This window comes from Oryza sativa, chromosome 8 (assembly GCF_034140825.1).
Source record: "Oryza sativa Japonica Group chromosome 8, ASM3414082v1".
NCBI lineage: Eukaryota > Viridiplantae > Streptophyta > Magnoliopsida > Poales > Poaceae > Oryza > Oryza sativa.
Window position 1 is genome coordinate 15293390 of NC_089042.1, and position 70633 is coordinate 15364022.

The following is a 70633-nucleotide window of genomic DNA, read 5'->3' on the forward strand; positions in this document are numbered from 1 at the left end:
CTTTATTTATTATTTTGAATGGTAGAAAGCACTTTTAGGCTGTGTTCGGATGCCCCTTTTCTCAACCTCTCTCTCGTTTTCCATACGCACGTTTTTCAAACTGCTAAACGGTATGTTTTTTGCAAAAAGTTTCTATACGAAAGTTGCTTAAAAGAATCAAATTAATCTATTTTTCAAAAAAAATCAGCAAATACTTAATTAATCACGTGCTAATGGACCGCTCCGTTTTCCGTGATCACGATTCTGAATGGGAACTTCTTCTAGCAAACACAGCCTTAATAGGTCTTCCCGTAGCGTCATACCGGTATGCATATGTATAAATAGTTAAATATAGTATAATTTTTTTATAAGATACATTAATATAAATTAATTAGTCCAAAAATGCAATTACAAATTTGATCAACACTTGAAGAAAAAAATAACAAATCGCATTATGTAGTGTCAAATTTTGTTGTTTTTTCTCTTTCTAGTAAATCAAATTTTCACGTGCATGTTTTTATATACATCTAAGAGCAAGTACAATAGAAAATTATAAGGTAGCTACAAGCACATATGAAGGAAAGGAGGAGAGGAGAGAGAATAAAAGAAGATACTACCTCCATCCTAAAATACAAAGCATTTTAGGATAGGGAGTGCATATTTATAGTCAAGTGCAACACGGACTATAAGAAAGTATGTATAAGAGGTGAGACCAGTATTAATGGTGTACTACATATTTATATATGAAACTATTATATGTGTAAACTACTAGATTAGCTCTATATAATATCTCAATTTTTAGAGCTAGCGGGCTATTAAACTTGCTCTAACAAGACAATCGTTTTTTTTTTTCGGGGAAACAAGACAATCAATTTAACATTGCATTTGCATGTACTAAGCAAAATATGCAATTGCACCGGTATAGAAAATTTATGTTCCTTTTGAAATTTGAATTGAGGTTTGATACTTTCAAATTTTGAAAGGTGTGTCTCTTGGCCCACCTCTTTTAATACAAAATTGAAGAGATTGTGGAGAGTGTGCCAAGAATAGCTGGTTGCCCATCCCAGCTTTCCCGGGGTGGTTGCACAAGTGTCTGCAACCCAAAAACACTTCGGTGCTCAAGCGTAGGCGTAGCTCTGCAGCCCTGTTTTGACCATTTGACCAACCGCTAAACCATGAACAACGTTCTTTTGTTTATCTGAAGGCTAAATAATGGATAATATATTTTTCAACTATACGAAAAAGAATTACTACGTACCATGATATCTGAAAGCTGTTGGATCTAGCGAGGATGTCATCATGCAAGGACGCAGTGGCGGCGGAAGGCGGGTGTCAGGTGGGACGACGAGGCGAGGTGGGGAGCCGGTGCGGCCGTGCGGGTGTGGTTTCCACCTCGGGCAGGAGGGCTGAGTGACAGAGAGGCTGCTATGTGGAGAAAGGTTGCATAAGTGCGGATCTGACGAGGCATGACGCATAGATATAGTCACCGTGGAGACGTGGCAGCGGTGAGTTCCCTCGTCGACGGTCACCTACGTGGCGATGGGAGACGGTGGCTGAGGGCATGGTAGGTGGTTGTTGGCAGTCATTAAGCATAAACTTTAACCGTCAACTACTGTATAAAAGATATCAGCAATACATTATCAAAATTTAGTGACAGGAGTTTACCACTAATCATTTTCACTAGTTTTGGTAAATATAATGGACCTCCGACGAATCAAGTGCAGGCACACGGATTGATGTGCCCACAAGTCAGCTTAAACCGACTTAATATGGGGCCAAACATCTGTGTACCGCCTTAGGAGCCCACTTGCTGGTAGCCTCTGGTGAAAGGCGGTGGCGAGAGGTGGGGCCCATGGGTCGGCCGAACCCTTGGTTCGACCAAACCACCCGTGGCTCCTCTCATCGCCACCTTACACGTGGACATCTGTGATGGCTTCCCAATGATGGTTACAAGCACACCAACCTCCACAACTGCCTTACAACCGCCATTCTCAAGCTATAAAAAGAGGAGGCTTCCACACTTCTCAACACACAACTTTAAGCTCAAGTAGAGTACAACTTGAAAGTGTTAATTAAGCCTAGATGGGGGTGAATAGGCTAATTCAAAAATCAACTAAAAGCAGAAGCAGTAATTTTCGGATATTTCCGAAATTTTCGGATATATCCGAAAATTTTCGGAGTCAGCACAAACAGGAAAGTAAATCCTAGATCTAGTTGCCTACAACAAGAATATGCTAGCACAAACAGCAACTAGACCTATAGCGGCTCAAACAAGCAAAGCTAGAGGAGAGGGAGGAAGTAAAGTCACCAAAGATGAAGCTCACGAGGTTGTTCCCGAAGTTCGAATTCTTGAGGGGATTCTACTCTCCGTTGAGGAGCTCACTAAGAGCCGGGTCTTAGCTAACCCTTTCCTCAAGAGGTTGCACTAAGCACTCCTCCTTCCACTAAGGGTATCTCTTCCCTTTCAGAGGTGAGATCTGACCTTCACAAACTTCTCCCGGCCAACCACAAGTAGATCGGTGGCTCGGGAGCGACACCTAGCCGCCTAGGAGTTCTCAACCTCCAAGAGTAACAAATGAAGCAAAGAACTCCCGGAGATGATGCAAGTGCTCACAAATCTTCATGAAGTCAACAACAAGCACTCACACAAACTCAAATCCACAACTCTCACACACACACCAAATCCAAATCGAACACGGGTGAGAGGGGAAACAAGAAAGCAAGGCACAAAAGTGCTAGAGAGAGAGCAAGCCAAGGGCACAAATGATTGGAATGGAACCAGCAGCCCTCACAAGTGAGGGGAGGGGGCTATTTATAGCCACAGCCCAGATTCTGCCCGTTATGCACAATAATTGAGATTTTCGGACATGTCCGAAAATTCCAGCTCAGCACCAACAGCAAAGTCAACGAAGGATTTTTCAGACATTCCGAAAACTTTTCGGACAAGTCCGAAAATTTCTAGTACCAACAACATCGTTCTGGATGTTCTCAGAAAAGTCCGAAAATAACTTTCGGACAAGTCCGAAAATATACAGAAGCGAAATTGACTCTACTGATGATTTTCGGAAAATCCGAAAATCAGTTTCGGACAAGTCCGAAAATATACAGAACCACTTTTGCCTTCGCAGTCTTTTTCGGAAAGTCTGAAAATCACTTTCGGACATATCCGAAAATTTCCAGAAGCGACAATCTGGTTCTGTGTGTTTTCGGAAAGTCCGAAAATGAGTTTCGGAAAACTCCGAAAAAATCCAGAACACACCAAACTGAGGAGAAACACCTTTTAAAAATAGATTTTGAGCACTTTGATCACTCCTCGTATGTCAATGCATCATCCCTCTTAATAGTGCGGCCTTCCTATTAACTCAAGGAAACGAAAACGTACAAAATACCATTTGCTCATTTGCCGCATCACATCACATCAACGTATTCCGCGGGATATGCATTACGCTAACTCATTATTGAGGACATAACAACCTTCACATTTGCTTAAATAAAAATATTAGTCCTCTCTAATCGCATTGTAATTAATCACCAAAATCATTAGGGGCCTAGATGCACTTTCACAACTCACTTGTAGTTTCATATTTAGTATGTTACTTTGGTATAGAGTGAGGGGAAGCTCCGGAAGGAGTGCCTCGAAATATCGGAGTTCCTTCGAGAATTTTATGGAGGAGTGTTGGAGTGTCAGTATTCTTGGAACGGAGTTCCGGAGAAAACCAGGATTGTCGGCCTTCTTCTCTCGCTTATATCTCGGCGGATACTTTCTTTATTCAAGTAAGTGTTCAAGTTTCTTTATGTTCTTTAATTAATTTATTTAATTGAGATATATTCTCATCGGTGCGGGTTCATTGCTTAGTGTGCAATTAAGTGCTCTATTACTAGAACTCTGGATAAAGAAAGAAGTTCCTGCGCAAGGTTAGAGTAGTAATTAATAACTTAGGCGTGGTGTCTAGGTTAAAAATTACCTTCGTCTGTTGTGTGCTCAACGGAAAATGAGGTAAGCGGCATGTGGTGATAGCCTTGTCCGTCCTTCATATTCCTCCACCATCGGGTACATCATAAAGCTCAAGGCCAAACTAATCCTGGCAGACCAGGGGAGGGACGGTGCCCGAAGCATTCAATAGAGTTGTACCTTTAACTTAATTAATTAATTAAAAGATATAGGAATCCTCTCTAGCCAATTTATACTAAGTTGTTGTCCTTGGATCGAATCTTGATAGTTGATTATACACACATTGTAAGGGGAAGTGCTACAACGGTATTCCATGCCCTGGCCATGGCTTCTTCGAGCCTAGTCTAGCCATGTTCCTCCCCTTGTTGAGCCTCCGGCGGCTATCGTCGCCGACCCCCCGAGTCCACCGCTGGTTGCCATTTTTCTGACCCAGTCATCTGACCAACATTGGTGATGCATGTGGATGCCTTTTCCTTTTCTCTTTATTTCTTTGTTTGGATTGTCCGATTGGATTTCAATCGGATTTATGGACAAAAATTTTCATGGACGATGAAAGCAAATTGAATCGGACTTTCCTTTTTTTTTGTTTTAATTTTTTCATCGTTATTACGGACGACAGAAATGTTTTCACTTTTTAAGTAGTAGAGATACACTTTGATACCATATTGTTCAACCCAAAAGCTTAAGCTGATGAGAAAAGGTGGACAATTCACTTTATATTCCAACACTCCCTCATGCGATGTCACACCCTGTAGTTCTCCTCCCAAGCCTAAAATTTAATTTATAAATGACCCTAAGAAAATGCCGGTGCAAATCAAGAGAAAACCCTAAGAAAGTAATACAAATAATAATCGAATCTGGCATGTGGAATTTTTAGTGGAATTTTCAGAGCCCTAGAAATAATTTTTAGTCACTAACAGGATTTTTAGTGGAATTTTCAGAGCCCTAGAAATAATTTTAACCAATTAAAATTGAGCAAACAATATTTTAATTCCAGGGAAAATCCTTTTCTTCCTTTTTCTTTTTCTTTTTCCCCCTTTTCTTTTCGAGTGGGCCGCCGGCCCATTCTCCTTCCTCCTCTCCCCTCCGCTGGGCCGGCCGAAGGCCAAGGCCCAGCTAGGCCGGCCGCCTCCCTCCTCCTACCCGGGACGCCGACAGGTGGGCCCCACCTGTCGGGCCCATCTCCTACCTCGCGCCCGCGCCGCCGCGCCCGCAACCGCCGCCGCGCCCACGCCTCCGCCTCCTCCGGGCCACGTCGGTCACGCCCGCGCATGCGCCGCACCTCCCGCGCCCACTCCCCTCTCTCTCCCGCCCGCGCCCGCGCCCGAGATGGCCGGGATTCGATTTTCGAATCCTGCCTCTCTCTCTCCTCTCCCACTCCCCCACGTTGGCCGGCGGAATCTCGCCCCTACCGGCCACGTTCGAGACTCCCCTCTCCTATTTAAGCTCCGCCGTCGCCCCCTCTCTCTTTTTCCCCATTTCGCCGAACTCCCTCGTGCTCCCCATCGCTCCCACGCCGTGCACCCACCCGCCACCGCCTTTCCCGCCGCTCCGGCCGCCGCTAGCCGCCGCTAGGCTCGCCGCCGCACCGCGCCGTCGCCGCCGTCGGGTTCGCAAGGACGAACTCCACCCCGTCCGCCCTTCCTCCGTCGGGATTCATCGCCGGAATTCGCATCCCCTCGCGCTCCGGTGAGTTCTACCTCTACCGCCGCCTTCGGCCGTGGATGCCGGCCGCCGTGGTTCATCTCCCTCTCTCTAATCTCTCTCTCCTCCTTCCTTAGGGCACCCCGAAGCCCGTCCGCCGGTTGCCGTCGTCCTCCCGTGGCTTGCCGTCGCCGTTCGCCGTCGTCTTCCTCCGCGCCGGCCACCCTCGGTGAGGCTTCCTCTCCCCTCTATTCCCCTCCCTCTCCTTCCTAGCCGCCGCTTAGCGCCGCCGCCTTCGCGTCGCCTTTGCGCCGTCGCCGGCAACGCGTTCGCGCGCGCGCGCCATCGCCATCGCCGTGGCCGGTCGGCCGGCCTTGAGCCGAGCCGAGCCGGGTCGCCGCCGCCCGTCCGATCAACCCCGGGGGCGATCTGGGCCGTCGGTCCCGTGGACCGGCAGTGGACCACCCACGTGGTCCCGGTCCACGGTGGACCACCCTCCCTTGAGCCGCTGCCGAGTAGGGCCCGCTTGCCGGCGCACCTTTTCCCTCTCTCCCGAGCCGCTGACCGGTGGGCCCCGCATGTCGGCGCCGCGCCCCCCCTTGATGACGTCAGCCCTGGGAATTATTGCGCAATAAATGATTTAAGGACTTTTTTTATAGTAATAAACACAGTGAATCTTCTAAAATTCATAACTAATTCATCTGTGCTCCGTTTAAGCCCATTCAAGTCTCAGTAAATCAAGAAAAATGTGTAGAATCCATTAAAAATGGTTTTGTTCTCTGTTTCAGTAGTCTTATAGCCTGTTTGCAATGTTTGCCTTGTATGTCGCTAGATTCCGGTTCTTCCGACGCTCCGGTGTACTTCGAGATAGTCGCCGAGGTTTCTCCAGCAGCAGAGCAAGGCAAGTCATGCTTGTCACTTGAACATGTTGATCCTATATTGCAAATGCTCTATTGTTTTTCTTCAAATATTGCATTGTTTTATAATGTTACTATGGGGTGTTTACCTATTGTTACAGCCATGCCATTTTTGATACCATGCTCCTTTGTTAGCTTGGGTTATAACATGAATAGATTTTGGACTAGGAATTGCTTAGCCATGCTTAGTTCCACTAGCACACAATGGGGAAAGCTCACTAAAATATAGACTTTAGGTTCAATTGGTAAGGTTGGTTTAGTACCACCGTTTTGGTGTTGGTCAATTAAAATGAATCACATGGTGGGCTGTGGGTGCATGGTTCTGCTAGTCGCACCCATGGCAGTTAAGGACCGGTTCGCGGGATGCCCTGGAAGAACTTATCATACTTACCACAAGCCAGCATGGGCAACGGCTGGGCTTGTAGTGTAGCTTTCCTCTAGCTGACGCATCCAGGCAAGGGTGGGCGTGATGGAGCGGGGCGGGCCCTGCGACGGCCTCTGTCGCTTCTGGATTCACCTAGGCACGAGAGGGGACTGCCCGCTGCTTTGCAAGGAGTGGGGGTGAAACCTGAGGTGTGGTGTGCTTGGTTAGAGGGGGTTATGCGAAGGGTCCTGTCACGGCCTCTTTCCGGTATGTCGTGGTGGCATGTCGGCGCACGGAAACGTGTTATGGGGCTGTGTCTTGTGGGTATAGTTGTACACCTCTGATCAGAGTAAAACTATTCGAATAGCCGTGCCCGCGGTTATGGGCGGTCAACCAGATTCACCGTGATTAGTCTTACCCTAGTTTAGTCTAATGAAATTGGATAGTATAGGTGGATGGTTGGGCCTGTTGCAACGTGGGATAGCGTTGGACAGCGGATGATCAATATTAATTAATTATTGCAACTGTTTAATTCTTTCAACTTCTGTTTATAAATGCTTGCTTTATGCAAATGAACCACTCTAGCTCTCCTTTGATAATTTCCTGCATCATACCCCTATTCCGGTATGACTTGCTGAGTACAGTGGGTAGTACTCAGTCTTGCTCTATTTTTTCCCCAACCCCAGAGTACGAGTATGTGTCAGATGGAGGTTTCTCCGAGGAGTAGGCTTCGTCCGTGCCGTCGAGGATGCCTGTGGAGTGGTGTTCCCGCTGCAGTTCTAGTCAAGGCTTAGCTCCTGTTGTCTTTCGTTTTTCCGCTGCATTTATGTAAGACTTTTATGATGTTTGTAAGACGTGAATCTGAATGTCAACATTGTCATTTGTATACCCCGGCCGGTCCTGGACGGGGATTTTAATGCACATTCTGCTTGGAATTCTATTCGGGAATTTCTGGGCATGACATGCGAGGCCCTTTCAAGCCTCCAACGTGGGATAGAAGTGGGCTGCAATTTTTTATTTAATTGCACGCCAGCCAGAATTCGAACTTGAGACCTTTAGCTCTGATAACATATTGGATAGTATAGGAGGGAGAGAGATATACTGCGTAGCGTGGATACATTGTATCGAGCCTTAGGGGCCGATATATATAGAAGTACAAAGGAGAAGAGATAAGAAATGATTACAGATATGGAATGAATCCAAATAAATCAATCCTATCCTAATATAAGTCTAGCTGCCATATACTCTAACACCTATCTTGAATTGTCAAAATCTGAAAAATTTTAGAATTTTAGTTACCATGCTAAAATATTGGTACTGTCAATACCTAGGCAAATTTTGATATTGTTAATTTTTTGGTAAGTTGTGTGTGATGATTGGCATGTTTTGTTAGCCAAAATACTATTGAAAGTGCTATCAATTTTGTAAGGCATATTTTGACATCAAACCAAAATAACCCTTAATTATAAAAATTGTAAAATTATTCAGTCCGAAGTAAAAAGATCAGTACTAAAACATTAACAATAATAAGTGACACAAACGTTCACTGTTCAAATAAGAGTGCTCTATGGCTCCGTTCGGCAGTACAAGTTCCCAACTCCTCTTTCTCGTTTTTCACGCGCACGCTTTTCAAACTGCTAAACAGTGTGTTTTTTTAAAAGTTTCTATACGAAAGTTGCTTAAAAAATCATATTAATCCATTTTAAAAAAAATAGCTAAAACTTAATTAATCACGCGCTAAACCACTGCTTCGTTTTGCGTGTCGGAGAGTGACCCTCACTCCCGAACAGAGCCTATATACTTTTATGTAATATACTATTTAAAGTGCTCTATACTCTTATGTAATAGTCAATTCATAGTATACTATTAATATCTGGTCCCACCTATCATACATAAATTACATCTTGGAATCCGTACTGCACCGCTACTTTTCTATCTCTTTCTTTATCTATACCTAATAAAAAAATTCGTAAGGCTTCCGTGAGGTTTTTTTCGTCCGTCGGCGGTTTCCTGCCAAAATACGTTTTAATCCGCTTAATAGTCGGTCGGAAATTTTCCAATCTACTCCAAAACCTTGCTTAATATATGATATGTATCAGTCATGTATCCATCAATCACAAGTAGCTTGCCCGCCTGGTTGGTGGAGAGAAAATTTTCAATTTGCCCACCAGGGTTCGATTCCCATCATCTCTCCTTTTTATACACGGCTATATTGCTCCGAATAAGTCTACTGTGCCTCCCACATCTCATTACTTCACCTTTCCTAGGCTGTATTGCTCGGAATAAGTCTACGATGCCTCCCATATCTCAAATCATTGCTCGGAATAAGTCTACTTTGCCTCCCACAGCTCAAATCCTACTCAGAATAAGTCTACTTTTCCCTCCCACTTTTAAATTTGAAAATTAAACATAATTATATTTTTCTTTTCATCATCTGCAAAACACGACGACATATTAGAGTCCGCGCCATCTATTTGCACCTCTTTCTTCAACAGATAGTGATAAATCTTATAATGAACCAGATTTTAATTTGAAAATTAAACATAATTATTTTTTTCTTTTCATCATCTACAAAACATGACATATTAGAGTCCGCACTATCTATCGTCCACACATGAGCCGTGAAAATGATTCGTCTCCACGCAAGTCCGTGTTCGATTTTAGAAATTATATCAAGCGCTTACCATGAATCCGATGGCTAAAAAATCAGAAGTTTTTGCACCTCTTTCTTCAAAAGATATTTAGTGATTCTGAAATCTTATAATGAACCATTTTTTAATTTGAAAATTAAACATATTTTTTTTTCTTTTCGTCATCTGCAAAACACGACATATTAGAGTCCGCACCATCTATCGTCCACGCATGAGCCGTGAAAACGATTCATCTCCACGCAAGTCCATGTTCGATTTTAGAAATAATTATATTAGGCGCTTGCCATGCAAGAGTTGAGAGAGAGTGCATGTTATGAAAATATGAGTATATCAATATGCAATAGTGTTTCTTATCAGTCCTGATTATCATTAACCCACTGAATAATTTATCTATTTTGGAACATTATTATATACATGTTAATTGTGTATTTATAGCATTTAACCTTTTATTATACCCGTAGCGAAGCACGGGCATTTTGCTAGTCTCTTTAAAATTTTATAACTGGTTTATAGGTTGCTATTGTACCTGCTCTTACTCTAGTGCTGTGCAAATTTTTGAGCCCAAACTTTCAGAAGAGCCGGAACCGATGAAACGAGCGAGTCGCCGTGCAAACTCTACACAGGATACGCGTCAACGCGGGACGGTAAAATCCGCGCCGTCCAAATGAAATCCAACGGGTGAGACGGCCGACTGTTTCCCAAGTCACCGTACGCGGATTTATTACCCGGGGTGTCAGAAATCCAGGCCCACCCGTCAGCGACGCGTTAGCATAATAAGCAGGCAAAACCACACCCCCCTTTCGGCCTCAGATCTCCTTTACCCGCCTCGCCGCCGGTCGCCGCCCGCCGCCGCCGCCGCCGTCACAGCCAGGGAAGAACTCCGTTCGCCATGGAGGGCGTGGGCGCGCGGCTCGGGCGCACCTCGGCCCGCTACGGCACCACGACGACGTTCACGGGGCCCGTCAGGAAGTGGCGCAAGGACTGGGTGCCCGTCGCCGCCGCCGCCGCCGCGGCGGCGGCGGCGGCGTCGGCCGCCTCCTCCACGGCGGGGGCCGGATCCCGCGGGAACAATCTCGTGCTCTTCAAGTGGACCCCGATGAACGGCGCCAACGGCAACGGGGGCGGAGGAGACGGAGACCAGGCGGCGGCGGCGGCCGCCGCCGCGGAGGAGGAGAAGGCCACGAAACGGCGGCGGTACGTGCCGGTGAGGACTCTCGATTTGATTCTTGGGATTTGTGCTTTCTCGGTATATTCCTTGGGCCATCGAGGGTTCGATTTGGTGTCCGGATTGGATCTTTGCTTGCTTGTGTAGGTCCTGGCAGCTTAGATGATTGGATAATTCTGGATCTTGGTTGATGCGAGCTCTTGTGGAATATTAATTGAATTGACGCTTTTGAATTGACGGTTTGAAAAGAATTAGGGTTCGTATGTTTGAAAAACGATTATGAACATCAGGTCCCCAAATATGTTGGAGAATTGTATTTTGGCTAACTCAAGGAAAATAATTGTTTGTTAGGAGTCTAGTAACTGTACAATTTGTAGCGTTTTGGTGTAATTAGGTTAGTGCTTAGGATATCCCTGGTTATAACTATAGATTGTTTCATTACGTACAGTAATTTCGAACTAGTTGGTGATTAGTGCAGTAAGCATTATGGTGGGGGTGCTATCAAACAGGATAGCTAATGTTCTTGGTTAATGAGAACAGATCTGGGCTGCACCCTCAAGGCTGCAACTATAATTGGGACTATTCATAGTACTATCGTTGACATAATTCTTCATGATTTCCAGTTGTTCCTTTTACACTACAGTCCGATGAAGTGTATGCGATGCATTGAAGTGCGCGGGACTTAATTACAGCAGCAAGAAACTCAGCATTAAACTATCTAAGTAACAAGTAAACTACTAAACTACTGACATCAGCTCATGAAACAAAGATCCAAAAACAGCAGTATAAATTGAAAATATTCTATTTACGGTAAAAATCCATAAGCACTTATTGTAAATTTCATAGATACTGTAAATTTTGGAATTTTTATGTGAATTTCAAAATAGACTAACATAATCATGGAAAGAACTGTAAAACTACAAATTATTTGTTAGATAAATTACAGCGTAAATCCATCATATATACAATGTAATCCAACCAAGAGGGACCAGTATAAGTCTAGAAGAACTCCGGTTACCAATTATTTCCACAATCTTGTCCATTCAACTTTATCACTGCTTAATAATGACCATATTAAATATTTATTCATCTCAGTGGGAAAGCTGGTGGATTATCATAGGCTCATAGCATATAATTGGAAAAATTGGTAGAGTATCATAGATCCTGATAGCATAACTGGTGAATAGGTCCTGATCATGCACACTGCTTTCTCATGGTCTAGACTCCTCATGGTTAGATAGATGGTCATGCTCCTCCCTTGTGGACGGTGGGGCAGCAGCCAGCAGGCAGAGGCATGCAGCTCAACAAAAGGGTTGCAGACTTGGCAATCAAAACAATTGTAGCACACATGCACGGTAAATCAGCACGAATCTAAAGAAAATCCCAAGGGACAACAAAGGCCTTGTTTAGTTCCCAAAAACTTCTCCCAAAAACCTCACATCGAATCTTTGGACACATATATGGAGCATTAAATATAGATAAAAAGAAAAACTAATTGCACAGTTTGCATGTAAATTGCGAGACGAACCTTTTGAGCTTAATTAGGCCATGATTAGCCATAAGTGCTACAGTAACCCACATGTGCTAATGACGGATTAATTAGGCTCAAAAGATTCGTCTCGCGGTTTTCAGGTGAGTTATGAAATTAGTTTTTTCATTCGTGTCCGAAAACCCCTTCTGACATCCGGTTGTGACACCCAAAAATTTTCATTTCACCAACTAAACAGGCCAAAACTACTGCAATTAAGCTATATCTGTGTCGACACGAATATGGCAAACCACTTTAATTAATGGGCTGCGGGCTGCCACTGAGTGAAAAGAAGTGGAACAGTTTACCATCCTTCTGAATAGGTGTTGCATCAGGTTTAGTCTTGGATGTTCATTTGTATACTTGCAGGCTTACTTCTTAAAACTTACAACAGTCGTTTGCTAGTTTTTTCATTCTATTGTATTCTAGTGCCAATATTACTAAGTTCACTATATTCTAGTACTCATCATGAAAAGCTCTTGGATTCTATAGGCTCACTCGTGTTCGTGTGCTGAAATTTCCTCATAAGTTGGTTCATTTTTGTTGAGAACAAATCTACTTTTTTGAGGAATAGTGTGTCACCATCTTCTCCAATGCTTGTTTATGTATATTTGCTGATTCTGGTTTGGCAGGTTTCTGTAGTTGAAGATGAAAGGCAAGAATCTGGAAAATCTGACGATGAAAATAAGGCAAATGATGGAGAACCATCATCCGCCGAAACTGAGCCATCTAATGGAAAAACTAATATTAATGATACACCAATGGATGAATCTCAGGTAAGATGTCACTTAGCATTCACATTGTTGCTACACCGTTTTCTAATATAAACCAGTGCCAATTATACGGTTTGTGACAACCTTTGTCATGTGGTTTTGATCCTGTTGTTGCCATGATTGTTTGCATGCAAGCAATGTTATAGTACAAATTGTTGTTATAATCTCATGCATAATATTTGCTTGGTACCTTATTGAAACCTCTTTTTTGATCTAAACTCGATTTTATTATCTGCCCCCATTTTTTGGTGAATAGTAAGCAGCCAAGGCATTCAGACTATGACTTTGCTGACTATGAATCTTTTTCTCCTGTTTAGTGAGATATTTTCTTTCCCTATTGACTAGACGTTCCCTTTTTTAATTATTCTGCTTGACTGTTTTCTTGTCAACCATTGTACAAACACATTTTTACACGTTTCTTTGTCATTGATCTTTCCTCCACGTCCTTCAGGCATCAGATGAGGCCCGATATTCTGGCAAAAATGGCGGTGGAACCGACCTAAATTTAAACTTGGGTCTGAAGGACCCTGACGGAGACAATGATATTGATACTGAAGAACAAGATGCTGAAAACAACACACACACAGAAAATAGGCTGAAGAGGAAATCTGTAGCTCCTGACCTTGAGATGAGAATGTAACCGGCTGCTTCATTTATTCCTTGGATTCTTTACTATCTGCCTTTGGGCCTATTGTGCAAACTTTCTTGACATATTGTCATATTTAGAGGCAATTCAACACGATAGCTTACAGGACCAGCTATAGTAAAATGTCTGAACTGAACATTATTAAGTCAAAATTTTCTCGGTCTGTTGAACATCTGAAAAGTAGTAGTTTTATGTTCATCTTCAAGTCCCTGCATGACTGGTAATGTTTCATACTACACTTTTGTGCGTTCCACTCTGGAGTTGCCAATTCTAGTGTAGGAAAGTAAATGTAGTACGTGTGAAAGATGATTTAAGAAAGAAAGTAGTGCAACGTGTAATTGCAGGGTAAAGGCAAGTGACGAGAGAACAGCAGTGACTGTAGATTGTAGGCAGTGGCACTGATCAGAGTTTCTATGATTTTTTTTTTTTTTTGAAATCTGAAGTGTGATTGTACTAGTAGCATGCTTTGTTGCTTTTCTGATTCTGAATTAAGTGCTGCGCAATCGTTTTAAATGAACGTAAAAACATCCGTATTAGTAATGGTTTATCGCTTTATCATAAAATGTTGCATTGAGTCTATCTATAAAATAAAATGTAGCATTGAGTCTATCTATAAAAAAAAAACATTTGGCCGTTCAATAGGATATGATGATATGATCATGGCTACCATTAATACAACCATTGTTCACATCAAGATCAAGTTGTACAAGTGCTGGAATCTAATTCAGCCGTCTGCTATAGTACTGACTTCAAATGGCCGCAAAATGTATATATATGCTTCGTTTTGGATCCATAATAAGTACTTAATGGAAAGCTCTTTCCAACGGATCTAACATCATCGCTAAATTCCATCTATGGGCTTGTAACTTCTTCTGGAATTTTTTTTGAAAATAATATTATTTTAATAGAAAATCGCAAAATTATAGGTCGGCTAGACGAAATCGCAAGTTTAGCGCCCTGTCGAACTGGGGCAGTTCGATAGGTACCCCTGTCGAACTGGGGCAGTTCGACAGGGTACTGTCGAACTGGGGCAGTTCGACAGGCTAGTTGTCCAAGAAAAAAAATAAAAAAGTACTTGCTACAGTGCCCGATAGGGACGTATCGAACAGGGGGAGTTCGATAGGGCGCGTGGCATGGACGTATCGAACAGCGGAAGTTCGATAGGCAGTGTCGCTACAGTGCCGCTACAGTGTGCGCTACAGTGCGCTACAGTGTTTTTCCTTTTTTTAAGTTATTTTATTACCTGTCGAACTGGGGCAGTTCGACAGGTACCCTTTCGAACTGCCTCCGTTCGACAGGGTGCTAAACTTGCGATTTCGTCTAACTGACCTATAATTTTGCGATTTTCCATTAAAATAATATTATTTCCAAAAAAAACTCACTTCTTCTGGGACTTAGACCCAGTGAGCCTATGTGGGTGCGCCCCAATCAGGTGGAGCACCCAGTGGGCCCATGTAGGTGCGCCCCAATTAGGTGGGGCACGACGGACCCCTAGGTTATCCTCCCACTTCCTTAAATAGATCCCTAGGTCATCCTCCTGTCTCCTTAAATAGTAAGTACCACCTCTTTAGGATTTCTCGGATTCTATTTAGATGATTTTGTTTAAATTAAAGTTTAGTCATAGCTACTTGCTTGCAGCGCACATGTCGACTAGACCGCTTGTATGTTCGGCTTCAAAACCTCAACTTATCGTGTGTATTCAATTGTGTTCATCTTCGGAACCCAACTTATCGTGTGTATTCAATTCCTATTTGTAATATCAAATTGTTTTTATTTTGTTCTTACTTGTTTCTTCGATTTGCTTGTAAGAATAAAGTTGATCTGCACCGGCAAGATCCAAAACTCATAGATCGACACGCCCGTCTGTTCGTCTTCGGAACCCAACTTATCGTGTGTATTCAATTCCTATTTGCAATATCAGATTGTTTTTATTTTGTTCTAGCTTGTTTATTCGATTTGCTTGTGAGAATAAGATTAATCTACACCGGCAAGATCAATAACTCATCGAGCTATTTACAATATCATATTGTTTTTATTTTGTTCTTGTTTGTTTCGTAGGAATAAGGTTGATCTGCACCGATAAGGTGTATCGATCGCAAAGACGCAACACTAACATCTTGTATGGTTGTATCAGGTTGTCAACGTTTCTTTCAAATCATAGTTATCTTTCAACTTATCGAAAGATCGAGCTCAAGGTTTATCACATGATGAAACGGTTCGATAGATCATCGAATGGACGGTTGATCCATTTATTTCCTGTAGGGCATAAAATCAGTCCGAGCAAACAATTGTTTTATGCAAGTAAGGAGAGAGAAATTTGACTACAAATTGCCATTTCAGGCGTACACATGGACATGGCTTTTTTTTTATTACACAGTGATGGCTGGATATGCCTGGATCAATAGAAAGGGACGGAGTCTGCACTAAATTATATCAAACAGAAAGGTAAAAAGAAGACGCTCATCACAGCAAAATGGCATTTCGTATTACAAATATCCTTGAAACAAGTAACCTATGGATCGGCTTATCCAACTAAAACGGGAAAATTGTTGATCGGTTGATACATTAGTGCAAAACTGTGTCTGCCATGCCCTTCGAAGTTCCAAAGAACCGTAATGTTTTCATGCAAGTGCGAAGCACTTGTCTGGCTGCCTAGAAAAATCCCTGAAGGACAAGTCGATATCTAACTTAATCTGACTTGTCAGATTTCTCCTCCGGCTCCTCTTCAATTGGACCACCTTCAGTGACACCAACTTCCGCAGGACGGAGAACACGATCATGTAGCATGTAGCCCACCTAAAAAAGAAAAGAAATTGTTACCAGTACTATCAAGGTAGCAGCATTGGAGGACTGAAGATATTGGTGCACAAGTAGAAATCTGGGCTGGTTGTCCAGGGAATCACTTTGGATCATTCCCATTAGGAATTTCTGGGGTTTCGATTGCCTTGGTAATATTTCATCTTTAAACAGATCAAAGTGTCACCAGGAGCTGTGGGGGCATCAGGACAAGATAAAAATGTATAATTGAAATACGCAATGGTTCCCTGGTAACCAAACTTGTCCTAAACTAAGAGTATAATATGCATTGACTAGCATTAGCTCTGTAAACCTTGCCCGTATGTACTCCTAGTAATAGAGGTAGTTTCCTAACAGGTGCCATCTTTTAGCAGAAAGAAGCATACCGGCAGACAAAATCCCAACAGAAAATGAATAAAGGAGCTACAAATGTGAGCCATGTTTAAATAATAGAATAACAGAAAGCAACCGGCTATTAAAAATCCTCATCTACCTTGAGTTATTTACTACACATACCTCCATACATATACTTATGCAGTTTTAAGGATAGACTATCCACTTAATGTTATTCTGATGGTGTAATATTGGAAGTAACCTTGCTTAGTATTAAAAATACAGACTTTTAAGTCATTCTTAGGCTGTTGCAGTGTACTTTCCTCATTGTTATCTTAACTAATGATATGCACATGAAACAATTTATTATCATCTCTGTATTTCATCTCATTCTGCAGCCTAGACAAACTCTATCAAGTGATTTGATCGACATAACTATAATAGAATGTGATATACAAATAGGCAACTTTAAACCAACAAACATTGAGGTTAAGTACCGGACTTGAATGAGCTCTTATTTCAGAAGAGAAAGGGGGTAAAAACCCTATACCAAAATTATCGGAAGAGCATACCTTCACAACAGCCGCAACAGTTCCTGATGGTTTTGAAGGATCAGGAATTTGGAAAAGCGCAGCATGCTTATTTGGATCAAATTTCTCATTAAGTGGATCAAACTTTTCCACTCCAAACTTCTTGAAGACCTGCACACATTAAATGTTATTGCCTTTTTGCTGCATAAAGATGTAAATTTGTGTAAACACGCAAGCAACAGGATCAAAATAAGTTTGAATGCATGTTACCAACAAAAGATATGATAATGTCTAAATCATTGGCAGCATATAATCATTAAGACAGGGACCATAATTCCAATTCACAGTTGTTACGACCAATGCATGGAAAGTTGTTGAAATACCTCCCCAAGTTGCTTTTCGGTCATCTCAACACCCTCTAATAGGGTGTTTAGTAGCTTCACTGCTTCAGCAGATTCATTAGATGTATCTATCTTTGAGAAGCTCTCCTTTACAACAGATGATGCCCTAGATAAATTGTCTGCAACATCTAACAAGCTCTTGGAGAAGCCCTACAGGGATGAATAGACGTGAGCTCATTTCCAAAGTAAAACAAGATTCTAAAAAATCATGACCAGACATAGAATACAGACCTGTACTGCATACTTCTTTGCATTATCTGATTCACGCTTTGTTCTCGCAATGACGTTCTCCATCTCTGCATAGCTGCGCAAAACTTTATCCTTCATGTCTTTAACTTCTTCATCCTTAGATTTCAACAATTCTTCTTTCTCCAGAACTAGCTTTGTCAGGTCCTCCTTTGACAGGTCAAGGTCTTCTGTATCTGAATCAGAAAATGCAGTTCGTTTAGTACCTCTCCTCCTCCTGTTAGATTGGGGCACAGAATCTTGTGAACCTGCTTGAGATGCATTCTCGGTTCCAGGAGAACTATTGGTTTCATTTGAAGCTTCAGATTGAGTGCTTTTATTAACTCCATCCTCTGTCTGTTTATTTGCTGCCTTATCATCTTGCTGGGGAGCAGAAGATGAAAACCCAAACCTTTGAAAGGTTGAAGTTGAGTACAGCCTCGGCTGATTCAGCAGAGGCAAGGCCTGAGCGTAGAAAAAAGGGAAAAATTATCCAACAGTCCGGAAGATGAAAAACAAGACCAAACAAGAATACCCTGAGCAATGCTACAAATACAATGGATGGTGTCAGCTTATTATGCCTGAAACACCTAATGAGCCGATGAATCAACATAACAGGCTGCTTCCAGCTTTAGATTTTAATAGCTAGCTTATGCCAAAGGCTATCAGAAATCGTTATGTCATCAGCAACACGTTACTAATGAGAATTGAGCATTAATTGGTACTTCGCAAATTTTGTACTGTTATTAAGTATCCCCAGTTGAAACACCGCAGTATTCCCACAACGTATGAACACGAGCTACTGAGCAAATTAAGTTTTTAAGTTTAGCGCAAATCATGCATCAATCGATCTTAACCAGTACCTCAGCTGCCCAACAAAGAAAACATTAGGACAAAATAGCACAAAGAACTTGTATATAAAATCAAACTTAAATTCTATTAAAAAAAACCCATCAATAGCGAATCGAGTTTAGATTAAATCAAAAACCTTAGAGAACCCCAATGCTCCCCCTAGTTTTCCACGCACAGGATACCCGAACAAAAAAAAAAGCAACTTAATCGACGGATGCATCTCTAAAACCCTAATCTCGCACCAAGATTAGCAACCCCACGACGGCTTAACCCTTCGAAAAAAAAGCACGACGACACACACACACACATCGCTCCATCCGACTCAGACGAGGGAATCGAAACCCCCACCCCCACCTTGATCGAAGAGCAGGGCGGGGCCAAGTGCCGCCCCGCCGAAGCGCCGAGCAGCGCCGCCGCTTCCGCCTGCCGCCTCGCCGCCGCGGCCGAGGCCACGCCCTGCCTCGAGATACGCGCGAGGAGACGCGCCGCCGCAGCCATCTCTCTGTCTCTCTCTCTCTCTCCTCTACTCTCCTTATTCGGTCGTCGGCGGCGGAGAAGAGAAGGGAAAGAAGAAGAAGAAGAGAAGAGAAGAAAATCGGAGGCGAAGATTTCGCGGCGGCGAAGGGTCTGGAAGGGTTTTGGGGGAAAAGCTGGAGTGGGGATATTTGTGGACAAAGACCGTTCTACCCTTAGTAGGTTTAACGTGTTCTGGCAATGAAGGCAAGGGTAGTTGTGTCCGTTTCGTTTCCTCTTCGTTGACATGTGCTTGTCGTGCAAGAAGGGAAAGCGTGTGGTTTATACTCCTGTGCTCCAATTCAAATGGTAAAATCTAAATCGAAATGCCTCTCTATTTAGTCTTAACTAGAAAAAATATCCATGCATTATAACGGGTAAAAGTTATTTTAATCTTATTATTATTTACTGTGAAATACACTATCAGAATTCGCTTGGATATATATATTTTTTAGGAAATCATGTAAGTTAGCATACAAGTTGTTTTGAAAGATTTCTTATACGACCTTATGTATTTCTAAAAGTGAACAACTTGAAATCCGACTCAAATACGGATCTGCATTTCCAAAAGAAAATGAAATGTATTTTCCAATACGGTTAAAAACTGACTTATACACGGATGACGTACCAAAGTATTGGCTAAAACATCTTCAATTTTTATAATAAGTAGAGATAGAAGATGTCACATACATCAGATAAGTACTACTATACATCTATAGACATGCATATCTTCTTTGTTATTATGTCATACATATCTTTTTTTCCTTCTTATAAAAGTTTTCTTAAATTACTTATCTGATCCATAATCTGATTGTACCATTGTGTTCGTTATAATTAAATCTTTGTAACAAGATCTTACATGAATATTTTTATGATAAAAATATTTATATTTGTAAATTACTTTTATTATATATGTAAGTTACTTTTATCATATATATAAATTACTTTTGGATTTGATTAAATTACTTCTTATACATTCATAATTCTTTGAGCTGATTACTTTTATTACTGTTTTTAGCCAATTTTATATTTTATGTTGGTTAAACTTAATTTCTAGATAGACTCATGTTTTTATCCCTATAACGAATTTACTTCTAATGTTGTAACGACTTACTTCCATTTTAAGTTAAGTTACTTTTATGATTTATGCAAATTACTTTCAAACTTTATTGGTTTTACTTTTATAAATGTATTTACTTGAAAATCTTCTCTACACTTTGCTTGTGGATTTACTCCACATAGTTTCTTACTTCAACTCAATCAGAATGTAATTTCTTCTAATGTTATAGAGAGTTGCTTCTATTGCATAGCTAAGTAACTTTTACAATTCAAATAAATTATTTTTAAATTAATAAAATGTTAGAATATATTCAACATGGATCTCATTTTGTCACATATTTTGAGTAGAGTACAATGATGTAAATAAATCTTAAAAATAATATGTGATTTAAAATATATAAGTCATTAAAAAGGTTAAAAAAAGATATGTACCATAGGCTAAAGGAGGATTTATATATTGGATAGAATGGTTTCCGATTAGGACTAACGCACTGCCGTGCTCTACCTAGTCACATCCAATTCAAATAGCCTCTTATATTCCTCGTCTCGTTTATATACTTATAAGGACATGAGCAGTGTATAATGTTTAAATGGGTCTTAAGGTAAGTCACACATAGACCTCATTGAGCTACAGCACTTATATTAGAATGTATATGACTACGAGAGGTGTTAAGATCGGACCCACCTTTTACCATCTCAACCACTTCTTTTTATCTTCCCATTCAATCTCTTCTTCTCCACCGAACAAGAGAGACACAACTCACAAATCTAGCAGTGGAAGGAGCTAGGTCGTGGTGACAACGGCTACATCTAGGAGGAGGTCGTGACGACCGCAGCCCACGGGATGAGGTGAAGCAGCGGCGGTGGTGGCCTAAGCGCTCGCAGGAGGTCATGGCAATGGCGGCCTGTGGGATCAAGCCACAACGGTCATGGTGGTTCAGGTTCGCAAGAGGAGGTTGCGACGGCGTGGACCGCAGGAGGAGGTTGCAGCAGCGGCAATGGCTCACAGGTGCCCTCCTCCCTTTTCCCATGGCGGCAAGCAATGAAGAGAGAAGAGTGTGCTAGAGGAGAGAGATGAACAATTGTTTTTTATTCCTTATGGCTAGGCATTAGCCATAAGGGTAGCTCAACCAAAAGTCCGCTATAAATACTACTCCCACAATGTATATAGACTACTTAGGAGGCTTAAGACCCCCTCTATTTCCACAATGTGGTCGCTCTAAGTTAAAACTTAAATATAAAGTAATTTTATATTGTTTTGATCGTAGATTATTTATATCATTCGCTTTTGAGTCACTAAGCACTCATACATAAAATTTTACCCATAAAATATATTTTGATTCCTAATAGACACTATGGATAAGCATAAGTTAAACAATGGGATTTCTAACCAGAATCATTCAAGGGCTTTCAAAGTCAACTAAAAGAATTTTTTTTAAAGAAAAATCATAAGCGTGGTACTAACATGTTTGGGGGAGTTTCTAGCAGAGCTCCCCAAACAGTCTAAGGGTCTGTTTGGGGGCTACAGCTTCTCCCATAATCATAAGCTTCCCCCCCCACCCAAACAGTTTAGCTTTGGTTCCAATTTTTCAAAAGCTATAGTGGTAGAATCTAGGAAATAAATTAGAAGCTAGGAAGGGACTACAAATCGGGTGCCCGATTTATAAGAGAAAATTAGCGCACTCTACCGCGTTACTCCTGCTCCTCGTTTCTTTTTTTTTCTCTACTGCATACATTGCTCCTGCTGCATGTTTGTTTATGTCTCTGTTGCACATCTTCTTTTCCCATGCTATGCATGCAGGAGTCCTCTACACATGCATGGCTGCACGGTGCACCCCATCCTTTATATAATTAATATGCCCCCGCCTCTTTAAATGATTTTTTTCATCTAAATTAAAATCATATTTACGAATCGATTACACCATTGTACTCCTTGCAATTAAATCTTTAAAAAATAAGATCTTACACAATTATATTTTGATGAGAAAAAAACTTATATGTTTCACCATGCTTAATCAAATGTTCCAATTAACTTTATAAAATGTTTAGGAAGGTGCAACATTAGAAAATACTGATTGCAACATCAACAACCATTGTATGAAACATTGAGTCCTAACGAATGAAACATATAATATATTTGCAAACACTTGATATTGTTGTTTTTTTTTGTGACTACTAAAACATTCGAAGAACACCACGTGCAACATTTGCAATCAACTAATGAAACATCCTAAAATACTAGTCGGAACATCCGAGTAAAACCACATGCAACATATATAAAAAAAATCCATTGAAAAAAGAGCTAAATATTTTTCTATTAGAATATAATCATGTAAGGTTTTATTGGAAAGATTTAATTACAATGAATATAACGATAAAATCGGATGATAGATCATATAAATACTAGATGAGAACAAATATTTTAAAGTTTCTTAAAGAGGCTATTGGTTACATGTGGAAGAATATATAGCCAAAGTGGAGAAAAGACACGTTGTAAAGGACAGAGCATGTAGAGCCTCTGCTGCCTTTGGCGCAGCAGTAGTAGCGTGTGGGGGGAGGGCGCCCGATTTTTCAGTATGGATCAGGAGGCCGACCCGAATCAATCTCCTAGAAGATATAGTAGAAGTTAAGAAACCCAGCTTTTCTAGATTATCATAAGCTAGCTATCAACCATCTTCTTCTTAGAATCTCTCCAAATAAGCCCTAAATTTTCACTCAGATTCTGAGAATTATAATTGTAGAATCTAGAAAATGAACTAGAAGCTATAAGATGTGAAAGTCATCTTTCAAAAAAAAAAAGTGAAACCCAGTTTTTCATAATACATAGTTGTACAATCTAGAAAATGAAAAATGATATGGAATACGTTGCTATTAGGAATTCACAATGTGTGAGTCATCTAGCATTATTTTTTTGGGGGGATAATGATTTCATGAAACATAATTTTCACAAGAAGTGTGCTTTGCATGATCTGAACTCATATAAATTACTTATCTCATTTGGTTTTCCAGGCCGTCCATGCCTCATGGTAGGCGACTATCAATGATTGATCCCCTCTACTACGAAGTTCACTTGCTACACCTATAGTCCATTTACACTTCATCTTTGTTGGCCACTAGCTCAGTTTAGAATTTGTTCAAACACAAGCCACCATAGGAGATGCAATAAATTCGTCATCAGCAATGTCACTATCTAAAGGCCATTGATATTCAAGGGGAAAGGAAGAAACATGAAAGAGAAAGGAGGTAGAAGTGGGCAAAAATAACCAAAACAGCTTTTTAAATATAGGGACTTCTCTTATGCTATTTGTCGAACTACAAATAATCAAATATGTGTAGTGTGTAAAATAGGTGAATGGGTTATGTGTGATTTGTGATGCCCCTCTTTGTTTTCCTTATGTTTGTTATGTAGATCTTGGCGCGGAATCTTGATGATACCTTCTTTTAACCATTGAACATTAAGATGCACCTTTAGATGCTTTCTTGTGAAAGTATATTCTCCATAATACCACTTTTCTCAATAAGATATTGTCCTATTTTGAATAGTATAGATTCTATATGAAATAGTATTTATCAGTCATGATAAGACTATCGCACCTTAATCGTGCCTCACACGTATAGGAAAAAGTGGAGCAAGCGAGTGTATGCTAATTGACGCTGAAGAGATCAAGTTTTCCTATATTAGATCCAACCATATGTCACACTATTATGTTTTTTCTCTTTCAAGAGCTTGAAATAACACGTACTCCTATTTCATTAGAGATACATGCCTCTCGTATTCATAATCGTATGATCAAGTCTTCTATTTAGAGTACAAACATATACAATTAAATGTGTAACAGAGTAGAATGGAATGGAGTGTATAACGTGCTATGTGCGAGATAGGTGAACGAGTGACGTGTGTCCTATGACACCCCTTTTTGCTTTCTTTAGGCTTATTTTATATATATATATATATGTATATATATATATATATATATATATATATATAGTAAATTTGTTTGGTGCTCCATGGTGCCCGGGCACCATTGTTGAAATTGAGTATATACCCAATTCAAATGAGTATGAATCTTTTTCAATTACTTAGGTATTAACATTAACCACTTTACTAACTAGTTCAAAGCAAGTTCAAAAGTTTGAACTGAATTTGAACTTGTTTTTGTTAGATTTTGATTCTAGGTATATAGCATCCATACATATATTTAGTTAGGTATGTAATCATGGATTGTGAAATAAAGTTAAATTTGAGTTGTTTTGTTGATAGGTATAGGTATGAATCGAATTATTATAACTAGGTATATACTCATAATTTGAAAATTTTGAAAAATTTGAGTGATTTTTTGCATTTGATACCATGGTGCCCGGGCACCATGGTGCCCCATATGAGTGTCCTATATATATATATATATGTATATATATACATATACACATATATGTATACATATACACATATACATATATATACATATATACATATATATACATATATACATATATATACATATATACATATATATATATACATATATATATATATATATATATATATATAGGCTTTGACGGGGAATATTGATGATGGATACTTTTTACATCGAATATTAATGATGTGACTTTTGTCGGTGATATGGGACCGGGAGTATCATGACTAGAGGCTTGAGGCAGACACAATCGCCCACGTGGCCTGGCACCTTCGGGGACGTCGGGCCCGAGGGTGAGGTGTCCGCCCTCCTCCTGATTTCCCCCGAGGGGGGGGGGGGGTCGGGTTGCGCTTGCCCTGGCCCCGAGGGCCGGGGCACCCCGACCCCCTTTAGGAAGTCTGCGCCACGTATATGGGATAAGTGAGCACAGCTGTGCTCACCTAACAGCATTTATTGCAGTCTGGTCAAGCGTGTCACGCTGCATGCAGTGCAGCACGGCGCGTCCCTTTATCCGGTCTGTGACCAGTCACAGACCGGTCAGATCACGGGTTAGGTGGCGACTGGCGGTCTGACACACGCCATGCCCCATCCCGTCAAGACGAAAGCCTCTAGTCACTCGTCTCAAGCCGGCGTTAAGCGTGTTATCTCTTAGAGATGACACGTTAGACCCGGTCGATATATGCCAGGCTTCATCTTAACCATTACAGGCAAGATGTTGTGTGAAGAAGGGCAAACATGCACGTTGCCAAGATTACACGCGGTGGACAAGAACGACCGATTTGTGACCGGTCTGACACTGACCATATCGTCAGCGCACAGCCATGTTCCCACGACGCGCTCACCCCCGGCGGAAGTGGAGGTAGGTGTGGGCTGTCCCATCGGAGCGTCATTCGGACAGCAACCGTGCTGATCTCCGCCCATTCAAGAGAAAAAGAACAGTCCAGTTTGGAAAGAGAAGGGTGCATGTGGTATCCCCTTGAAGTATAAAAGGAGGACCTTGCCCATAGAGAGAGGGGGGTTGATTCTTTCCCAGATTATGAGCTTAGAACGGGGGAGAAGTCAGCTGAAACTTGTAGCTCATTCATACGCAGATCCACCAAAACACAGGAGTAGGGTATTACGCTTCTCAGCGGCCCGAACCTGTATAGATCGTCGGTGTCTCGTGTTTTCTGGCTGGCATACGATATTTCCACATACAGAGAGAGTGAGAGCTTGAGATTTCACCCTAAGCCCCCGGCCGAACTGGCAAAGGGGGGCCTGCGCGGTCTCCCGGTGAGGAGCCACGAGCTCCGTCATCTGGCGCGCCAGGTAGGGGGCTCAGCGTGTGCTTTCAGAGCTCTCAGACTCTTCCGTGTGCCCCAAGTTTTTCTTGTTCAGCCTAATGGCCGAGCAAGGAAAAACGCACGACCTCTCGCCGAGTGTGAGCGGCGACGACGGGGAGCCGAATCCACGCCGTCGAGCTCGTACTCCTCCACCCCCTCCGCGCCAAAGCCCTAAGCAGGGGGAGGCGCTTGAGAGGGTCGACAAGTCCGCAGCGTCACCGGCCGCAGGTGATGCAGGAGAACGGCGAGACGGGGAGCGTCGCCTCCTCGTCTACGGCGACGGCAGCACGCCTCAGGGTGCGCTTCAAGCTGCTGGCGCGCTCCTACGACACCCGCCTGTCGTCCATGACCCGGAGTCTCCAGCCCAACGATGGCTGGAAGACGTGGCCAACTTGGTCATGACGGCACAGCAGCGCCTGGGTGCTGGTGGACGGTCCGCCACCACCACCAAGACCTCCGGCGCCGCTACCACCGGCTCCGTGTCATCAAGGCGGAGGGCGCGGCGAGCGGCGGCGGCTGCACGTCATTCGGCTGCCACTCCCTCGTCTACACCGTCGACTCGGGAGGATCAGCATGGGGAGCCGGATGCCCGCCTCAACATCGGGCGCCGGTGTAATAGCCGGCGTACTCCCCGTGCAACGGAGGGAGCCTCCTCGTCCAGAGTGTCACCCCGACATGGACGTGAAGATCAGCCCTCCGTGCCCCCGGCCGGTGGTGTTGGCTGTAGAGCCTTTGTGGCGAGTCTTCGGAACGTCCGTTGGCCCCCAAGGTTCCGGCCCACCATCACCGAGAAGTACGATGGGAGCGTCAACCCCACCGAGTTTCTCCAGGTCTATACGACCGGGATTGAGGCCGCTGGGGGTGACGACAGGGTCATGGCGAACTTCTTTCCCATGGCCCTAAAAGGACAGGCGCGGGGTTGGCTAATGAACCTGCCACCCGCGTCGGTCCACTCCTGGGAAGATTTGTGCCAACAGTTCACCATGAACTTCCAAGGCACATATCCGCGCCCAGGCGAAGAAGCGGACTTGCATGCAGTACAGCGAGGCGATGATGAGTCGCTTCGCTCGTACATTCAGCGGTTTTGCCAAGTCCGCAATACTATACCATGCATCCCTGCACACGCGGTGATCTACGCGTTCAGGGGGGGCGTGCGGCACAACCGCATGCTCGAAAAGATCGCTTCCAAAGAGCCCCAGACTACCGCGGAGCTTTTTCAGCTCGCGGACCGAGTGGCTCGTAAGGAGGAAGCGTGGACCTGGAACTCCTCCGGTTCCGGAGTGGCAGCTTCGGCCGCCCCCGGATCCGCCGCTCAGACAGGGCGGCGTGATAGGAGGAGGAAGAAGAGGTCGGACCGTTCCGGCGACGAGGGTCATGTCCTCGCCGTCGAGGGCGCTCCGCGGGCCACCCGAAAGGGGAGGCCTGCGAGCGACAAAAAGAAAGAGGCCGGAACTCCCGGCAGGGAGCGCCCCGCCGGCAGGTGGTGCTCCGTCCACAACACCTCCCTCCACGATCTCGCGGACTGTCGTGCAGTCAAAAACCTGGCTGAGCGAACGAGGAAGTGGGAGGAGGACAGGAGGCAGGAACGCCGTGAGGGCAAGTCCCCGGTGGTTCCATCCGGCAAACGGCGAGGTGAGGCCAAGCAGAAGGCCCCCGTTGTTGACATCGATGATGGTGATGATGACCTAGGTTTCCAAGAACCTGGGGCCACCATTGCCACCGTCGATGGAGGAGCGTGTGCTCACGTCTCTCGCCGGAGCTTCAAGGCTATGAAACGAGAGCTTCTGGCCATGGCCCCTACCCATGAGGCGATGCGTCGGGCGCGGTGGTCGGAGGTCGCTCTCACTTTCGACCAGACTGACCACCCACCGTGCATTGCCCGGGGAGGGCAGGTTGCGATGGTGGTTTCCCCCACCATCTGCAACGTGAAGTTGGGACGTGTCCTCATAGACGGAGGAGCGGCTCTCAACATCCTTTCCCCCGCGGCCTTTGATGCTATCAAGGCCCCGGGGATGGTGCTCCAGCCGTCTCAACCGATCATCGGTGTGACGCCGGGGCACACGTGGCCATTAGGTCACATTGACCTACCGGTCACCTTCGGTGGACCCGCCAACTTCCGCACGGAGCGGGTGAGCTTCGATGTGGCGGACCTCAGTCTGCCCTACAACGCGGTCCTAGGGAGACCCGCGTTGGTGAAGTTCATGGCGGCGGTCCACTACGCCTACCTCCAGATGAAGATGCCGGGCCCCGGTGGCCCCATCTCTGTCCGTGGCGACCTTAAAGTCGCGCTTGCTTGCATTGAGCAGCGCGCGGACCGCCTCGCTGCTGCGTCCAAGCCCGAGGGTGGTGACGAGAGGCTTGGCCCTTCTGCCCCCACCGCCCCGAGGCAGCGGATGGCCACTTGCGACGAGGTCCCGGTCAAGGAGGTTGCCTTGGGCGACGGCCCATCCAAGACCACACGGATCGGTGGTTTTCTGGATGGCAAATAGGAAGACGCGCTCGTCTCCTTCCTGCGGGCAAACGCTGACGTCTTCGCATGGAGACCAGCGGACATGCCCGGGGTCCCCAGGGAGGTGATTGAGCACCGTCTCGCCGTGCGGCCGGGCGCAAGGCCGGTCCGGCAGAAAGTGCGGCGGCAAGCCCCGGAACGTCAAGCTTTCATCCGCGAGGAGGTGGCTAGACTTTTGGAGGCCGGGTTCATTCGTGAGGTCATCCACCCGGAGTGGCTGGCGAACCCGGTGGTCGTTCCCAAGGCGAACGGCAAGCTTCGGATGTGCATCGACTACACCGACCTTAACAAGGCATGTCCTAAGGATCCTTACCCCCTGCCTCGCATAGATCAGATCGTCGACTCCACTGCGGGGTGCGACCTTTTGTGTTTTCTAGATGCATACTCTGGTTACCATCAGATTCGCATGGCTAGGGAGGATGAGGAAAAAACTGCGTTCATTACCCCCGTAGGAACCTATTGTTATACATCAATGCCCTTCGGGTTAAAGAATGCAGGTCCTACTTTTCAGCGTACTACTCGAATTTCTTTGGGTAGTCAAATAGGACGTAATGTTGAGGCGTATGTCGATGACTTGGTTGTAAAAACGCGCAACCAAGAGACCTTACTTTCAGATCTAGCGGAAACTTTTGAGAATCTCCGCTCCGCCCGCATAAAACTGAACCCCGATAAGTGTGTGTTTGGTGTACCTGCGGGTAAGCTTCTCGGGTTCTTGGTCTCTGCCCGAGGCATTGAGGCCAACCCCGAGAAGATTCGAGCTATCGAGCGGATGCGCCCCCCCAGCAAACTTAGGGACGTGCAATGCGTCACCGGTTGCATGGCCGCCCTAAGTCGTTTCATATCAAGGCTGGGAGAGAAGGCGCTACCCTTGTTTAAGCTCCTCAAGCGCTCGGGGCCGTTCACTTGGACGGAGGAAGCTGAAAATGCCCTCGCCCAGTTGAAGGCGTATCTTAGCTCTCCTCCGGTTCTAGTCGCCCCGGAGCCAAATGAGTCCCTGCTACTTTACTTAGCGGCGACCCCCCAAGTAGTTAGTGCAGCGTTGGTTGTGGAGCGCGATGAGGACAATCCTCATTCTGCGCACCCCCGCTCTGTGCCGACTTGGCCCGGGAGCAGGCAGGGAGGAGAGGCCCCCGAGTCGAACGGTGGCCCCAGGCCCCCGACGACCGGAGTCGGCCCTCCACCCGCTTGTCAAACGGCGCTGGGTGCCCCCGACCCTCAGGAAGGCCCCGAGGCCACTGAGGGAAGGCTGCACTTAAAGCCCTTTGGCCCCGAGGCTAACCCTGTGCTGACTCGACCCGGGAAAGAGCAGGGAGAAGAGGCCCCCGAGCCGAACGGAGGCCAGAGGCCCCTGACGACCGGAGTTGGCCCTTTGCCCGCTTGTCCGACGATGCCAGGAGTCCCCGACCCCCAGGACGGCCCCGAGGCCACTGTGGGAGGGCCGCTCCTGTCATCCTCCGACCCCGAGGTCATCAGCGCAGAAGACGAGTGCGCCCCGAGGGGCCACTTGGACGAAGAACGCCCCGGGGGTACGGCCCCTAACGAGGAGGATCGGCCCCGCCGAAAGGTGCAGCGGCCTGTCTACTTTGTTAGTGAGGCCCTCCGGGACGCCAAGACCCGATACCCACAGGCCCAGAAGATGCTTTACGCTATTCTGATGGCCTCAAGGAAACTGCGCCATTATTTCCAGGCGCATCGGGTCACTGTGGTTACGTCTTACCCCCTCGGTCAAATCTTGCATAATCGAGAGGGTACAGGACGAGTGGTAAAATGGGCAATCGAGCTTTCTGAGTTCGATCTGCACTTTGAACCACGCCACGCTATCAAGAGCCAGGCCCTCGCCGATTTTGTGGCAGAGTGGACCCCGGCTCCAGAGACCGTCTCAATGCCCGAGGCCAGCGCGAACCCCTCACAGCTGCCTCACGCCGCCCACTGGGTGATGCAATTCGACGGTTCTCTGTCTCTTCAGGGCGCCGGTGCAGGGGTCACGTTGACCTCTCCGAACGGAGACGTCCTCAGATATTTGGTCCGTCTCGACTTTCGAGCGACTAACAATATGGCAGAGTACGAGGGACTCCTTGCCGGACTCAGAGTGGCGGCTGGACTGGGGATCCGCCGCCTCTTGGTATTAGGCGACTCCCAGCTAGTCGTTAACCAGGTCTGTAAGGAGTACCGGTGCTCTGACCCACAGATGGACGCCTACGTACGCCAAGTGCGGCGTATGGAGCGCCATTTTGACGGGATAGAGCTTCGGCATGTGCCCAGACGGGATAATATGATTGCCGATGAACTCTCAAGGCTCGCGTCCTCGCGAGCCCAGACCCCACCAGGCGCCTTTGAAGAAAGGCTTACCCAGCCGTCGGCGCGACCCGACCCCTTAGGGGAGACGGATGCGCCTGACCGGCACCCGAGGCCCGTCGGAGTCCAGGCCTCGGGACCCGAAGAGAGCGTTCCAAGCTCCCTTAGATTGATTGCTTGGATCTCTGAGATCCAAACATACCTCACAGATAAGACTCTACCTGAGGACCGCGAAGGGAGTGAACGCGTACAACGCATTTCCAAACGCTATGTGCTGGTAGAAGGGACCCTCTATCGGCGCGCGGCTAATGGAATCCTCCTGAAGTGCATTCCTCAGGAACAAGGCGTTGAGCTTCTTGCTGACATCCATGAGGGCGAGTGCGGAGCCCATTCTGCCTCGCGCACCCTGGTTGGCAAGGCCTTTCGTCAAGGATTTTATTGGCCGACAGCTCTCAATGACGCAGTCGATCTGGTCCGGCGATGCAGAGCGTGTCAGTTCCACGCCAAGCAAATTCATCAGCCGGCCCAGGCCCTGCAGATCATACCACTGTCATGGCCATTTGCTGTCTGGGGGCTTGATATCCTGGGACCGTTCAAACGGGCCCCGGGCGGGTTTGAGTATCTGTATGTTGCGATCGACAAGTTCACTAAGTGGCCCGAGGCTTATCCGGTTGTCAAGATCGATAAGCACTCTGCTCTTAAATTTATTAAGGGCATCACGGCCCGTTTTGGAGTGCCTAACCGTATTATTACGGATAATGGCACCCAATTCACTAGTGAGCTCTTCGGCGACTACTGCGAAGACATGGGCATCAAGCTCTGCTTCGCCTCACCTGCCCACCCCAGAAGCAATGGCCAAGTGGAGCGCGCCAATGCAGAAATCCTCAAAGGCCTTAAAACCAAGACCTTCAATATTCTCAAGAAGCACGGCGATTCATGGATCGAGGAGTTGCCAGCGGTGCTCTGGGCGAACCGAACCACACCAAGCCGAGCGACCGGGGAAACGCCTTTCTTCCTCGTCTACGGCGCAGAAGCGGTTCTCCCATCTGAGCTCACCCTGAGGTCTCCTCGGGCCACCATGTACTGCGAGGCTGATCAAGATCAGCTTCGTAGAGATGACCTCGACTACTTGGAAGAGCGAAGGCGGCGCGCGGCCCTCCGAGCTGCGCGCTACCAGCAGAGCCTGCGGCGCTACCATCAGCGCCACGTCCGGGCCCGATCACTCTGCGTCGACGACCTCGTCCTACGCCGCGTCCAAACGCGTGCTGGATTGAGCAAACTCTCACCAATGTGGGAGGGTCCGTATCGAGTGATCGGTGTCCCCCGGCCGGGCTCGGTACGGCTGGCCACGGGCGACGGCACGGAGCTGCCAAACCCATGGAACATCGAACACCTTCGTCGCTTCTACCCCTGAAGGGGGGGGTCGGGTGTCAGGTTTTGGCTCGGGCTAACCCCGCACCCCCCCTCGGGTGTGCGGGGTTAGCCGGGGGCTACCACACATGCATATATATTCCTTTCAGCATTTCAATAGAAGCAGTTTCAATTTCCTAAAGGTTGTGTCTGTGCCGTTTTTTCCTTTTGAAGAATCTTGACTTGAAATAATGTCACTCGTGCTCAACCTTGCCCTCGGGGGCTCGGTTCGGTCGGCTAAAATCGCCAAACGGGGCCCAGAACCGAGCCGTGCCCCGGGGCGTGGTGAACTCCGGGGGGGAATCGGCAAAAACCCACAATCGGGTCACCCATACCCCTCGGTCACCACGTTCCCGGCCTGGCCAGTCTCGACATGCGGATCTCCCCAGGCACTAGCCCCGACCCGAGCCATTCGAGGACCGGGACTTGGGCGCGAGCCCTTATTCCAAGCTAAGTCGCAAAAGGACCATGGCACAGATCATCCTCAACTCATATATATAGCAAAATAAAACTAACACAAAAATTTTTCATCATTTCTCATTGCAGATTAAGTTAAAATTGTACAAAAAAGAGGCATGAAGGCCTTAGAAGAAAGAACAAGAAAAAAGATAAGAGTGGCGGGGGCCTGGGGGCTCATTCATATGCGCCCGGGTCGCCGGCCTCGTCGCCACCGCCGTCCTCGCTGCTGGTGTCGCCTTCCTCGTCGGAGCTGGGGGCGAACGCAAGCCGAGGGGCCGAGCCCTCGAAGCCGTTGACGATGTGGTCAGCAGCATCCCCGACCCGCGCGCGCGCCTCGTCCTCGGTCCCGGGAGGGAACTCCTCCAGCGCCATCCATGGGGAGAAGTTGGGATCCCGGGCCTGGTAACTCGCCAGCACGAGTTCGACCGCCCCCCGGGCGAGGTCCCTCGAGGATGCCTTAATGGTCTTCTCGAGCTCCTCGGGGAGTCGCTCGAGAACCCAAGCCATCCTGTTGAGGTGCGGAGCGAGGCCTTCCAGATTGGTGGGGGGCACCGTCGTCTGGCCTCCCCAGAGGCCTGCTTGCCGACCGGCGCGCTTCATGCGGGAGACCGCGTCCCAAAGCATGCCGGGCCCAATCTCGCCCGCCAAGCGAAGGGCCTCGGCCTCCCCGGTGGAGGAGTCCAGCGCGCGCTGCATGTCAGCGACGGTGTGTTCGGCAGCCGCGAGGCGAGCGGCTAAGTCGCTTTCGCCCGCAGCCGCCCCACCGATGCGCGCCCCCGCGGCCAGCTCTTTCTCCCGTGCCTCGAGGTTAGCAACCCGCTGCTCCAGCGCGGCTCTCTCGGCGCGGACGCTTTCAAGGTTGCGGCGCGCCTGCTCCTCTTGCGCCGCCTCGCGGAGGGAGAGGCTGTCCGCCAGCCGTCGCGTCGTGGCCTCGGCCTCCTCGAGAGCCCGCTCCCGCTCGGCGAGTGCATCCTCGCGAAGGCGGAGCGCGGACTCCTCCTCGGCGCAGGCGGCCTCGTGCGCCGCCAGCGTCGCCTCCCGGAGAGCAGTGGTGGCCTCGCGGTCCATCAAGCCCCTCTCCACGGCGCCGGCATGTTCTTCCAGCGCCATGGCACGGGCCTCAAGGGCCTCCTCGCGCCGCCGGGACGCCGCTTCGGCTTCCGTTGCCCGCCGCTCTCGCGCAGCGGCGGAGTCGAGAACCCCTTGGGCGGCGTCGAGCTTGCTCTTCAGCTCCGCCTCCCAGCTTGCGTGCTGAAGACGGAGGGTGTCTTGCGCCTCGACCATCGCGGTGGTGGCGACGAGGGCGGCCTCTCGCTCCTCCTCCACCTCCCGGGCGATCTCCGCCAGCGCCGCCTTGCGGGCTTCGAGCTCCGAGATGTGGCGGCGGTGGGCCTTACGGCCCACCTCCACCATGGCGTCCACCGAGCGCCGCCCCTCCTCGACACGCGCCCATGCGGCCTCGAGCTCCGCTCGTTCCGCTCGCAAGGCCTCCACCTGGGCGCTAAATCCATCTAGCACCGCGGTGTTTGCGGCGGCCAAGGCCTGCATAATGGGCTCGGCGCTCACTGGGGCGACGAGAGAAGAGGAGAAAAGCCGCCTTGGAGAAAAGGCGACGCGGCTTGGCCCCCCGGAGGATGCGCTGGGCTCGGGGATGTCCCCCGGGCCCGTTTGGTCCTGGGCGTCGCCCGGTGAGGTAGGCCCAGGCGACGCGCCCGCGGCCTCGTCGCGAGCCGCCTCGGAGGATGTCGCCTGAGGGCCGCCCGAGGGAGTGGGCCCGAGTGACGCGCCAGCAGCAGCTGCCGCTTCAGCCTGGCGAGCCCGGGCGGCCTCCTCCTGGGCAGCTTCTTCGGCTTGGCGAGCCCGGGCGGCCTCCTCCCGAGCAGCCTCCTCCGCTTGGCGAACCCGGGCGGCCTCCCGGGCGGCCTCTTCAGCTTCCCGAAGGCGGGCTGCGGCTTCACGCCGGTCAGACTCCCGCCTCCGCTCCTCTGCGGCCGCTGGATCTTCGACCTCGGACTGGCCGGACTTGGGGCGGCGGGAGGAATGCGACGGGACATCGCTGAAGCAGAAGAAAAAACCAAAAGACGAACAAAATGAGTAAGAAAAAACTTCTCTTTGGGAGAAAGGTGGTCGCAATGAGAATGAGACGAACCTGCGAGGGGGTCGGTTGAATGACCACCTTGGAGGGGAAATTAGGTTTCCCCGGGCTGGTTCCGTCTCCCCCATCTTGCGGAGCCGCTTCTTCTTGCGCTCCCCCTCGGGCTGTGACGTCGGCGCAGCCCCCTCCGGGCGCCGACCGCTGGTACGCACTGCCCCGCCCCCTCGGGGAGGAGATGGGGGAGGTGTTCCTCCCAGCTTCCTCTTCCCCGGGGCGTCGGCAGGGCGGCTGCTCCCCGAGCCCCCGACGCGGGGCCCAGAAGCACGACCCCCTCCTGGGGCAGATTTTTTCCCCGGGCGGCTCTCGCCCGCGCCGTCGTGGCCCTTAGGGGCTCTCTCCTCTGAGGCCCCGACCCCCAGCATAATGGTTAGAATGGAGACGCGGTCGGGATCGATGCAGAGGGGGAGGATCTCCTGAGGAAGGCGAGACGCCTCCGCGGAGCTAAGATTCAGCACCCTTTGGACTACGATCTTGAAGTCCTCAGGAGCCCAATCCCATCTGGCTCCCTGGTGGGTCCGCATGTAGTCTTCAGGCCCAGTGTACTCCCAGGCGCTCCGGGCGCGCCGTTGGAGCGGCGCAATCCGCCGACGGAGGTAATCGCCGTACACCATGGCCCCGGTGAGCCCCTGGGATCGCAGGCCCGCCAGGCGGTCGAGGACGGCGTCGTACTCCTCCCCCAGATCTACCGGCGCCCGCCAGCTGGAGACCTGCGCCGGGGGCTGGCTCGGAAGTCGGAGGCGCGCTTCGTCGGCGAGGGGGGTGTAGAACCAGTCGCTCTTCCAGTCGTCCCACTTCTTGCGGAGGACGCAGGGGATGTAGCGGTTCAACACCGGCCCCCGCGGCTGGAAGTAGCAGCCGCCAACCACCGATGGCGGTGACACCGACTGCACGGTGAAGAACCACCGGAACAGCTGAAGAGAGGGGCGCACCCCAATGAACATCTCGCACAGGTGTGCGAAGATGGCCAATGTCATCACCGCATTGGGGGTGAGGTGCGCCATCTGGAGATCGTAGAACTCCAGGACATCCATGAAGAAATGAGAAAATGGCGGGACCAGCCCAGCCATTGCGAAGGGGAGGAAGAAGATGGACCGCCCCGGGTAGTCTGGTGCCGGGCGCCCCTCGCCCAGCATCACAATCTCCCGACCGGTGGCGGACTCCGGCATGAAGCGGCGCGGCAGTCCGGCGTGCCTCTCATTCACGATGCGGGAAGGCGGCAGTACACTGCCGTCGAGCAGAGCAGAGCCCCGTGCCATGGCGGTGGAGGAAGAGATGATTGGGAACGAGCGCGTGTGGCGAAAGTAGGGCGTGGTAGAGAAAGAGTTAGAGCTCAGGCAGCGAAGGCAAGAGGAACAAAGGCGAAAGGAAGGGAGCAAATCCTTTTCTCGATGCTTTTATACCCTTGCCATCGCTGGGCCTGGCTCCTCGTTTCTCGCGCCCACTACCTCGCTCCCTCGTATCTCGCTATCTTGCTCCCTCGTTTCCCGTGCCCACGCTTCCACTAATCCCATTCGCCCGCTTACGGCGCTTGAAGTGGATATGCGGTTGTGGCAATCGAAACGGATTGTATCGTGCGCGCGTTAATTACGCTCGCCAACCGAAGCGGCGTTACCGTATCTCCGGGCGAGACAAATCTGCTCACCCAGATTCGCGCGCTGCTCAAGTGATGTGGCAGTCTTGAATAGACCGCCCATTATGGACAACCAAAGTTACCAATACCAATGTGCATGGACTGGGACCGTTGGGGATTTTGCCCAACTATGCAGACCGGTCCCACCTGTCACCAGGCTTTAGGAGTGGCGTCACACCTGACCGCTTCCCTTGGGAAGGGAAATTGCTCTGGCATAACGCCGGGGGCTACTGTCGGTGATATGGGACCGGGAGTATCATGACTAGAGGCTTGAGGCAGACACAATCGCCCACGTGGCCTGGCACCTTCGGGGACGTCGGGCCCGAGGGTGAGGTGTCCGCCCTCCTCCTGATTTCCCCCGAGGGGGGGGGGGTCGGGTTGCGCTTGCCCTGGCCCCGAGGGCCGGGGCACCCCGACCCCCTTTAGGAAGTCTGCGCCACGTATATGGGATAAGTGAGCACAGCTGTGCTCACCTAACAGCATTTATTGCAGTCTGGTCAAGCGTGTCACGCTGCATGCAGTGCAGCACGGCGCGTCCCTTTATCCGGTCTGTGACCAGTCACAGACCGGTCAGATCACGGGTTAGGTGGCGACTGGCGGTCTGACACACGCCATGCCCCATCCCGTCAAGACGAAAGCCTCTAGTCACTCGTCTCAAGCCGGCGTTAAGCGTGTTATCTCTTAGAGATGACACGTTAGACCCGGTCGATATATGCCAGGCTTCATCTTAACCATTACAGGCAAGATGTTGTGTGAAGAAGGGCAAACATGCACGTTGCCAAGATTACACGCGGTGGACAAGAACGACCGATTTGTGACCGGTCTGACACTGACCATATCGTCAGCGCACAGCCATGTTCCCACGACGCGCTCACCCCCGGCGGAAGTGGAGGTAGGTGTGGGCTGTCCCATCGGAGCGTCATTCGGACAGCAACCGTGCTGATCTCCGCCCATTCAAGAGAAAAAGAACAGTCCAGTTTGGAAAGAGAAGGGTGCATGTGGTATCCCCTTGAAGTATAAAAGGAGGACCTTGCCCATAGAGAGAGGGGGGTTGATTCTTTCCCAGATTATGAGCTTAGAACGGGGGAGAAGTCAGCTGAAACTTGTAGCTCATTCATACGCAGATCCACCAAAACACAGGAGTAGGGTATTACGCTTCTCAGCGGCCCGAACCTGTATAGATCGTCGGTGTCTCGTGTTTTCTGGCTGGCATACGATATTTCCACATACAGAGAGAGTGAGAGCTTGAGATTTCACCCTAAGCCCCCGGCCGAACTGGCAAAGGGGGGCCTGCGCGGTCTCCCGGTGAGGAGCCACGAGCTCCGTCAACTTTACACATAGATGGTTCTTTCTCCATAATACTTCTTTGAACACTAAGATATTGTTCTATTATGAATAGTGCAGATTCCATGTGCAATACCAGTATTTATCAATCATGATTACGATAAGACCATCACACTCTAATCATATGTTATACAAGTATAAGAATAATGGAGCAAAGTGCATGCTAATTGCTGCTGGAGAGCTTTTTTTTTTCTATTCCCTCTATTTTATATTACTGAGTTTATCCTAAGTTAAACAAATTTGTAGAAAAATGTACTAATATGCACAACATCAAATTAGTTTCATTAAATTTGTCATCAAGTATGTTTTTTTATTTTATGTTAAAAATGTTATTAATTTTTTATATAAACTTAATCAAACATGAGTAGGATTGACGCAAAGTTAAAGTGACTTTGCCCTCAGTCAAACTTTTTTTTAGAAAAATGTACTATTCCACAACACCCAATTTGTTTCATTAAATTTATTATCATTGAATATGTTTTTATAGTATCTTTATTTTATGTTAAAAATATTGCAATGTTTTTCTATAAATTTAATCTTGGACAAGATTAAAGTGAGTTATAGGGCCTGTTTGGCACAGCTCCAGCTCCAGCTCCACCGGGAGTGGAGCTGGAGCTCAGCTAAACAGTTTCAGCTCCACCAAAACTAGAAGTGGAGCTGGGTGGAGTTCTCTCACAAAATGAACTAGAGTTGTGGAGCTGGGCTTAGACAGCTCCACAACTCCACTCCAGACCTAACTCCTAGAGCTAAACTTAGGAGTTGAGCTGTACCAAACATGCCCATAATATAACAAAGTGGGCACTTCAACTCTACTCTATTTCCTCGATAAAATCATATCTTACTGTTGACCGTTGATTACTCCGAGTGCAGAGTGTTTTTATGGGGAAAAAACGAGCGGGGCATGTAACCTCCATAAATAAGTCCATATGGGTGGGTCACAATTATCTCGTGTATGGGTTACACATTTTGAAATTTACTCCCGAAATTTGTGATATATTCCTGATCATTCAAACTTCCTGGAAAGATTTATACATCTTTGACCTTTTTTACCCCTTTTAGTTTCCGTTGTTTTCTACACATCAGATGCACTCTTTCTATAACCCCATGAGCTCACAAGTTATGATTATGACAGTCCATTAAAAAGAGCAAACGAGATAATAGCAATTTAGAGAAACAGACAACATTTTCTCATTAACTACCACTGTGCAACAACAAAGCATGCAGTTACAAGTTTGATTATATGCAGAACTGCACTAGGGTGATGAATCACCATGTGGGCGAGCAACATGCAGATGTATCAATGAGAAGGATTTTTCCCTTCCCAATAAATAGTTGTCAAAATCATTGCAACATCTGATACTGCCTCTACAAGTAAGAGGTCAGACAAAAAACCGGGTAAACAGATTTCTTACCCTTTTTTCCCATGTACAGCGCCACCAATTGTACAACAGCTGCAAAGAGATGAGGAACTGATGAAAATATGTTAGCACCAGGAAAGCCAATCCATGACTCCATTCTCATCTTTCAATCGTGTTCCCTCAAGCAGCATCAGCAGCAAATCCAGGAGAGAAGCATGGCTGTCTTTCTTTCATCAGATAAATAAACCTTAGAATTTCCTGCCACATCAAAAGGAGAGCTCGGAGCTCCGAGGGCCAACTGGATCATGGAGAAACAGCTCTTCCACTTGTTAATCTCTCACCAGCTGAACAGAGATATATGTGACAGCAAAAGCCTTTGCTTCATCCTTCTGGCATTGAGGGTCTATGATTGGTTTCCTGGCCGACCGGGACTTGAAGAAAAGGATTCCAGCGGTCAAAGATGATGCGACCTCCCCGTCCAATTCTAGCTTGCCACCGGAATGGTGGAGCAGTAGTACCACTATCAATAGGTGGATCTAGTGGTGGCCTGATACCAGCCATCTTCAGCTTATCAGGGTCAATTGGTCTTGTAAATAGCATTACTGGCTCCTCAGGATCCCGCATTTCAGGAACCTGTTAAATCATGATCCAAATATAAACATGACAAATAAAAAATTAGATGAGTTGCCATGTGAACCTAAATTTTAGTTTCACTATCCAACAACTATCTAGAGCAACAGAAATTGTGCCTAGCAAGCCCATCAATTTCTGGCTGTTCTTTCAGACAAATTTGGGAATTAGGGGTGAAAGAAGTCAAAATAGATAGGAAAATGCTCAAAAGGTTTTCTGAACCATATTTTTATGAGAATTGAAAATGGTAACAAATGAATATTTGAACTATCAGAGTATTAGAGGCGGAATCATTAGAGCAGAAACATGCTGGCTGCTCGAACTGGTAATTTAGACCAGAAACACCAAGTCATAATTTGCTATTTCATGCGGTTGACCGAGCAACTAATAAGATAAATTCATATACACACTATATATAACTCATAGCCACGGATATTATGGAATAAATTCATACAACCACATGTATCATTTTATAATTATGACTTAAGGTGCATTTAGTTGTAAGGATGTTACTTGGATTCCCAGTAATCATGGGGTAATCCTAGTTGATTCCCATGTTTAGTTGAATCACCTGGAATGTTAATTAAGAATATAGGATTCTAATACAACTAAGATTCTGGTAATATGTGGTATTAGGATCCCTTTTGAAACAGGTAGCTTGGATTACTCCCCATCCCCTAGCAGAATCTTATCATTTTCTTTCTCACATGTGCATGCTATAATGTTACATTCCCAGTATCTAATTCTCACACTAAGGATTACAGGGGATGTTAAGTTTCCCATTAATCTTGCTTTCCTGTAACTAAACCGCACCCTTATTATGTTTGCTATACTAAACAAATACTCAAAAGGTAGCAGACATATAATATGTCTAAAAGAAAATGTCCATAACTACAAGCAGATAGCCTGTTGGTTTGCCCCATGCATGGGCTGGCAGTAGATAGTGGGTTCCAACCCTAGTCCGATAGGTATTTCTGTGGAATTTACCAAGCAAAGCCGTGCAAATTCCAAGAAGGTTGTGCCGGTTGCTGGGTTTAACAGGGCATGGCCTAGTCGCTGTGTACAGGCTTTTCACTGTTAGGCCAGTGTAATTATTGGCAATGTTCTCCATATGAATTTGGTAAATCAAGGAAATGGTCACCAAAGAGCAAAATCATTTCCACCACCAATTACGATTAGCCTCACTGTTTCTGGTTCCAGTTCTAACGAATTTTTATTCCGATCGATTCAGTTGGTAGAATAAGGAAACAGTAGTTGGTGGATCAGGAATTTCTGCTACCATTTTCATCCCTATTGGGAAGAGTTGACTAGGAATGTATTGGTTAGTTATCTTTGTGCCTTCAATAGCTCCAAAAGAAGTGACTGTATACTCATCAGTAGAAGTGCTGGTTACACTTAGTATATGTTGTGTGGGGTGTTGGGGGGGGGGGGTGGCAATCGTACACACCCATATTGCAAAACAGTGGTAAATTCTACGTCCTCTCATTGCAAAAATCGATTGGAGTTGTGCAAGAACAAAGAATATTGCCATATTGGTATTAATGATTTTTTGCCCATCATTTAGACCTAAATTGGTAAGGTAGCTCATTTATTCATGGGAGGGCAGTACTACTTCAGAGAAGATTTTATGTTAAAAAAGAATTACCAAAAAAAAGCATACCCTTTTGAACAACCAGCCATTCTGGTGGGGTCTTCTTTTTAGCTCACGCTCGCGCTTCAAACGCAATGGCGGAACAGCTGATAGCTTATTATCAGGGAATCTAGGATGAAAAGCAACCGATCGTACATATGGTTGCTCGTTGGCCGTATCATCTGAATCTGCATAATCATCTTCACTTGATCCAGCTTGCTGGAGGCCTGATAGAGCAATCCCATCATCAATAAGCTGTGCCTCATGCTGAACAAGGAATAAAATTGTTAATCATAGGAGATAATTTTGCCTCTTAAATTTTATCTGTTTTACAGAAAGAAGTAAAGCATTTGGGGAAAAAATCCTATGAGACTCAGCTACAAAACTATATGCTTTTAGACAGTAATTATGGCCCGTGTCACACTTTGAGAAGATTCTAAATATTTGGTAGTGCCAAAATCTTGGTAAGTATTACACATGTTTGGATTGTTACCAATGTGAAGCCAAAATTTGATGATACAGATAAGAAAGTTCTAGAGAATAATGCCAAATTGTTCAAAGGCCTTACCAACAATTTGGATTTAGTACAAACATTCACTAGTACTATTCAAACTACCAATAAATTGTTATGGCACATGTTGGCATCAATCCAAAATGGCCCCTAGTCTTATAGGAATTTTTTTCCCAAGCATATAGGCCGTACCAAAAAGGTTTACAAATACTCCCTAGAAATAATAAACTTTAAGATGTGCAACAAATCCCGGGCCATACAGATCACATCAAAGAATAAACTTATTTAGCTAGAACACATAATCTGATGGGAGCTTTCAGGATTTGCCACTACATTGTAATTCAAGTATGTCACTCTGTGTCAGTGATGTGGATTTTGGTGTGACATGTTTGTGAGGAAGTGGCAAGTTCCTCTTTGTGCTTTCCAACAAGACAGAATCTGGAGATTTGCATGTGATGAAAAACAAGAATAAAATCAACATCGTGTAGCCACAATGAATTATCCATCTACTACTTGAACACATAAGGGCATTATGCACTATCATACTCACAAGCAATCATCTTCATTTTGTTCGTTTCTTAAATATGTACACTAATCTACTGCAGAAAAAACGAGGGAACCTACATATTAAGAGTAATGAAAATTAAACACTTGCAAAATTGCACTTCTACACTTAGATGCCGAAGCCATGTATCACTCTTTTTAGACTAAGCAGGGAGTTATGCTCGGAAATGTATGAGATCATGTGATGAAAACGTAAGTCATAAATTAGCATTTTTCTTTCCAAAATCAACCAATACTTACTAGCAACATCCTGTTACACACCTACCAGAACTTTCATTTTGTTTGTTATTCTTCAACATGTAAATTCAAATTAATTGCTAGTGCATTAAATGGTAGAAAGGACCAAAGGACAGAAGGCATTTCATATAGTTTAATAAAGCATTATCTACCTTGTATCTCATCTGGATACGTCGAAGGTGAACCTCACACTCCATAGTCTCACGTTTTCTCTCTTCCCTCTGCGAAGAGGATGAGTGCACGGTTTAGTATTTCTCATGCCAAAATTGGCATTATTTAATGCATTTGCATACCTTAATCAATGCGCCCATTAGTGCCTTAGCCTGCTCTAGATTGCGCCGGACCTGTATTGGGGTTTTAAAACATAAAAATAAGCAAATTTAAATATCAGTGTACATAGACAACAAGTGCATATTTCAGATACACACCATGTTGCAAGCACTACAGAACATAAAATATGATGGTTATGATTAAGATCGTGCACTACACAAGAACACAAAGGCACCATGACAAGCAAAAAAACAGAGAGGCAAACATACTGCACTATTCATATCAAGACATTAAGAGTTATCAATAATTGGTCCTTCTCTGCTTTCTTGACAGTCAAGAAGTTTGCTATTCAAGAGGACAGCAAAACATTCGATATTTAAGGATAAGCTTGATTGCTTGAATGTATTTGCAGTCTAAGCTAGTGATAGTCAACCAAATATGGATCTTCTCTAGAAATACAATTAAGAAATATAGAAATATGATGTTAAGATAATATGATCAACCCCTGGCACATTTAGGTTTTGATCTGAGGCTATCCTGGTCTGCGGGACCCAACACAAGTATTCATCCTTTCCAATGAAAAATAGAGAACAACAAATACAGCTAAGACAATGTCAAAATACTTGTGTAATAATTAGAACCATAGTTTCAATCAAGCCTGTGTATATTTGTGTCCAAAAAGGAAAATATCTAAAGAGTTCAAAAAACTACATATGTTTTGACAAAACTATTGAAAACAACGTATTTAAGCCCACCATATCACAAGAATACATATTTAAACAATACTATAACATAACAGCAGATTTAACAATGAATTTATCACAAAACTATAGATTTGTGAATTTACGTTTCTGGCACTATTGTACTGATGGAACATTTAAAATTATAGTTTGCAATAACTAAAGCCATAGTGACAAATTAATGTTAGTATGTAGTTCTGCAACATTGTGTTTTAAATTTATATTTTTCTGACAACTGTCAAATAGCTGTAATGTTGTAAAATTTACTCTATCTAGAAAGATGCACAAGTCAGAGACTTCAACAAGAAAAGGATAACAACATGCCATAAAATCCTTGGATAAAGAAGAAATGCCTATACATACGCAATTCCAAAAACCAAACATATGCATATTTCCATAATTATAGCGGCTGCTCCTTGAAAACCCAACTATTGCTGTTACACTTACCACACGGAGTTTGTCGAATGATTGGACACTATTTTCTCGTCTTTGCATCTGAAAAAATAAATGAACATAAGTACACAAAGAAATATAGGCACACGAAGATATTATCACTCCTGTGCTTTCTTGATGACTCAAAATTGTCCAGGAGTAGCTATTGTCAAACTAGTTTCCTGTGACTCACCCTCCTTGTGTGAAGACGATAAGCCTTCTCCCTTGGTCTGAACACATTGTATGGATTTGTGTCATTAACTGGCGGAGGCGGCTTCACCAAAAGAAGAAAAAAACAGTTACTCTAAACAGTTGTGTGATCAAGAAAGCAAACATATAAACAGCGGTAGTTTTGTGGTAATTTTCTACCTGACCACAGTTAATGAAAGAAAAAGTCCATTTTACTCCCCCAAACTAGTTTCTAGTTTCTAGTTTGGGGTGGGGGTTCAAATGAGCCAAAACCTAGTTTAGGGGCTTAGGTGATAAAATGCAATAGTTCGGGGGAGTAAAATGGACTTTTTTTTTTCTTTAATGAAATATGAAACAGAATAATAACTCAAGAATGTGAGCCAACTCATAAATAGTGAATTTAACTTGCTTTTGAACTTTTCCGCAACTAACGAAATTCTTGAAACTAAGACCTGTCATTGGGCAGAGAAGCACTTGAGTAATAATAAACAAACACCACATGTTTATCCAATTACTTTCTTTCATTTTTGTAGACCTTTGTCCCCAGTTTGTTCATTTGAAAATGCAAACATATTATAAGCATAAGCCATGATGCTAGGAGCACCTTGCAGGCCCTACTATCATTTTTGGGGCAATTGCTCATTTGACCCTGTTTTGAAGTCTAACTACCAATCTGACCCTACTTTTTCTAGTTTGCTTATTTGACCCCGTTTTTCAAAATCGAAGATGAAGATTGACCCTACTCTGTGAAGTCAAGATAACAGTGTTAACTAAGGGCAAATAGTCCCTTTTGCCCTTGCTTATTTTGACCCTGTTATGGCAGATAGACCAGCGCGCTGCTCCCTTTCTCTGCACACCACTGCCGTCGCGGCCTCCTCACCTAGTGCCAGCCGAGAGGGATGAGGTTGGGAGTGAATGGATAGGGTTGGGTCCTCAAGGGTATTTTGGTCAGTTTGAATAGTAATTTGATTTTTTTTTCTTTTTACTAAATATATATAACCCTAACGGTGTAATGGAAATAGGGTAAGACGGTACCTTTGTTATTGAAAAGTGGGGTCAAATGAACTAACTAGAAAAGGTAGGGTTACATTGGTAGTTAGGCTCTGAAAAGGGGTTAAATAAGCAATTGTCCCTTCATTTTTTTTATGGTACAGTTTATCATATTTTTCACTATACTAAAGGAAAAAAATTTTAAAAGTAGTCCATCGTCCCAAAAGCTTTCCATTTCTCCTGGCGAGGAGAAAAACAGAAACTGAACCCAGTGGTCACAGAAGATCTTGAATCCTCCATGATTGGTGAAAGCCATGAGGAATCTGTTGGAAAGGACCTGTTAAGATGGAGAAGGGGAAGCCTTCCAAGTTGAAGATAATTACTGTCAACAAAACCGCCATCTGCCGTCCAAGCTTCCTGCTAGAAAGCTTTCCAGTCACCATAAAAGTCACTATCCCTACTGGAATCATCCACTAGAGGCTTCCTTGGTAGAGTAGCAAATGTCCCGTGACTTATCCTTGTATGGAAGAGATCTGGTTAGCAAGATGGGAGACTGGGAAATGGAACTTTGACAAGCCTGATGGTTTAGTTAGGTCAACCCTGCACCTCACACAGCCTGCTGTTTCGACCATGTGCAGCAGCACTAACACAGCCCGACCTAGTTAGCAGCCTAGTTATTATGATTTGGTCCAGATTGGGCTGGTAGGTTGCTCTTCAAACTTTGAAGGAACCCATCAACAACAGCAAAAGGGATTTTACTCTAGAGAACCACTTTGATCTTTTCAAAACTTGTAGTCACAAAATCTGTCAATTCAGTAAAATTGATTGTATTTTGCGCCTACTGCTTTAAAAAGAGCTTAGATAATATCTACAAACATACTACAGTAGTTGACAAAAAAAGTTCATATTATATTTAAAAAGTAACTGCAATAACAAACACAGACCAAATATTGTGCACAACGATAAGCTCAGATCTAAATCTGTACATCAATAAGAAGTGTGTGAAACATAAAGATAGAAAGGACAATACAAGGACCTAAGCTAACCTGCAAACGTCGCAAAATAGGCTTTTGCCACCGCTCTCTCTGATAAAGGAAAAACGAATCAGTACATACAATGAATAATATTCATATATATCAAAAAAAACATATTGCTATTGATGACAACAGAACAATCTCAAATTTGGTTTTGAAAAAATATAACATGTTATCCTGTAGAAAGAGACAGTTCATAATGTTGTCTAGAAAAGGAAGATGCACATGTCATATGATAAGAATCAAAAACATATACCATGTTCTAAAGATGGAATATACCTTTGATTTCCAGTAGTTATATACAGCCTGGAACACAGCATAACGAACAGACAAGTACTGCAAAGCCTGGATAAAGAAACACCTTGTAAAGAGCAAATTATAGATAACTAGCAAAGTATCCATGCCTTGCAATGTATTTCAAAATATATATCTAAATTTCTTGACTTGGAAATTGTATTTGTCAAACATAATTTGCAAGCAAACATCCAATAATAAACCAAGCCACACACACAAAGATATATTTATCCAGCCTTAGAAGATCCCAACAACTCTAAGTGATGGCAGATTATCCACCACCTCTAGGTTCTTCTATATAGTAGAGATTCCATTCCAATTTCAAGTAATAGATAACACCAGCACAGTAATATATGTTTTGTGAATCTTGAATACCCGAAGCCATACCTGCTAGCTAATAGAGCAGTAACATCAGCAGTGACAATTCTGATTAACCAACCCGGTTCTCCAAACAGGTGTGATGCACAAAAAAAAAATAGGAAGGCCTTAAAGTCACATCCTTCTAGAGCAAGGTTTATTCCAATTGGAAAGGTCCTCTCCCCAGACCTGACCAGATTGGTGTAGAATATATTCCCCTTTTTTTTTCTACGGTTAGTTAATTATCAATTTGTTACATCTCTAGTACTTACTACATTAGCAGATCTGCTTATCTGATAAGCTCTGTTCAGGTGTTTTGAGACTACATCTCTAGTACGTTCTATGGTAGGAGATCTGGTAAGATAGAAAGTACTAAAGATGTAGGCTCCAAAAGGAACGAAAAATCATCAAATCTAACAAAAGCATCCTTCTACAGACCTTCTGTATCTATTCCTCCATCCCAAATATAAGGACTTCTAGTGTTTGAACTTTGTCCACAAATATAAGGATTTCTAAAGTACTATGGACTTCCCTGCATCAACCACCCCTCATGTAATTCTCACCCAACCTTACCCCCAACTACCCTCATTTAATGAGGGGCATCATAGTGTTTTCCCTTCATCATTAATATCTCCAAAAAAAAGGCTTGAAGTCCTTATATTTTGGAATGGAGGGAGTACATCTTAGAGACTTTTACTGTCAAGTCCACTTCTTCTCTAAATTCTTAATGCATCTTTCAGGAAGGTATAAATTAAGCCACTTCTGTTGGCGACTCTACAAAAGACAAATACATCTGGAGTCGCATGGGTAAAAAAGAATAAAGCTGTCATGGCATTAAAAGAAGAAGAAAATGATTTGTTTATTTGGAAAAGATAATAGAAAATCACAAAACATTCAGAAATGAAAAGTGTGTACTTTATGAAGAGGTAGGCAGATTGATAACAAGAAAATATTTAGTCTACTGATTGAACTAAACTTTTACATTGTTCCAGATTTAACAAACTCTATTGTAATTTATATGCTACTCACTCTTGTGTTGCTCCATTCTGAGTGCTATCAATTGTTCCTTTTACTTTTCAATGACACAGCACATATACCTTTTTATCCCTTTTTGTGCCTTGATGGTAATTGGTGAAGAGTTCAAATGTTTTTGGAAGTCATGTGACTCAAATCAAACTGATAAACAAGAAACTCGCCAACTCAACCAAGAACTGCAAACTACAAGTGACCATGAAATTTCTCTATGAAATATTACCTCCATGGCAGAATCAAGCTGCAGAATAACTGGTATTGGTCCTAAAAAGGTGGGGGTTATGATGCCTGCTCTTTCTCGAGCTTTGTGGTCCAATGTTTCCAGTTTGAATAGGAGGACCTCCAACCTGTAATGTGTATTCTTATTAGTAATGTAGCAAATAATACCTTCTATTCAGTTACTACAAATGATATAAGGCAATTATTTTCATGTCAAGATTATTTTACTATATACTAGAGAGAATGATTGGCATGTGTGGCATGGTATAGAAATGACATGCAACTTTTGGTTACAAAAAAAAAAAAACTTTGTCATCACTTGACATTTTCTTTCCACCCAACATTCTCTCCCTCACCACTCCCATTTGTAGGACGATTAGTGGATGGTAGAAAAGATGGTGTACACTGTATTTAAGTATAAGATTGCCACTCTCATAACTTATTTTGATGAGCAATTTATTCCTTACTTTTCAGGGTTCAGATTTTTCCGCTCATTGTTATAGTCTTCAAGCCAATCTTCATCTTCATTGTCCAAATCATATTCAACAAACTCACCAATCTCAGCCCTGGCTGCAAGCAGTAATTTCTCTAAGAAATGCAACCACTGAAGATATATTCAATTTTTATTTCCATTTCAATTATTGCGGTAACAAGAAATAAACCTCCTCTGGCACGTATGTAGGATGTTGGCTGTGCAAAGGTACGAGTATAGTCCCTTTCGTATGTATCAACATCATCATACTGTGGTGTAGGTATTTCTTGCACATTCTTCTTGCTGGATGTTGGATGTGCCTGCAAAGAAAAGAAGTGTTTATATCTGCCAAACTGTAAAATAAGGATATCATATTATGATCATGCCTGTCATCAAGCAAACTGAACTATGGCCAACCAACTAGTTTATTCTGATCTTATTTTTTTAGTGCAGCATCTATTATAAAATTTCTCATTATAATTAATAAACTCTGCTAGGAATTTAAAATTAGATTCACCAAAAAAATATCATGGCAGAAATAGTGGCTCAGCTCACATAAGGTCAAGATATAAACATAATGGCTGGCTTGCAGCTTATGGATGCTAAACATGTCTTGAATCTTAAAACTAATGATACAAATTTAATATTAGGTCAAACAAAACAGCAACCTCTGGATTTTGGGGCTTATACTGTTTGTGCTTTGCATGTGTCCGAAACAAAAAGAAAAGGTTTGCACTTTGCATAGCATTATCAGCAGTTTTAACAAACAACTTTCAAATTGTCAATGATTAGCAAGCTGAACTATTTAATAACTACAACCCCCCAACCCCCCCCCCCCACCAAAAAAAAAAGACCACATTTTATAAGAAAAGATAGCTCAAACACACAAAAAAAAAAGTTTTCACTTTGCATAACATTATCAGCTGATTTTAACAAACAACTTTCAAATCGTCCATGATTAGCAGGCTGATCAAATTTATTAACCAGCACCCCCAATTATTCCATTTCTGCGCACAAAAATGAATTAGCAAGCAACTCAATTGTGGAGTACTGGCAGTGAACCACTCCACCAAAACAGCAAAGAAAGATAACGCAACACTCCGTGCATTACCTCGCCATCAGCCGCGGGCTCCGGCTGGGAGTGCCGCAGCACCGGCGGCGCAGCCCGAAGCGCTAGCGTGGTCTCATCGTCCTCAAGCTCACGCGCGGACTTGACGATGGGGAGCTTCTTGTGAATGTCGAGCGGGCGCGGCCTGAAGGAGAGCCTACTCATGGCCGCAACTTCATCAGCGAGGCCTCAATGGAGAGCCTTCCCTTCCCGCGGGGGGCACGGGAGAGCGCCCGCGCGGGACGAGCCCCCCGCACTACGCCGAACCCCGTGGGCGAGGGGGTGAGGGGTGGTCGAGGGCACGGCCGCGGGCGGCGCGGGGAGCGGGCGGGAGCGGAGGAGGCGGCGGAGATGGCGGAGAGGGGATTCCGGGGCGGTGGGGTGGCCGGAACGGGCGGATTGGGGAGCTAGGGTTAGGGTTTCGGGGGTGGAGGACGTGCCCTAGGGTTTGAAACGGGGAGATGGAGGGAAGAAGCGGGGGATGAAGCAGCGAGAGAGAAAGAGTCGAGGGGAAGGGGAAGGACAGAGAGGCTTGGTTCGGTTGACGGCGTATTCCACGAGTACGTTTCCCTCGTGTGGTTACGTATCCGTCTCAACGGTCCATATCCTATGGACACATAGGCTTCCCATGTATGCGAACTATCAAATAAAATTCTAAAATAAATTGGACGCATACTTTCAATAGTATTACACCTACATGTGAAATCTTATCTTCAAATTTATTATATTTTAGCCGTAGCAAAAACGACAAAATTCTGATAGAATTTTACCCTTAAAACTATTAGAATTTTGTTGATACGGCTAAAATATAATGAATTTGAATATGAAATATGTGTAAAAAATATATATTTTGTAGAATTTTTCGTGATACTTTCTAATTGGTGTGCACGGGAAGATATGTTCCCCTTTCCAGACAGGTGGTGAAAATCCTTTTCGCGTGTTATTTTGGTTACATTTGGTTTGGGGGAGTTTGAGAATGCTAATGGAAGCATAGGAGATTAGAGCATTTTAATCTTTGAAGAACATGGGAATTTGAGAGAGATTGAAATGGGAAATTGATCGAACTCCCATCGATTCCATCCCAACCGTTCATCATAAATTATGATAATAATTTCTTATCTCAAAACCCACAACCGAACAAATAACATAAATTCCCTTTTAAACATCCCCTATTATTTCTCTCTAGCAACTAAATAAGGAATTGACAGCATGTTTGGTTAGGGGGAATTGTTAACAGGGATGGAACTTTGAGAGGTACAACCTACTGTTTGGTTGGTGGATGTGGAAGCTTGTGAGGGATTTGAGAAGGAGTTTAAAGAGCAAACTCCCAATTGGGTAAGGGCATGTAATTTCTAGGGAATTTCTTTTCTAAGTATGACGAGATAAATCTGAGCTTTACATCATCACTTAAAATTCAATTATCATCCATACTACCCATGATTCTCATCTCTACTACCAAATAAAAGACTGGGAATAAAAAAATGAAACTCCCATAACTCACTCCTCTAAAACTTCCAATCCCCTTTCATTCTCTTGGCAAACAAACCATGGGACTAAAAATTAAATTCTGATATTAATTCTCTTTGTCAACTTCCATAGTTATTTTTCATGCCCTTCCTGATCGTTGCCATACAAGCTGAAACTTGGATATTGACAGGAAGAAATCCAAATAACCCCATGAGCTTACACCCTAGAGTTTTATATGAGCATACCCCCAAAATGAAACCAATCCCAACATTTTGGATTTCCTTTTTTTTTTTGAAAAATCGGCTCCAACAGTTCCCCTCTACAGATATGCAAAAATTTAATTTGCAACTCCATATTTCTCGCTCTTCACAAGCTGGATGTGGTTTCTCACTCCCAATCCGTCGATCTAAGGGTGTTAGACATGTGCAGGAGGGGATCAGGGACTCGCAACGCACGGAAAGAGGCCACCGATCACACCATACGCGAGGAGGACAGTGAACCAATGATTCTCTTGGTATGGGATGGACCTATTTTTTTATTACTGGGAGTTAACATTTATTTATCTTCTTACAGGGATGAATCTATTCACACCTAAAAATCTGATTACGGATTCAAGAATATAATTTTGGGATGTATTTTTGGGCTTTCTTTTGGCAATTATCTAGACCATTGACTCTTGAACTACCTTATTTGATCTAATAACTCTTCTTTTTAACTCATAAAATTTTATTGTATATTAAGCAGTGTACATTGGAAGCGAAGAACATTCCCTAAAACATCACCATGCAAAAAATTAACAACAGCAAACATTAAGGACCATATTTCTGAAAGAAGGTAAAGAGATTGAATGGTGGAAGCAAACTCTCATACTATCTGATACAACAGTAGTGGATACAATCATCGGGGGCCCATGGCATTGCTGCGATGATTGCACCCAAGGGCCTCTTCAAACATGATTCCCGCTTGACCTGCCAGCAATCCCTCCGACTGCCTCCACAGATTTGGCACTAATTGAGGTTTGGGGTTGAGTCGTAGATATGTTGGTGGCTTCACCGAACTCAACCGATGATTGCCATGGAGGTCAACGTCAAATCTAAGGAACACTATCAGCATTCCTGCTGACCAAAATCTTAAGCTTTTGAAATAGAAATCATATATTTTACATTTTCCCTGTTTTTGTTTTCATACATGAAGGCCTTGCTATCGTTCCATGTGGAGAATGCCCCCCTTACGGCACGGCTTAGTCTGTTATTTTTTTTTTTCAGAGTGGATTCGGACCGCCACTTCTCTGAAAGCATGGTTCTTACCTCCCTCTCTCCCCCCTCCTTCAGGGTCGTCCATTCGGTGGGTGATCCCTTGCTCTCACCTTCGGATTTTGATAGTTCTGATGATATGGCGAATTGCAGTTATCTTGGTGAATTGACTTACATGAGAGTCGACCATGTAGACAAACTGCTTATACCACCAATAAAATAAAAGTTATATACCAAGAGCGGATGTTTACTCATTGACTATTCTTTTTAAGCCATATGTGACAATTTTATGTTCTCCTTAATATTGCGTCGTGGCCCAATGAGTGCGTTGGCATGACAAAAATGTTGAGTCACATGTTGTGCGGGCAAAACCACTTCGCAAAACCCTAGAGGGTCATTTGGACCAAATGAGAAAGTTCAAGGAACTTAATACCCACTTTAACAGTTCATGATGATACATGCCTCCAAGATAAACGTTTAGGGGGTATATGGACTTTTTCCATATTGATATGTATCGATGTTGTAAATTTGCTTCCACCGCTAACTAAGGGCCTATTCTAAGCTTTAACTCCAAACGACAGCTTCCTCGTTTTCTGTTAGCATGCTTCCAAACTACTAAACAAAGTATTTTATGAAAAAAAAATTATATATAGAAGTTTTTAAAATAATCAAATAAATCTATTTTTATTTTATAATACTTAACTAATTATGTGCTAATTAGCTTTCTCCTTTCGCGTACACTGAAAATCTCCCTCCATCGTCAATAAACAAACACATCCTAAATAATTGAAGTTGTGTAAGAATAAAACATATATATAACAGTTAATAAGAAGTAGGTTACTTGAACTATTATATGTTTCTTTTTTTAAAAAAAGAAGAAATAACGTACTCAGCGCATAATTCAATTTGAATATCTGGCTACAAAACACAAGCATTTTAAACTCTAATGAAACAACATGTTATCGTACAAACAAATCTAACCCTCAGAATATAATAACAAAACCATTTCCTTAAAACTAAACATTTTTGGTGAACTTAGTACTACTAATAAAGTTGGATATCATAGCATTCACAAAATAACTTCATCCTCCATTTCACATTATAAGATGTTTTGGGTTTTGAATAGATTCTTTCATAGATCCATGTATATGCTTCACATATGTGTCTAAATGTATATGGATGTTAGTAAATCTAGACAAGAGATGAAGAGATAAAAATGTCTTATAATATGAAACGGAGAAAATAATACTTAGTTAACAATGCGTCTCATTTTGCATGCAACTTATAAGCTCCCTAACTCAGTTTCGAACTAAGCCTAAGCCAAGAGCATTTACAACGCTCCACTCTTGCATGTGGCCTTAAGTATCCACCTCAGAGCCGAGCGATCATCTTAGTGGCAAAAGTGGTCTTACCCACCTTCATGTGCCTTACAGAAGACACAACGCCCTGGCCCCAAAAGGACTAGGATGAGAGGGGAGAGAGGTGGCTGGTGACATAGATGAAGAAGGACGCATGACTTAGCTAGATCGACGATATCAGCTCCTAGATCGAAGTGACCATGATGGATTGATGACTAGACCTGGTGGATTAAGGCAACCGCACCTGATTGAGGGACCCAATAACCACCTGGGATTGGAAAGAGAGAGCTTCATGATTGTGAGTTGCAAGGGGAGAGATGGTGGTGGTAGTGACTGAGGATGCTGAGGAGATGACGTCGTTGATATTTGGTTGTGGAAGAGGTGAGGGCAACACCCGGGGATCATGGAACGGTAAAAGGTGAATACGAATAAAGAGAATATGATGAAGGGGTAAGTTGCTCCATAAAATGGATCATTACAAACCAACATGATGTTCCGATATGTTTTTTTTTTCAAGTTCTTATAACTACCTATATATCTGTACCTGCTTACCAAGTTTATCATCAGCATAATCTAATCTTTCTTTGTATGCAGCTAGTATACGCTTTAGATCACCGCAACTACGGCCCACAAGACCATTCAATTCCAACCGGGATAAGTCTATTTTTCCTCCCTCAACTCATGGCCGTGTATGAATAGCATCCCTCAACCGCAAAATCGGGTATAACCCATCCCCCAACTCTGAAAACCATTGCAAATCAACTCCCCGGGCGGTTTTGGAGGTGGTTTTGTCCTACGTGGCACCTTTGACCCTATTGACTTACTGAGTCAGCAGGGGGCCATATGTCAGTGACAAGGATAAAAGAAAAAGGTGGGGCCCACTGTCAACCACACTTATCTTCTTCTCTACGCCCTTCTCTCGCTCCTCCGGCCGATCCCGGCGGTGATGTGCCACCCCACCCCGCCGCCAGTCGTCGAGGCTGCGCCCCGCTCTTGCTCGGCCGCCCTTCAGCGCCACGCTCCGCTCCGCCTCCTCCTCCCCACCCCCATCCCACCCTATCGCCTCCACCGCTGCCGCCATCCCCCTCCTCAGATCCAGAGCGGAGGAGGGCGAACGAGATGAGGGAGCTGGCCGGCAACCCTTGGACGTGGAGTGGCTTCTCACTGCAGGTGGACCAGCGCAGCCCGTCTTCGCCGCTGCGTCCATGTGCATGACGGCCTCCCCCCTAGGCTTCGCCGCCTACACTAGTGCGTGCCATATGGGTTTGCAAATATTTGCAAATCGATTGGGGATTCTCTGGTGACGGTGTTTTGCGTGCTTTGGCAGAGTGATTTAGTGCTGATCATAAGCATCATAGTATCATACACGCTTGAAAAATCATGATACAGTCGACCAAATTGCTGATCGATAGCTTAGTAAATTTGGTCAGCATGGTATGCCACCCGGCAATTTTCTGATTGATACTATTGTTGGGGTACCTGGCTATCTGCAGCTTTGTTGATGGATAACCATTGATCTTGCATTGTTTTATATCCGACTGCTTGCTTCCTGGAGCCGTTTGTAGATGTAACTGGAGATGGAATTTTGCAGCAATTGGTCTTGCCACTGCCGTCTCACGTGCTGCCCCAGCCAAGTCTCCCCCGAGGCCGGCCGCACGAATCACGCTATGCCGCGGGCCGCCGCCGGCAATCCATGTGCACTGATGTGCAGACATAGGTGCAGGAGGAGGAGGGGAAAGAGCGGCGGGGAGAAGTTGTCGTACATGACGGTGGTACGGGCGGCGCTGCTCCTCCTCGTGGCACTCAGCGCACTCTCGCTGCTCGCCGCGGGGTCTCGGAACGACCGCCATGCCGGCCTCGGTCTCGCCACGCTTCTGCCCATCCACAGCTGTCCCCGGCAAGCCTCCCCCAGCAACATCGTCGCGGTGGCTAGGCACTGTGATGGCGGCGAGCTCCTAGCCGTCAGGATCGGCCGGAGGAGCGAGAAAAGGGTAGAAGAAGAAGTGTGGTTGACAGTGGGCCCACCGTTTTTCTTTTATCAGTCACTGACAGGTGGGTCCCACCTGCTGACTCAGCCAGTCAACAGAGTCAAAGATGCCATGTAGGACAAAACCGCCTCCAAAACCGCCCGGAGAGTTGATTTGCAATGGTTTTCAGAGTTGGGGGATGGGTTATACCCGGTTTTGCGGTTGAGGGATGCTATTCATACACGGCCATGAGTTGAGGGAGAGAATGTGGACTTATTCCATTCCAACCAGACAACGAAGGGCCCACGGCGCAGTCAGACTTGTTGTTCGATTTCGCCTCCCCTGCAAGCCAGCCCGCATGGCCAGATCGCCGGCGCCGACGCGCAAACACCCTGTACGTACGCACGCCCATTGTTCGTGACCTCCCCAACTTTCCCACGGGCGGCCACCCAGTCCCAGCCACCCCACCAACACCAAGCTTTCGCGTCTGCCGACCAAGACGAACCCAATTTGACTGCCGCTGACCTGTGGGCCCCACAACCACCCCATAAATAAAGCAACACAACAACGACGCCGTAACGAAGGAGCAGCAGTTGCAGCAGCAGCAGTGTCTTCTTGCAGAGAAAGAAGGAAGGAACACGAAGGAAGGAAGGCGGCGACGTCGAGATGGTGGTGCTGGTGGTCGCCACGACGTCCGACGCCGCGTCGGCCACTCCGGCCGCCGCGTTCCTCGCCATGCCCGGCTGGACCCCCGGCCCCTCCATCCCGGTACGAATGCCTCGCCCTCGCCCTCGCCACCGCCTTCTTCCCTGCCTAACTCTTCGCGCGGCCGGCGCAGGACGGCGTGGAGAGCTTCGCGAACGGCGCGGGGGTGCGGCTGCTGCGGCACGCGCGCGGGATCGTGGAGGAGGACGACCTGGACCTGCGGTGGGAGGCCGCCACGGGGGAGCGCGTCTCCGAGGTGGTCCTCCTCAGCCGCCACACCGCCGTCTCCAACCGACCCGCGCTCACCGTCCACCCCATCGGCGTCCCGCACCTCAGGGACGGCGTGGACGTGCCGCCGCAGGGCGGGCGCCCCGGGTGGGCCGCGCCGCCCAACCCGCGGATCGGGCCCTGGCTCCGCCTGCTCCGCCGGATCGCCGCCGACCGCGGCCTCGTGCCGGAGTTTGAGGTGATTACTTTACTTGTGTTTTTTTTTTAATTTTGCTTTTTTAATTTCCTTTGTGGAATTGGGGATCGCGGTTGTTTGCATTGGTTGATTGATTGATTGGTTCTCGTTTCTGCAGATTACGCTGGAGGGCACTCACCATGGGCCAGTGACCAACACGCCGACGCTGTTTGTTGAGATTGGTACGAAATTCTCCACACCTTTTCTTTCTGGGGTTTAATCCACTGTGTTTACTTAATTATTGCTCGACAGCCAGACATATCTCACAAATTAGATTATTCATAGTGATTTCTGGATAATGTTTTGTAACTTCATCTTAGTTGATCAACTTAAGTTCATTAAGTTTATTCTTTGTTTTTTCTGTTCCCCTGATTCATTTTTGGACAGGACAGTTTATCTGTAAGTTGCATAGGCTAGGAATTAATGCCTGCACCCCGTCATTGATGAACGTTGTATTGAATCCTAAAATTATAGGGTGAGATCTTGGATTTTATACTGACGGCCGAAAGGTCCTCTTTGTTCTGACACCCCAAAGTATGAACTAGTTCAATGGTTCTCTTCCTGAATCTACTATATTTGAAATGCTATCCAGCAGTTCCCTGAATAAAAATAATATAAATAAGTATGATATTTATAATAGTAGAAAGAGAAAATAATCTTCAAATTGATTCTTCAGGCACACAGATAGTTTGAAGTACAAGTAATTATGTCCTCTCTCTCAAAAGAAGTAATGTTGTCCTGTAAATGAACAGTTTGAATGATAGGTCACATAAAAGGATATATCTGGGCAACTTGCGAAAGAAATGTGAAAATACAATTCAGATGACAATAAATTTCAGGTGATATTGCACATATAGCAATAGTACATAAACATCAACGATTTGATACTTAACTCATTATATCATGAACCATTGAGTTATCACTTTTTCTATTGTTAAACAATATATTTTCCTTGCATGCCCACGTGACATTGATCACCAAATACGTTTAACAAATTTATTTCTTTAACTTGTGTGTTGTAGGAAGCACTGAAGAATACTGGGGTAGACAGGATGCTGCTGACGCAGTCGCTCTGGTTAGTTTTCCCGTTTGTGTTCCATTTCAGCATCTGGGCGTGGACAATGTAGATGTTTGTATGGTCTACCATGATTTTCATGTTCTTTTTCCTTAGATATCTGGAATTGGTTCCAACTTTATGGTGATATTATTGTTCATTTTGCATCTTTGTGATGCTAAGGAAAGGACATGCATTTCTGATCCTTAGTGTCCTCTGTGATTTTGAGTTCGTGAACACATTGTATTTATGGTGAAAAACACAATGGAACTCAGTCTTATAATACTTGCAGCTGCTATGGAAAGGACTTGGTCTTGGAGAAGAAGAATCTGTTGGAAATTGGCATGGGTATGTTTGCATCCCCTCTCTTGCTCTCCCTCTCTATTTTCGTGTGCTTTACTATGAAAACTATCAGGTGGAGTTTACCCAGTACAACCCCCCCATACATCAAACATCTTTAGAAACTGTTGTCCTGAGTGGCAAATAGACCGTGTTTGTACCAATAGGTGTGTCTCTCGAGCACTTAGCTCTTATTTGCTATGGAAGACAAGCAATTGTTCTTTTTCTTTCATTCTTTTCATGCCATTGATCTCAGATATAGACATCTAGTCCAATGTCGATTTCCATACTAGTCCAATGGAAAGTAAGCATAATTTTAGTACATGCGAAGAACTCTCGTTATATTTTCCAATAATTAGCATATTTGATAATCCACCACAACTGATATTATTCCCTGGAAGGTAGGAGACCAATGTATCACCGTTTAATGCTAAAAGAACTAATTTTTGGCACTTTTTTGATAGTATAATGCACACACCGAACGCTTTGAGATTGTTTCTGTTAGAATCAAAATCAGCTCTCTGTTGAGAACTATACATAAAATCACTCGCCCAAGCATGCTCCCAGCATGGGTACTCTTGACTATCTTGCTTGTATATGTTTTTTTAAGTGAACTGTTTATCTATTATAATGATGGTTTTTGCTATGAATTTGAGCTGCATTAAGTCTGCTATATTTTCATGTAATGCAGGAATGGTGAAAAAGTCCTTCTAGGCATAGGAGGTGGTCATTATGCTCCTCGTCATATGGATATTGTAACGTAAGCGCCATTTTCTTTCATTGATTATGACACAACTTTCTTAGCAGGATCTAAGAGCATTGATTTAAGGGAGTATATTTCTTCAATTTTTGAAAGCATTTTCGTCAATGTTATATCTTGAAAATGTTTCAGGAAAGATGGTGTATGGGTGGGCCACTTGCTCTCTGGGTATTCTTTGCCAATGGAGGAACCGAAGCAGATGAATGGTAAAAATGTGGCTGACGTTGGCGGTATGTGGAAGCATTCCATTAAAGTTTCATATGAAGCAACAAAAGCGGCTTTCCCAGGAGGAGAGATTATTGCACATATTGATCAAAAGTAAGATGGCTTAATCTATAGCTAACTTGTGTTCCATTAGAATACACTATCTTTTAATGAACATTATTCTATTTCATGTTTTGGGTACACATTATTTAAAAATTGGCCATCCTGATTCATCAGTAAAGATTACAAAACAACCATTTCAAATTTTGCCTTGACGGTACACATATATAATTGTATCCAGCAATCTAGAAAATCATCAAATGCATCAGTTGAGGGCATTCTTATCACTGGAATTTTATAAATTGACATTTCAGTAAAAAGGGGCTTCCTTCTAAGGGTATGGACTTCTTCAATTGTCTGACTGTTCTGTTATGTTCCATCTGTCTGCTTCTCTGATTAAAACATTTGAATTCTAATCATCATATCTGCTGATAGTATGCATTCTTTTGAGAAATTTGGCAGAATTTTTTCATTTCATTTTTATTTTGCACGTTGCTAAATAAAATCTTGTTTAGCTGCAGAGCACACATGCATAGTGTTTATCATAGTAGGTTCAACTAAAATATGCAGTGTATGGTTGCATCCAATCATTTCAAACGATGCATCATGCATTGATTTGAATTTTGGATAGAATATGAAAATTGTGGTTTGTACGATAGAAAACTTACATATAAATAATTGATACTGCTGCAAAAAAATCAATTAATCATAAGACAAGTCTACTTACGGATATTTAATTACATGCAAACAGTGTTCTAACACCACCAGATCAAGGAAGCTTGCAAGTAGTCCACTAATCCATATAGTTGGCCCTTTTACTTGGCTAACCTATTTATGTGACTGATTTGCAGTAACCTGAATTAGTGATAGAGAACTGCTCCTTTGTTTGGTTGTTCTAACCAAAATTTTGTTTCTATTTCAGGAGCTTCAAAGGATGGCAAAAGAACGCAATTACAAGTTACTTGCAGGAGTTGAACATCAGGGTAGGAAAACCAAATGATTTCTTTTAAGAAGACATAACACCGGGGTAGCAGTACTCTTTTGGTGTTATTGCTAGGTAATTAGTATGTGTATGCTAAAGACCTCGCCTCCACGGCCCTGAGATAATAAAATTAATATTTTGAGCCCTGAACTCGTGAGTTATATTGCCTGTGCTTCCATACTGCTGAGTTTTGATCTCTGCACCGCATGAGCATCACATATTCACATACGTATGTTCTTCCATCCTGAGAAGTCATTTTTGTTTGTTAGCATCTTGTATTGAATTGTGTGGATTTTTTACCTACATTAGCCCTGTGGTTTTGGTTGAGGGCACCCTATCGAAGAAGGGTACCTATACCGTTCACCCACTGTATACGACCGTTCTCTCTAGTCTTTCTGAAAAGGTTTTGAAATCTTGTGGGCTCTGGGCTCCCGTGGAGGAGAAGGCTCTCATAATTTCCACCTTGAAATTTTGATGAGTTCTTGAGGCGTTCTTGCTACCAACCTTGAAAGAGAAGTGCTACGACTCAACTTATTTGCTTATGTGATAATGTTTTGTCCAGCTGAATTCTTCGTGCTTCTCACCTCATTATATTTTTCTTCGCGATTGAAAAGAAGGTTAGTATAATCACCACATAGTAGGCATCTGGAAGAAGCTTCATGTTTCTTTTGAATAATTGGGGTCAAAGAATTGAGTATGGTAGTGTTTTGTTGGAGCTCTAGCTTATTCGACATGACTGCCGTACTAATGAACGGCCTCTTTTAGGGCATTAGGAGTGCGTCGCAAAAATATACCGTTCCTCGTGTGATAACTCAGCTCAAGAACACCAGGAACATTGTTAGCTACATGCTCCATGGTGCATATCCCTTTGAGTGGATCCTACTAGTCTTTTTTTATACTCTCACTTTTTCTCTCCTCTCTCACTCCTCTATCCCTTCTCCACCAGTCGAACCGAACAAAGCGAGGCACTGGAAGTCGATGCGGCGGAGGAAGCGAGGCGGCGACCGGAGTGCGGCAGGGCCCGGGCGGCGACGGCGCTGGGCGGTGGGGCGGACGGAGGCGGCGCCGGTGGGCAGTCCGAGCGGCAACCCCACCACCACCCTGATCTTCGTCACTCTCCCACGACGGGGACCACCCCTTCTTTGCTCCGACGACCGGCGGCTCTCCTCCCAGGCCGGCAACGCGGATCTGGCGGTACAGGATGACCTCGGAGCGGCCGGCGAGCTCTGGGCGGCACGGCGGTGACAACAGCTCGATGGTGCCGCCCTCCTTGTCCCCCTCGACTGCCGACGCCTCTCCTATCCTCTCTCCACAACGGATCTGGGAGGCGACGACGACGACGACAGAGGGCTTGGCGGCTCGTCGGTTGCAGACGGCGACGGCAGGCTAGGCGGCTCGTCGGCAAGAGGCGACGTCGACGGTGGGCTAGGCGGCGCGCGCTTGAGGGCGACTGCGGGCACGGGAAGGAGGGCGACGCCACTCGCTCCACAGCGCGGAAGCAACGCTGTGCCTAGCCTCACGCGCCCTCTTTTTCGCCCAAGAACCGGTGGCCTTATTTGGACACAAGAACCTCATTTTGGTGGGTCCGGAAGCAAAGGCGGTATGTGTCCTCCATCTTTGCCGACGTGGGATGGCAAGGGAGAATGCCATCTCAGTGTACTGGGAAAGCCCTTCTGTTTCGTCCTTTTGGGGAGAATATACAAAAATTTCATGTATCATTGCATTCAGAGTGAAATCCATGTTCTGGGCTTTTACTCCAATACTTTGAGAATTAGACTCCCAATAAAAAAAGTTAAATCCATGACCATAAGTTTTACATGCATGGGCAACTTTCTTTTCCATTTAGCTTGATGCTGGTGTGGGTCCTAAAATCCATATATCCTAATTTTGTTTGCAAGGCTATAACCATTGTGGTATTTATTATCTTATTGCAATATTGTGTTATACTAATTGTAGTATCTACTATATCCTCATAAAAACTATTTTGTAAACTAAGGAACAATAGCTTCTTCTTCTTCTTCTTTTCTTTTTGTGAGCATCCTTTGCCTTTGCTTCCCTTCTGGTGTTACTGCATTAATATTTGGTATCTGCACTGTTCGGTCAAATTATTTCCGCTACTTACATTTATGAGTTGATATATATATATCATCAGAAAGTGATGATAGATTGAAAGATATTCTGAAAGGACATGTAAGGCACAAGCCAAATGTGAAGCTCTTGCATCATATCTCAAACTAACTCCTGCAAAATTCCCCGTGGAACTGGTGCAACGTAATCTTGAATATTTGCCCGTATTGGTGTACATATAAAACTGGGTATCTATTATATGGCTGCATTAGAATACTCCGTTGGCATTATGTTCCTTTCAGGTTCTATAAAGGGAACTAAGCAACAAGAAGCTCCCCTGGGAGATAGAGGCTCAGGTTAGCTGTATTGTAAATTTCAGAAAATTGCAACTATAGAGACACTCTGTTATTGCAGCAAACTGAAATAGGTCACTAATGTTGCAGCAAACTGATAGTTTTGTCACTACGTTGCAGTTTTCTAAAATTTACTCTTTCATAAATGATAAATCTAAAGAATGATTTCCGTTTTGCTTCTTCTGTCATGAACTTCTGCATTGCCTGTGCGGGCGCAACAATCTATCGTCATGTCTGTTGGCAGCAATAATTTCTAAATGACCACTTGTTATTGCTACGTGTTATTCATCAACCCATACAACTGGCAAGCAGTGATTAATATGCGATGTAATGCGCTTTATTTGTCATGACCCTGTTGCCCCCATTTTTATTCGCACACTGCTTTTCACGTTAACTGCTGGAAAAGAAATTTATACAAATTCATATTCATGAATATGCACCATTTTGGATTCTAAAACAAATTAAGGACATGAGTACATTGTTGGAGTTCTAATTACATGATCTTAAGCTTTAGTCTATAAACAATCACCTTTTGCTTATGCGGAAAAATAATTGATCTACTGACCTGAGTTAGAAGCCATTACCGTTCTTCTTTCTTCTTCTTCCAGAGATGCCTCACGAACCCCTTCCAGTGCCTAGATCGATTGGGCGATTAATTAGGGTTTGAGATTAGAGAGAGAGAGAGAGTTTGGTCGTCTGCCTCTTTCCTTCTCTTTCTTTATATAGGCGACACTGGTGGGGCTCGGGGGTTATCTCAATTAGTTTAGGATTCTGTTTTCTGTACCGATCACATAAAAAACAAATTTATCTCTTAGTTTGTTTCTTGTCAGGATAAGGAAACCGATGGTTTAGATCCTCTCCTAACCCTTATCGACACAAGTCGACAAAATCAACCAACATTCTCCCCTTGATTTTGAGACTTACTTACGAGTTTATTAAATAAAATAGCTCCCCAAGGCAATGTGTCTTCAACAACATTATGCGTCACTGAGACAACAAGACCTATAGCTCACTATAGTACTCAAATAAACTCAAGCTTAACTTAGTGGGTGTTGATTGAAAAATTTAGTCCCCCTCATCCAGGATCTCAGTAAGGCTCTAATTTACATATATACTGGCCAGAACATAATCTTAATTAATCTTAATTTTATGAGCCTTTAGAGTATGGATCCATTAGCAAATGCTTAGCTTAATAATTCGATCCTGGGACATGTCTTTCACAACCATATCAATGTGTTAGGCAGAAAACACACAATATGTTGCTACTAGAATAGAAAACTGTGTTTAATTAGTGCACAACTTCACTAAAATCAATCCAAGGGAAAGAATATCTCCAACTTATGAGACGTTCTAACCTCCCCTAGAAATGTGACATCAATTACAATGTCACAATTTCAATGATGTCTCATCTTTTGTCATTACAGGCAATTATTATAATAGTCACATGATCATCCAAAAGAACAAATATGACTGTCGTGCACAAGGACAAGACCAATCACTTTATTATCACACTTAATGTATCATGTTCTATTTGGTAAAATAACGGACATGACCCGTTTCTCATATGAATTTAAAAAATTAAACTAGTAAAGTTTCTCTTAATAGAGTGAACAAATAAGACATTATTGCAATTGCTGTGAAACTAAGTGTGAGGTCTCCAACAACACTTCACTTTCATCTTCACTCCATCAGTTACTCTGAGTGTTCACTCCCCTCTTTGCTACCGTTTGGACGGTGCGAGTTTCCTGTAATGAGTTAGAAACATGCACATCGGCATTGAGTCAAACTCACTAAGTATTAAGGGAAAATTCATCACAAGGGATTTATTTAATTTCATTTATACCTTTCTTGACTAACCACGCTGTGAAGCGTGTGCAATTTCTCTGCCAATGTCCATCTGACGCACAGAAGTGGCAGTAGGGACTTGTACTTAAAGGAACAGCTGAAGTGGAGGCCTTGATCCCTTCTTGCTTCTGCTCACCCTCTGGCTCACTATTCTTATTAGAGGATTCCCCTTGATAGACCTTTTTGCCTTTATCAAAGGCATTAGTGAGGTTGAGCCGGTCTTTAATCTTCTGCTTTTCAGCTTTCTGGCGCTCTTCCTCTTCCACGGAGTGTAAGATCAATTCTTGTATGGTCCACTCCTCTTTCTGAGTATTATATTTTGTTTTGAATGGATCATAGTTAGGACCAAGAGATCTCATGATGATGTGCACTAAAAATCCATCAGATATTTTCATATCCATGGATCTGAGTTGATTTGCCATATGAGTCATCTCAAGGATGTGCTTCCTTATACCACTTTTGCCATTGTAATGACTAGTGATCATCTCATTTACAAGCATATTGGCATGAGTGTCAGGTGCAAATTCAAAACTTTCTTCAATGTTTGCCAGATACATCTTAATGTCATTATAGTCAATGATTCCTCCAATAACTTCTGGAGAGATGGCACCCTTGACATAAATTAAGCACATTCTGTTGGACTTCTCCCAGTTGGCTAACTTCTTATTGTAGGCCCACATGAGATTATCATATTCTTCCTCAATTATATTGAGTTCTTCGGCCAGTTGAGGTTCCTAGGGAGGATCCTCTCTTATGGCTAAGTCATAATCCAACATGGCTAAGTTAATAAGCACATTATTTCTCCATTCAACATTCAACGTAATTTGATCCATCACGAAGCTGAATAGCCTTAAGTTGTCCTAATGCTGAAAAATTAATTATTAATTAAACATTAGTAATGCAATTAATTTCCATTGGCTTAATTAATCACATACAAATAAATCTTAATTTTCATAATCAAACACCATAGGGTAGAAAAGATTATGAAATGGCAGAGAATAATGAATTACTGAAAATTAATATCCTAAATCAAATTACCAAAATCAGGTAGATATGATATAGGGCATAATGCTATTAGTAAATGACATGAAATTAAAGTCCTTAGCCATATCACCGTTGGGCAGAAATGGTAAAGGAATTAAGCTTAGTAACAAATTAGAGATCATTGATCATATCACCGTAAGGCACGAGTGACGGAGGAATTAATGCACTAGTGGCATAAGTAAAATTCTAAGTCATATCACCGTAAAGGCCAAAATGACAAAGAAAATGAAAATAATGATTGACGATACTTAGATGTTTCCTTAATTACATCACCGTTGGGCAGAAATAATTAAGGAAATAACAATCTTAATGAAATCATCTTTCTTTCTAGATAAACTTCCCGTTGGTTCCATTAATCTAGAAATAAATTACTCAGTATTGCAACTGATCTTAAATAATAAGCATTGCCAATTGCATAAAGTTAATTTACATTGGCTTAATCGATCATATGCAAAATAAACTTAAAATTTCATAGTCAAAGCACCATTGGTCATAAATAATTATGAATAATCTTAAAATTAATTCCTCAATTATATCACCGTTTGGTAGAAAATAACTAAGGAATAAAAAATTATAATTGACACGCAATTATAATAAAGTGGGTTAAATATAACTTCACATCTTAATGCTTTCTAGTCGAATTTCTCGTTGGTTCCATTCGACTATAAATAATTAATATACTAAGGAAATGACCATCATAATGATGTTGACATGAAATCATAAATACTTTCTAGTTAAATTTCCATTCAACTAGAAATAAATTAAGTGGCTTAAGGAAATAATAATCTTAATAAATATTGACATGAAATTATATTAACATTGGTCAAATATAATATCATATCATTAATTTCTTTCTAGCCAAACTTCCCGTTGGTTCCATTTAACTAGAAATAATTTTCTAAGTGATCAAATAATTGACCATAATTTTCCAGAAATTTTAAAATAGCTAAGAAAGCTCATAAATGAATTTATGGAAATAAATAAAACATTAAATGGCGGGCTTAAATATAATAATGCGGCCAATCATTTCCTTAGCCGGCCCATAAAAAAGGCTAAAATCAGGATAAAATTTAGCTAATAAAGATATAACACATTATGAGAAATTAAATTCGTGGGCTTAATAAATTAAAAATAAAGGCCCACTCTTATCGAAAATCCGGCCCAAAACGGACCGGCCCATTATGTGCACGTGCGGCGCTTAGGCGGACGCGGCCCATATCGGCGCGGCCTATGAAGGCGACGTCCCGACGCGGGGTCGATCTTTGCTGTCCGATCCGATGGACGGCTCGGATTGATCCTGCGGCGATGAAATCGCCAGCCGGTGGGGGGAAAGGGTTTCCAACCCTAACCCTAATCTCTTCCCTCTCTTTGACGGCTCTCTCACCCGGGCGAGTGAGCGAGCGGCGACAATGGCGACAAGCACCGCAACGGCTCCATCTCGGCCGGCTGGGGGCGTGCCTGAAGGGCAGCGCCAAGCCGTGTGCAATGGCGTCGGCGGTCCGGTGTCACACCCCGAAGTTCTCCTCCCAAGCCTAAATTTAATTTATAAATGACCCTAAGAAAATACCGGTGCAAAGCAAGAGTAAACCCTTTTAAATCAATGCAATTAATAATCGGAATTGGCATGTGGAATTTTTCTTGAGTTCTACATGTCGAAATTCACTGACAGGATTTTTAGTGGAATTTTCAGAGCCCTAGAAATAATTTTAACCAATTAAAATTGAGCAAGCAATATTTTAATTCTGGGGAAAATCCTTTTTCCTTTTTCTTTTTCTTTTTCCTCCCTTTTTTCGAATGGGCCGCTGGCCCATTCTCTCCTTTCCTCCCCCTCCTCCCTGCTGGGCTGGCCGCAGGCCGAGGCCCAGCCAAGCCGCTCCTCCCTCCTCTCCCGGGGTCGCCGACAGGTGGGGCCCACCTGTCGGGTCCTCCCCCAACCCCGCCGCGCGCGCCCTCCTCCTCGTGGGCCGGCCCAAGCCGCCCTCCCTCTCTCCCCGGGACGCCGACAGGTGGGCCCCACCTGTCGGATCTGTCCCCTTCCTCCAGCCGGCGCCGCCGCGCCGCAACCGCCGCCGCGCCCACGCCTCCGCCTTCTCCGGGCCACGTCAGCCACGTCCGCGCGTGCGCCGCATCTCCCGCGCCCACTCCCCTCTCTCTCCCGCTCGTGCTCGCGCCCGAGATGGCCGGGATTCGATTTTCGAATCCCGCCTCTCTCTCCTCCCCCACTCCCCTACGTTGGCCGGTGGAATCCCGCCTCTCCCGGCCACGTCCGGCCCTCCCCTTCCCTATTTAAGCTTCTCCGTCGCCCTCTCTCGCTTTTTCCCCATTTCGCCGAACTCTCCCGAGCCTCCCATCGCTTCCGCGCCGTGCAACCACCCGCCGCCGCCGTTTCCGATACTCCGGCCGCCACTAGCCGCCGCTAGGCTCGTCGCCGCACCGCGCTGTCGCCGCCGTCGGGTTCGCGTGGCCGAGATCCACCCCGTCCACCCCTCCTTCGTCGAGGTCCGCCGCCGGAGCGCCATTCCCATCGTGCGACGGTCGTCCCGGTCGCCGTCCGCCGCGTGTCGACCTCCCTCCGTCGCTCCCCGTCGCCGGACGCCGCCGTCCCCTCCGATTCCGGTTCCTCCGACGCTCCGGTGTACTTCGAAATAGTCGCCGAGGTTCCTCCAGCAGCAGAGCAAGGCAAGTCATGCTTGTCACTTGAACATGTTGATCCTATATTGCAAATGCTCTATTGTTTTCCTTCAAATACTGCATCGTTTTATAATGTTACTATGGGATGTTTACCTATTGTCATAGCCATGCTATTGTTGTACCATGTTTCTTTGTCAACTTGGGGTTATAACCTGATTAGAGTTTGGACTAGGAATTGCTTAGCCATGCTTAGTTCAACTAGTTCACAATGGGGAAAATCATATTAATGTTTAGACTGTTGGTTCTAATGGTTTTGTTGGTTTAGTAACACCGCTTTGGTGTTGGTTAATTAAAATAAATCACATGGTGGGCCGTGGGTGCATGGTTTTGCTGGTCGCACCCATGGCAGTTAAGGACCGGTTCGCGGGATGCCCTGGAAGAACTTATCGTACTTACCACAAGCCAGCGTGGGCAACGGCTGGGCTTGTAACGTAGCTTTCCTCTAGCCGACGCATCCAGGCAAGGGTGGGCGTGATGGAGTTTGGATGGGCCCTGCGACGGCCTATGCGGCTTCCGGATTCACCTAGGCACGAGAGGGGACTGCCCGTTGCCTTGCGAGGAGTGGGGGTGAAACCTGAGGTGTGGTGTGCTTGGTTAGAGGGGGTTATGCGAATGGTCCTGTCACAGCCTCTTTCCGGTATGTCGTGGTGGCATGTCGGCGCACGGAAACGTGTTGTGGGGCTGTGTCTTGTGGGTACAGTTGTAATTAATTATTACAACTGTTTAAATCTTTCAACTTCTGTTCTTAAATGCTCGCTTTATGCAAATGAACCACTTTAGCTCTTCTTTGATGATTCCCTGCATCATGCTCTGTTCTTAAATGCTCGCTTTATGCAAATGAACCACTTTAGCTCTTCTTTGATGATTCCCTGCATCATGCCTCTATTCCGGCATGACTTGCTGAGTACAGTGGGTAGTACTCAGTCTTGCTCTACTTTTCCCAACCCCCAGAGTGCGAGTATATGTCGGATGAAGGTTTCTCCGAGGAGTAGGCTTCGTCCGTGCCGTCGAGGATGCCTGTGGAGTGGTGTTCCCGCTGCAGTTCTAGTCAAGGCTTAGCTCCTGTTGTCTTTCTTTCTTTCCCGCTGCAGTTCTAGTCAAGGCTTAGCTCCTGTTGTCTTTCTTTCTTTCCGCTGCATTTATGTAAAGACTTTTATGATGTTTGTAAGACTTGGAATTCTATTCGGGAATTTCTGGGCGTGACAAGGTGTCCCGCCTTCCCCCAGGCCGGGACCGCTTACATCTGATAGCTTTCATAGGTCATAGACTGCCCTCACAGGGCAACACATATCTTTTCTGCACACTTTGTCCTCACTCGTGTGCACCCGGGAAGAATTTCCCGGTCGGTCACCCATCCCAAATTGCTCCAGGCCAAGCACGCTTAACCCTGGAGTTCTTTGGAGATTGGCTTCCGGAAAAGAAGTTGCAACTTGTTGATATGAGTATTCTATTAATCCTATTAAGCCCTAGGCCGGGATGTTACACCCTCACCCCCTTAAGAGAGATCGACGCCCCCGTCGATCAACCCCAGGCCAGGAACGTCCTCTCTTGGTCACGTCCATGTGTCCAGTGCCAACGCATGTGCCATGCTATGTAACCACTCCCGGTCTACACCAGCCATGCGCACCATGCCTGCGCAATTGCGACACGCGCCCGTGAAACCGCGAGAGTCGGCTCTGATACCATTTTGTAACGTCCCGCCTCCCCCCAGGCCGGACCCGCTTACATCTGATAGCTTTCATAGGTCATAGACTGCCCTCACAGACCAACACATATCCGTGAAACCGCGAGAGTCGGCTCTGATACCATTTTGTAACGTCCCGCCTTCCCCCAGGCCGGGCCCGCTTACATCTGATAGCTTTCATAGGTCATAGACTGCCCTCACAGACCAACACATATCTTTTCTGCACACTTTGTCCTCACTCGTGTGCACCCGGAAAGAATTTCCCGGTCGGTCACCCATCCCAAATTGCTCCAGGCCAAGCACGCTTAACCCTGGAGTTCTTCGGAGATTGGCTTCCGGAAAAAGCTTCCGGAAAAGAAGTTGCAACTTGTTGATATGAGTATTCTATTAATCCTATTAAGCC

At 45.0% G+C, this 70633-nt stretch overlaps 5 protein-coding genes across 6 annotated transcripts; 2 read left to right on the forward strand and 3 right to left on the reverse strand.

Moving 5' to 3' along the window:
• Positions 1–10309: 10309 nt before the first annotated feature.
• Positions 10310–13817, forward strand: LOC9269071 (uncharacterized). The gene is made up of 3 exons (XM_015793082.3): positions 10310–10711; positions 12833–12976; positions 13425–13817. Exons 1-3 carry the CDS (start codon positions 10397–10399, stop codon positions 13611–13613), a joined length of 648 nt encoding a protein of 215 aa, XP_015648568.1. The 5' UTR covers positions 10310–10396; the 3' UTR covers positions 13614–13817.
• Positions 13818–16082: 2265 nt separating this feature from the next.
• On the reverse strand, positions 16083–19294 carry LOC4345316 (grpE protein homolog 2, mitochondrial). 2 transcript variants are annotated; one of them, XM_015795551.3, is made up of 6 exons: positions 19111–19294; positions 18174–18369; positions 17911–18101; positions 17662–17829; positions 17321–17449; positions 16083–16415 (listed from the first exon to the last, which is right to left on the reverse strand). In XM_015795551.3, the coding sequence occupies exons 1-6, from the start codon at positions 19252–19254 to the stop codon at positions 16308–16310; spliced, it is 936 nt and encodes a 311-aa protein (XP_015651037.1). In that variant the 5' UTR covers positions 19255–19294; the 3' UTR covers positions 16083–16307. The 2 variants fall into 2 exon arrangements, with proteins under 2 accessions (XP_015651037.1, XP_015651036.1); XM_015795550.3 differs by having other exon boundaries at positions 17911–18369.
• Positions 19295–21138: 1844 nt separating this feature from the next.
• LOC136351561 (uncharacterized) lies at positions 21139–34022 on the reverse strand. Its single transcript, XM_066303740.1, has 2 exons — positions 33503–34022; positions 21139–21233 (listed from the first exon to the last, which is right to left on the reverse strand). The coding sequence occupies exons 1-2, from the start codon at positions 34020–34022 to the stop codon at positions 21139–21141; spliced, it is 615 nt and encodes a 204-aa protein (XP_066159837.1).
• A 5009-nt stretch (positions 34023–39031) lies between these two features.
• LOC4345317 (uncharacterized) lies at positions 39032–50440 on the reverse strand. The gene is made up of 12 exons (XM_015795635.3): positions 49938–50440; positions 49017–49146; positions 48822–48924; positions 48359–48482; positions 46732–46797; positions 46465–46503; positions 44433–44513; positions 44255–44302; positions 43091–43141; positions 42950–43018; positions 41516–41752; positions 39032–39858 (listed from the first exon to the last, which is right to left on the reverse strand). The coding sequence occupies exons 1-12, from the start codon at positions 50097–50099 to the stop codon at positions 39607–39609; spliced, it is 1362 nt and encodes a 453-aa protein (XP_015651121.1). The 5' UTR covers positions 50100–50440; the 3' UTR covers positions 39032–39606.
• Positions 50441–56556: 6116 nt separating this feature from the next.
• LOC4345318 (D-aminoacyl-tRNA deacylase) lies at positions 56557–60696 on the forward strand. The gene is made up of 8 exons (XM_015792829.3): positions 56557–56747; positions 56818–57150; positions 57266–57329; positions 58170–58222; positions 58494–58549; positions 59232–59300; positions 59433–59618; positions 60487–60696. Exons 1-8 carry the CDS (start codon positions 56646–56648, stop codon positions 60572–60574), a joined length of 951 nt encoding a protein of 316 aa, XP_015648315.1. The 5' UTR covers positions 56557–56645; the 3' UTR covers positions 60575–60696.
• The last annotated feature ends 9937 nt before the right edge of the window (positions 60697–70633 follow it).

Coding starts and splice junctions, on each gene's coding strand:
- LOC9269071 (XM_015793082.3), top strand. CDS start 10,397: ATGGAGGGCGTGGGCGCGCGGCTCGGGCGCACCTCGGCCCGCTACGGC. Junction 10,712..12,832: donor AACGGCGGCGGTACGTGCCG/GTGAGGACTCTC, acceptor CTGGTTTGGCAG/GTTTCTGTAGTTGAAGATGA. Junction 12,977..13,424: donor CACCAATGGATGAATCTCAG/GTAAGATGTCAC, acceptor CACGTCCTTCAG/GCATCAGATGAGGCCCGATA.
- LOC4345316 (XM_015795550.3), bottom strand. CDS start 19,254: ATGGCTGCGGCGGCGCGTCTCCTCGCGCGTATCTCGAGGCAGGGCGTG. Junction 18,370..19,110: donor CGCCCTGCTCTTCGATCAAG/GTGGGGGTGGGG, acceptor TTCTACGCTCAG/GCCTTGCCTCTGCTGAATCA. Junction 17,450..17,661: donor CCGAAAAGCAACTTGGGGAG/GTATTTCAACAA, acceptor TAATGTGTGCAG/GTCTTCAAGAAGTTTGGAGT.
- LOC136351561 (XM_066303740.1), bottom strand. CDS start 34,022: ATGGTCGAGGCGCAAGACACCCTCCGTCTTCAGCACGCAAGCTGGGAG. Junction 21,234..33,502: donor GGCCGCGGGGGCGCGCATCG/GTGGGGCGGCTG, acceptor TTGATCCCACAG/GCCGCCATTGCCATGACCTC.
- LOC4345317 (XM_015795635.3), bottom strand. CDS start 50,099: ATGAGTAGGCTCTCCTTCAGGCCGCGCCCGCTCGACATTCACAAGAAG. Junction 48,925..49,016: donor CTACATACGTGCCAGAGGAG/GTTTATTTCTTG, acceptor TACTGCTTGCAG/CCAGGGCTGAGATTGGTGAG. Junction 43,019..43,090: donor TAATGGGCGCATTGATTAAG/GTATGCAAATGC, acceptor TCCTCTTCGCAG/AGGGAAGAGAGAAAACGTGA.
- LOC4345318 (XM_015792829.3), top strand. CDS start 56,646: ATGGTGGTGCTGGTGGTCGCCACGACGTCCGACGCCGCGTCGGCCACT. Junction 56,748..56,817: donor CCCCCGGCCCCTCCATCCCG/GTACGAATGCCT, acceptor CGGCCGGCGCAG/GACGGCGTGGAGAGCTTCGC. Junction 59,619..60,486: donor ATTGCACATATTGATCAAAA/GTAAGATGGCTT, acceptor TTTCTATTTCAG/GAGCTTCAAAGGATGGCAAA.